Genomic DNA, 72,089 nt, shown 5'->3' with positions numbered 1-72,089 from the left:
TTTTTCCTTCCTTCCAGGCTAACCGGACCTGTCCTATCTGTCGAGCCGATGCTTCTGAGGTCCAGCGTGATTCTGAGTGACCTCATATCAACACCCAACAACTGCAATCCCTGACTCCCTTTTGGATGCATCAATCAATCAGTGAACTTCAGTGAACCTTCTTCAATTATACACCTCTGCTCAGACATTCTGCCACAGAACTGGGTGCAGTGCCCCTTCTTTCTTCACTCTTTATACCCCAGGACACCGAACAGTAATTCTCACCCGGGATCAGCAACTTTCTACTGAGTCATGCTCACTTTATTGCTGGACTTCCTCGGCCTTCTGTTTTGGACTATTGCGCCCCTACTACTCTGCCTTCTGCTCATGCTTCACTATGAATGGCCTTTGAAACACATACACACAGGGTCATGTGCAGGTGGACATATATGTGTATTTTTTTTTTTTTTAAACTCATTATGAGCCCTGGACAGAATGAAAGACTTAGACGAGTTTGAAAAGACGCCTGTATAGTGGTACCAACAAACATTTAGGAAAATTGGCTGTCCAAAGATTTTGACTATTTCATTGTTTATTATTTGGGTTATAATTAAGCGTTGACATCTTGGCTAGCAGAAGTTGTTGTTTGTACTAGAGTCATAATTGCAGTTGAACAGTATCAGTCAATTTTTAATTTCTGTGTGTGTATTCTTGCATTCCTCTGCATGAGAGCAGTCTGTAACGGGTGAAACAAAGTTACTGTACACTGTGTCAAAGAGTGAGCTACGTTGGAACAGGGAAAAATTAACATGTGCGTGCGCGCTCTGGTATGTCTACAGTTCATGTAGTACAGTGCGTTGACTTCCTTAATCTGATTTCTTTTCACTCCACTTCAGATAGATTTACTCACTGGAAGCTGAGGGTAACTTCAGACCTTTTTATAGCCAAGATTTGTTCAAAATTACAAATTGAAGCGTAGGTCCAAGAACATCCTTCAAATGCATCTTAAAAATGGTTTTGTGTCATGTTCCTTTCTTTTCTAAGCCACACATCATTAAGGGGCTCTACAACTTTATCTCCATCTCTCCATGTCTGGCCATCCGCATTAGTTCATAATAAGTAAAGGCTGAACACTTTTTATATCTCACCTAAAGGAAACCGATCAGGACTATTTATCCCATTCCACTAAGCTCTCCCCTTAAGGCACATCATGTGAATACATTGGATCCCACAGAGCTGGCAAGATGGATGAAAACATTCATTTAAAAATGTCACCAAAACATTCATACATACATGCTCAATGTACTAGCTTTCTTAGAGGAATGAGGCCTTTGAAAACATGCATCTATATTTGTTTCGGTTCCCAAGCTGCTTTCTGTCAGTGTTGCTAGATATAGATGCAATGATTTCTCCGCCGTTAACAGGGAAAACGTTTGAAGAGACTTCTAAGGTCACAGCTAGATCTATTGTTGATGTGACACTTCAGCACTTTAAGACGTAGATTTAAGACCTACACACATTTCATTCTGAACAATCCACTGATCAGTTTTCCCGGAGTCCATGTGTGTACTGGAATATTGAAATGCATTAAAAACATGTATGTTCTCCACATCAACTTCCAGCACCTACAGTATCCCAATATGTCGATTCCTTTTATATTCTTCTTACATCACATCTGTTTCTTTCCAGAGGTTTCAGGGCTCAGTCTTTTAAAAGATATGTTCAGTAAGGCCTATGTCAGCATGTGATAATGTTACTCAGAGATGTTCACCTCATGCACAGAGCAGGCTTTCTAATGTCATCATAGCTATTTCGGCAAAAGTCTTACATCTGAGATGCCTTTTTCTAAAAATTCATTTTCTGCAGGTATAACTTGTCCCCACATCCAGTCGCCACATCAGACAACTACATTTGTTCAAACCTGAGTTTTGTTTTCCAGAAAATGCAAAGCGACCAGCAGTGTATCAGCGGAGATCCAGGAAGAACCCAGTTTTAGAAACCTCTCCTTTAGTGTGTTAGATTATGTTGGAGGGTCATCTTTTTTTTCTTTGGGGTCAAAGGTCACATTTGTGACAGTATGCATCCATGTTGTGTCTTGGGATTGTTTTATGTTGGACACTTTTTGTTGTTGGTACAATAGCAATTACCTCAGTCCCACTATTTATGTCTTTTCAGAAAATGGCGCAACCAGTATGAGTGCTTATGAATTCATTTTGCTAATCTTTTCCATGCCAGCTGTTGGGTTGTTTGAATAGTTTTCCTTTAAACTTTATGAAACTATCATTAAAATGGCATCATAGTAGTTTCATTATGTATTATATCTGTAACCAAAATCGTTTGAAGGCCTGTTATGATGATAATGACATTTTTAACAAACATTTGTACATTTTGTATGAGAGTTATTACTAGTAATACTTTATTAAGTAGTGCAATGATTTTTTTTAATCCCTTACCCTGTCTTTTGGATTTCAAAAGCTGGTTCAATAATAAATGTATAACATCCTCTTCTAAAACATTGTGATTACCAGTTATTCTTTTCTCAACCCCTCCTTTCCTGTCTTTCAGCTTTTGAACATTACATTATTTCCCCACTGAGGCGCACAACAGATAAGTGATGTGTTTTTGGGACAGTCCACTTGGTGGCAGTGTAGTTCTGTTGTTACCATGATGCAAATGGAGCGGCACCAGCTCACATGACTTCTGACCCCAGCGACATTTATATTTACCATCATTTGTTAATTTTCTTCTTGATCTGTTAAATAAGTGCTAACACTTGTTTATTATAATTGCATAGTTGAAATGTATTTGTGTTAGATTTTAATCCAACACAAGTGATTAAAGTGCTCAGAGGAAGGCCGAGGGCCCTAATGCTAGATCCAGAGACGTGCAGTCAAAATCCAAACATAAAAAAATGTTTATTGAATCATTTTATTTAATAAACTTGTATTTTTAATGTTTATTCTTGTTATTTATATATGAAATATGTGTGTTATTCCAATTGTTTAGACGTTACGATGACAAATGTAGCAGTTACGCATAATCAAATACAAAAGAAAGGGCGAAATAGTAGAATAAGCAGTGCTACTGTCCATTCATTGCGGACAAGCGAAAAACCGATGTTGCGCATGCGCACTTCGATCCTGTATTCTTCAACACGTACGGCAAAAAGCACAACTCCGCTGTGCCTTTGCACGTAAATGTATTATGCCAGTAATCATCTCCGTAACATATCAAACATGGACCAATTAAAATCGAGATATTACTGGACATTTGCGCAGCTAACGTCATTACACCAGCTACATTTTAAACGTAATCCCGCGAAATTCAAAGTCAAAATGACAGCAGCGGTGTCCGCCGATATCAGAGTTGAGGAATTTCTCCAAGCTCAATTTTAATAATAAAAAAAAGGAGTTAATAGCAAGAAGGAGGTCTATGCCAGCCTTCGATGGACTACTGCAGCAATCGTTTCAAACAGACTGGTATGGAAGTTCAGCATTGGCTATGTGGCTGTGCTAACAGTCAGCGGCTGTACTGCTATCCCTTGCGTTGCTGGATGTGCTAGCTAGCTGAGAAAGACGAGAGGTTGACTACTAACGGTTTCCCCACAAAATGTTAAAGCAGTGCGCACTCTGCGCAGCGCCCATCTGGAAAGCTCCGCCCCCATCACCGAGCAAAAGAAAGAAGTCTGCCCAGCAACAACTTTGCCGCCTTTGAGTAATACTGTTGTCCTCTGTCCTCGGTCCTCGCAAGTTCAAAACGGTGTGGTGTGGACAAAAGGCAGGTAAGAATCTGCCTCTAAAGTCTAAACGGGATGATTTTATTTATTTTTTACTGCATGATGTTAACCAAAAGCTTTTTTTGAGAGTATTCCTTACAAGGACAGGAACTAGCTAGCTTTTAGTGAATGTAAACCATGGATGTATTAAGAGGATGTAAACCAGTGAGGTAGCTAGCTGTGTAGCTTTGTTAATCAAATCTGGTTAAAGCATGGCGTTGAACAGAGGAGTTTAATTTATTAAGTCAATATCAAGCATATTTTGAGCTTATTTTGAGTGGTTGACTTAAAGATATTTTTTAGAAGGATTTGGTTGTGAACTTGTTGTCGAACAGGCATAGTTAGCAAGCTGTTAAAAAAAAAAAAAAAGCTGTAAAATGCCCATTTCTCTGCTTTTACCAGCTGGTGGCATTTTAATGTTTGCACTTGTTGCATTTAGCTACAGTTACAGCAAAAACACTGATGAAAGTCCATGTGAATGTCTGCAAAGTTAAGTTGTATCGGCTAGGCTTTCTATCGGGACATTCTAAAACGCTTAACGTGAAAAAGCACGTGGCTTAATGTACCTAAACAACATCAATCATCACCACATTTCTCATGGCCATATCTTGTCAAGAACACTTAAGCTTGTCAAAAAAACTAAACCGAAATCCAAGGATTATAGAAGTTATCTCACATTAACGTTTTCTGCTTCATTAGAGCCTATTGTAAGGAAAAACGTGGTTTAATGTACCTAAACAACGATCAATTATCACCAAAATTCTCTCTCATATTGCTCTTCACAACCACTGAAAACTATCAAAAAAATCTAACCCAAAGTCCTATTATTATGGACGTTAGCTGACATTCAGCGTTTCTGCTCCATTAAGGGGAAAAGCTTAACGTGGTTTAATGTACCTAAACAACGATCAATAAAAACAAAAACTTGTTTGAAAATTTGACAATGGCTTCAATGCTTTTATTCTATGCAGCTACACCAAATGAATGACCTGTTATTACAGTGAGTTTGTGCTGTGGACATTCTGAATAAACGACAGACTGTTCCAAGACTTAGACCTATAGGCTTTCATTAGGGCCTGCTTGTAAGACTAAAACATGCTATCATTCATTATTACAGACGACATTAATAGCAGCTGTAACCGGTGTTGTGATCAGTTGGCTTTAATTGACTGCTGTTAGAAAGGGAGTTCAATCAGATGCTTCGCCATATTGAAGGATTTTTGTGATTGACAATTACCAACAATTTGATCGAAATTGTAGGCTATTGAAATTGTATGTCATTGTATGTTTGTATGTTATTTCTAAACTTAAAGATTTGTTTCTCTACTATTAAAGAAACATTTTAAGATGAGCGAAATAGAGACACACATGACACTGACACACATGAGATAAATGTGTGTTTCAGTGGTTATGATGAGCAATATGAGAGAGAAATTTGGTGATGATTGATCGTTGTTTAGGTACATTAAACCACGTTAAGCTTTTTCCTTACAATATCCCTTAATGAAGCAGAAACGCTGAATGTCAGCTAACGTCCATAATAATAGGACTTTGGGTTAGATTTTTTTGATAGTTTTCAGTGGTTATGAGGAGCAATATGAGAGAGAATTTTGGTGATAATTGATTGTTGTTTAGGTACATTAAACCACGTTAAGCTTTCTCACATTAGGACTTATAAAGCATATGAGAACCGTGGAGAGTCAACCCCCAGCCGCTCCGCTGCTCTGCAGCAGAAACGCTTAATGTCAGCTAACGTCCATAATAATTGGACTTTGGGTTAGATGTTTTGACAGTTTTCAGTGGTTATGAGGGGCAATATGAGAGAGAAATGTGGTGATGATTGATCGTTGTTTAGGTACATTAAACCACGTTAAGCTTTTTCCTTACAATAGGCTCTAATGGAGCAGAAAACGTTAATGTGAGATAACCAAAGTTTCGGTTTTTTTTGACAAGCTTAAGTGTTCATGACAAGATATGGCCATGAGAAATTTGGTGATGATTGATCGTTGTTCAGGTACATTAAACCACGTTAAGCTTTTTAACGTTAAGCGTTTTAGAATGTCCCTTTCTATCCATTAATGTTCTCACTGTCACGGGGCTGAAGTGCTGATGCTAGCGTTTTGTCTCCGCGTGCCGTTTTCCTATTGTGTGCTTGTTTCTTGTCTGTTGCCTTCCCTCCGGTTTTCTCCAACGTGCCAACTGCTGTATCATTGTTTGGGAGAGAATGGACTTCAGTGGTCGGTGAATTGGGTGATTTTCGTCTCAAGTCATTAGTTCTTTTGTAATGGGCTAGGTTACTTGCACGAGAGAAAATTAGACTAAGGAAGTGAGCACAGCGCGCACGTGACAGAAGGAGAGAGATGGTAGGCTAACGTTACATCTCAACATTCTAAAAAATGTGCCTTCCTTTACGTCTTTTCCAGAAACAAATGGGATTTTAGCTGTGGTGACATTACTAGTTCTTGTTGTAATAGCAGTTCTGTACACGTTAGGATTTCATTTAGGGTTTTTTTAAGCAACTTGTTTTGTCAGTCCTAATACATCTATACTATGAAATCCACTCGCTCCCTTTCAGTTTCCACATCATGTTAACAGTTCATTAATGAAGGCATTTTTTCCTCATACTCTTTAAAGACTTGACCTGAACTGGAGACAATCCTGTTTCAATTGTGAACATTGTCCTCTAAACTGTTCCTTTCTGTGTGAAACCTTCAGGCCCTGTTGAACCTTGCAGGGTTCAACTCCAACAACCATCAATCTGAGCAAACACTGGCCCTCATTTATCAACCTAACGTAGAAACCAGCGCAGATATGAGCGCAGAAATCCTCTTACGACAGGCGTGGAGCGTGATTCATGAAACGTCCGTATCACACCAATCAGAGCGTAAGAATGGTCGTACATTGATAAATCAGAATCAGCTTTATTTGCCAGGTATGAGGACACACGCGAGGAATTTTGCTTTGGATTACGCCCCAATATATTCTGGGTTTTGAGGCCTCGCCCCTACAATTTACGACATGGCGAGACGTAATCCGGCTAAGAACTTTTCAGAGGTGGAGATTGAAACCCTGATGTCTCAGGTTCATTTTCACTAACGTGTGTACTATTTGGCAGCCTGAAAACTGGTATTAAAGGCTGTAGAAAGAATGTGGAATGGAAAGAGATCACTGATGCAGTCAACAGTGTTGCCGTGGTAAATCGGACTCCAGCTGAAGTTTATTTAATGTATACATCCTTGACATACGTATGCTATAGTCCTAGTAATATACATGCTTATATTGCAATCTCTTAGGCCTACATGTAGGTGTACTTATATTTAAATAAACACACAGTAGCGGAGTTTATGCAGTGTCTTTTATTTTACTGAATGTTTCTTTTCATTGGTCTAATCGAGCCAGGCAACTGTGAGCTGTGAGTGAGAGCGTGTGTCCTCCGCCACCCCGACCCTGACAGCAGAGGGGCTGGAAAAACAAGCCGAAATATGTCGGTCAATGGCAGAAATAAATTGTTCACTTGCGGCGATTAAGAACACTTTAAAAGAGAACCGAAAACCTGAATAATAAATAAAAATGTTGTGCATCGTCATGTTTCCTGTATTGAATATCATTGCCAAACATAACAACTATACCTTTTAAAAGCGAGGAATACTAGCCTGTCTCCTTCGTATAGCCCCCAGTTAGGGCTGTGCTGGACACTGCTCTCTGGGCATCGGGTCATCTGGCTCCAGAACCCCACAGGCTAAAACAATGTTGCAGACTTTTTTCTGGCGTTTACAGGGTGTCCGCAAGGTTTTAAAAAGTATTGAAAGGTAGTAAATCAAATTAGTAAAAATTAAGGCCATTAAAAGGTATTAATCGCCATTTTACGAGGTATTCATTTTTTGAATAATGTTTTTGCAAACCAGTTGTCCATTTGTTTTATTATGTCTATTTAAGTTGATCTTGTAAAGTTTGTGTGGTATTATATCCTATCCCGCATCGGGTGATGGCCTATCTTAGCCTGACAAGCCAGACCCACATCCAGATGTTGGGTCTGGGAACTCACCATTGGCAGGGCTCAATCTGAGGGGCGGGATAAACGGTTGTCTTTCAAATTCCCTCTGCACGCTACAACCAGGCAGAGCAACGAAGAAGGTATTGGAGCTAGTTGATATATTAAACTTTTGCCGCATCCGGTCGGCAAAACTCCGAACACATCTTCCTTTTTTTAAAAACATCTTCCTTCAGTGCCGTTCTTTGTTCTTTTCTCAAAGAAAAGCTTAACTCCAAGTCTTCCAGAGTCGCGGCCAAAGCCGATTCCAAAGACCGCTGTTAGCCAGCAGCAGCTCTCCACCTTCCTCCAGGGCAAGCAGTTGGCAGGTGGCATCTCAGCTGGTAAGAAAATATTGTATAGGGACAGTAGAAGTGGATAGGTTATTCAGATTGATTAAGGACATGTGTTAGCGGTCTCGGTGTGCAAGGTGGTTTTGTGCGTTCTCTTAACAGTTTGGAAGTGTCATTGCTTTTACCTAAATTATTTATTTTAAAAAGTTCTGAAAAAATATACTATGTACTCCAAGCTCTCTATGTAGATGCTGTGATGGTTGATGTGTTTCCTCTAGAATGTTTCCAGCAGCGGGGGTGTTGAACGTCAAAAAGTAGCACCTGAAAACAGCGTGTCGATTCTTTTTAGCATCTCACATCACACTTTAAGTCACTGTGACCACTGCAATAACGTGGCTGTCAATGGGCTTATCTGCTAATGTTAGCTACCGACCGTTAACTTAAAACCATCCAGCAAATAGACGGTGCCGTTACTTGAAACCGGTGATTTAACGTCACCGCTCATTTTACACACAGTTTAACAACAAAACAAAACGCTGAGTGAACATTACTAGCTACGTTTTTCATGTTGGTTTTGAGCGGTATGGGTGGGGAAGAAAAAGCATTTCAACTGAAGCACTTCCCATGAGGTCACAGGTTCACTTAGTTTGAAATGGTTATAATGGCATCACAAGTTCAAACAGTGAATGTCTGTTTGCTTGTCTGTATGTATGTCTGTTTTCTTGTATTTCACTTGCCTCATGGAATATTTTCTGTGTGTACTCATTTGGGTGTCTGTACATACAGAAGAAGGTTCACTTAGTTTCAGGTGGTTATAATGGCGTCAGTGAATGCTTGTTTCTTTGAACTGCTTTATCATTTTATTTCATCTATTATTTTTATTCTAAAGGTGAAAAAAATTCAAGATGGGTTAGGGTTGCAAGATGTTTCCAAAGTCAGTGAGTCTCAATCTGTTCTGTTGACCTTTCCTATCTGCATTGTTCTATTGGCCTAGAGGGTGTAGTATTATGAATCTCAAACTCCGTTTAATGGTTAGAAAACGTGTTGCCGTATAAACCTGCAACTGAATGGCGTGTTGGTTTTAAAAAATATTGAGAAGGTATTAAAAATGGTATTAAAAGGTAATGAATTTACCTCTAGGATTTCTGTATATACCCTGGTGTATAGTAACGCTGTATTAACGTTTAAAACGCTTTCCAGGTTAGTGGGGATGCATACCTCTCAACATTAAAAATGTAGTAATCTTCCATAAGCGTTTAGTTTTGTTGTTAAACTGTGTGTAAAATGAGCGGTGACGTTAAATCATCTGTTTCAGGTAACGGCACCATAGGGTACCGTCTATTTGCTGGATTGTTCCGAGGTAACCGTCGGTAGCTAACGTTAGCAGATAAGCCCGTTGACAGCAACGGTAGTGTTCACATTTATGCACAATGACACATAATGCAAACTTGCTAAAAAAGGAAATACACGCTGTTTTCAGGTAACGTTACTGTTGACATTCAAACAGGCCTGTGTGTGTGTTTTGAGAAATATCTTTATACTGCAAGGCTATATTTATTTTATTTTTATTTGTTATTTATATATTATTTTATTGCCATTACCTGTTTTCCCTGTTTTCATACATACATAAGTTTAGTTTGCTAAATATATCAAATTTTTTTAGTTGGATATGGATGTGATAAGAAGGAAATGGTTCTTCCATAACATTGCACTTTAGATGTATTCCTGCACTTTGCGTAGGAGTCGGCGTACGCCTGTCCTACGCCTGTTTTAGGTCGTACGCACGTTTCATAAATGAAGGCCATTGTGAGTACGTTTCTGTCTTTTAAAAAATCTGTGTTGTGAGGAATGTTTTCTGTGGTTGTGGATAGGATGCAAAAAAAATAACCCGCCGTAATTTGAAGTACAGTGACCGTGCAGACCCACTTTATTCCTATGGGTGACGTCAAGCGACTTTAACGTGCCCGCAAAGCATCCAGGGAAGGCGTTTGAAAAAATGCTGCCCGTCAAAAAGCCGACCGATGCCCATCTTTATGCAAATGAAGCCGTTGAACGCGACACGACAATCCAATAGAAATAGAGCACAGGGGAGACCGGGTGAAGTCTCTCGCGGGTCCTTTTGTTCTAGACGTCCTACTACAAAAATACTCAGGAAACTTTAGTTCTGAGTAGCGGAAAATGGAGGAGAAATTAATTGTGGCGGTTGCAGCATTTCCAAATCTATACGACCCATCTTTGTTGTCCTATAGGGACAACGACCAACGTAATTCTGCCTGGAGGAGGGTGGCAGAGGTCGTTGGAGTCCCTGGTGAGTTTTATGAGTTTGTGTGTAAAATAAAATTTTAATTCACCAGATGAGTTGTAATGGTAGCAGACAGCACATGTGCATCTGCAGACACATGTTCTCATAGGCTAGTAGTACTTATGATAGCAGGTAGGTTGGTAGGTAGAGAGATTCTGGGGGACTTTTTAAAAAACAAACAAAAAACCCCATAAATAACTCATGACAGATCTGACCATTGAAATGTGCATATCAATATGCAACTTAAAGCAAGATGAAAATAATAGCTTAAAAACAATAATTAGCAGTAGTCTCTTTCTTAAACCCTTTTGCTCTTTGGGGAGCATAGGTCATTCATGAATTTCTTCCAACTGGTTTCGGTGTTGGGCGGTCTTCTCTGCTTCCTTCCACGATGTTGTTGCTTTCTTGAGTTCCAGGTTAAGGCCTGTCTGGTCGTGTTGGAGGGTGGTTTTCTTAAGGTGTGCCCGATCCAGCCCCATTTCCTGCGTTTGATTTGGGTTTCAATTTGTTCTTGTTGTGTGGTTTGCCAGAGCTCTTCATTTGTAATTGTGTTAGGCCAGTAAATTACCAGGATGTGTCGTAGGCATCTGTTAAGGAATGATTGGAGCTTATTTGATGCTGCTTTTGTAGTTCTCCAAGTTTCTGCCCCATATAATAAAGCTGATTTAACATTGGAGGTGAAGATGCGGAGTTTTGTATTTGTGGAGATGTATTTTGCGTTCCATATTGGCCTCAGTATTAGAAAGGCTGTCCTTGCCTTCCCTATTCTTGCTTGTATGTCTTTGTCGCTACCTCCATCTTTCCCGACAATACTTCCCAGGTATGTATATGTGTCCACCTCTTCTAGTGCCTCTCCCTCCAGTTTAATGGCATCTATTTTGTGGTTTATGGTCATCACCTTTGTTTTTGTTTTATTGATGTGAAGTCCTGTGGTAACTGCAGTTCTGACAAGTTTTGTTAGTTTGGTCTGCATTTGTGTTTCGGTGTGTGACATCCTGCTACCTAGAGCTTGGATCCTGCCTGTTGGGATAAAATTGATGAATACATGGGGGCATATTGGATTAAAATGGGATCTAAAAGTTGCCAGAACAAAGACGCAGATGTTGCTGCCTCAGAAAGACAACATAAACACCAAAAGAGGTAGGCTACTTCCAAAACCCTGTTTAAAAAGAAAATGGCAAATGGTGAAACGCAGCCAAGAGAATGGCTGTTGTATTCCCCCTCAAAGGGCATCGTGTTGTGTCTTAATTATTTGGGAACAGTGATATTCAAGTGACTGGAAAAATGCAGCTGTACTCTAGCTGAACGTGAGGGATCCGAGTGCCACAGATAGGTAGCCTAATGCTCGCGTGTGTTACGCGCTGTGCTGACGGTGGGCGGATAGATTTAGATCTAAATAAACGAGTTGACAATGAATGCGAATATTGGACCGAGGTTTTAAAGAGGGTGGTTGCCGTGGTGAAAATCAAGAAAGAAAAAATTCTAAAGGCGGGATGATTATGCAACAATATGTAGCCTACATGTCGTGCTGCTGTTTCATTATTGCTGTTAATAACAGTGTTATGTGCTGCTGCTTTATTTTTTTTTATTCACAGTTTAGTGTAGCCTATTGCACAGTGGTTTGTGTCTCAGTAATGATCAGTGGTGGACTGTAACTAAGAACTGTACTTGAGTCCAAATGTTGAGGTACTTTACTTGAGTCTTTTCTTTTCATGTCACTTTCTACTTCTACTCCGCTACATTTCAGAAAGAAATATTGTACTTTTTACTCCACTACATTCATCTGTTACAGCTTAGTTACTAGTTCCTTTACACATTAAGATTTCTGCACACAAAACACATGTAGTTTATAAAATCCAATGTTTTATTATAAATGAAACTAGCCAACAATATAACGCCCTGCAAGTCCACCTGAAATGTTTAGCCTATTAAACGCTTTTTTCGATATTCAGTACTTTCAAGTACATTTTCCTGATGATACTTACATACTTTTATTCAAGTAACATGTTCAATGCAGGACAGTATGGTATTAGTAGTAAGATCTGAATACTTCTTCCACCACTGGTAGTGATGTTGTGATTTTGCCTCAGTAAAACCGGGTGTTCTGCACTGATGCAGATGCTGTAGCCTACCTGTTGGTTATTAAGCTAAAAGTGATTACCAGCTTGCTGTTGAACTGTGAATCCAGGGAATTCTGCTGCTGTGCTGTTTATAGTTACATTTCCACGAATCTTCACTGATCTCCCGATTCGATTACGATTATCAGGTCAGCTATTCGATTCGATATCTCGATGCATCACGATGCGTCAAACAATAAAAATAGGATATTTGACTTGACAAACTTGCATTGTCAAGTGCAATGCCCAAGCTGCAATAAGTAACTTTAGACTGGAATGATGAGGTGTTTGGGTTCATTTCGTTAAGGTAGCTACCACGAAGGTTGACCTATTTTGGATTAGTCATATACCACCCTACTTTTAACCAGCAAATCTATTGTGCTGTATTGGAATAACTGACCCCAGACAACACTTTAACAAAAAAGGTATTGTTTACTGAACAATAACTTAAATGTACAAATAATATTTAGCCGTTAGATTGAATAACAAAAAAAAACATAACACAAATCACACCTTTCAAATATGCTAACTGCAATATTTCTTCAAATGATATTACACACAACTACCCCTTTATCAGTTTCTCTATCAGTTTCCACTTAAAACACTCTTAAATGTAAAACTTACTCAAACCCTATTAAACCACTGTGTTGACACACACACACACATACGCCAAGAGGAAGAAAAACAAAAGTTGCGGGCCTGATGGTAGCTCGTGTGGACGTGCAGGACGTTATCTTGAGTGAAGCAAACGCACAGAAAGTCCAAGAAACACAGCTCAAACACGAAAACGAAAGCTACGGCAAAGTCCTCTTCGGCAGGGAAACACGCTGTCGTCCTCTCCGGACCAAAATCAGCGTCCTCCGAATCAGCAACTCTCCACCATTAGCACCAACTTTAGCTAGTCCGTTAGCTCCAACTCTAGCTAGTCCGTTAGCTCCAACTTTAGCCAGGCACACTAGCACAACGTTTGTTCTAAACCACTGCTGTTAGACAGGACAAGTGCCGTAGTGTAGCTACACCTCTTCAGCTTTGTTATTCCACTTAGATCTTCTCCAAGCTAACTAGTGTCTCTCGATGTTTCTCAGTGTTTTCTTTCCTCTTCTCGATTTGTGATTCTCTCCACTCTCCCGGGTCTCCGCTCAGCCGTTTTGCGTGTGTGTCTGTGTTTGTTTGTTTGTGTGTCTCACTGTCTGTGTGTCTGTCTGTCTGTCTGTCTGTCTGTGTGTGTGTGTGTGTGTGTGTGTGTGTGAGAAACGGGTTAGGCTACTTAGAATGTTATTTTTCATTTGAATGTTTATGCTGCGGCCGGAAAATTCCAAGCGACGTCATTGCGTTATAATCGATTATGGTGGACCACTGCATCGTCCATGTCCGCATCCCGATGCATCGATTATCTGATTAATTTCAACACCTCTAATTTCCATTGGAATTGTTTCGGTGCTGTGGTGGCAGAGGATAATATGTGGTATTCTTTCCACTTACATCTCTGTTGATGTTAGTTTTATGATGTAGTTTTCTCATTTTACGTGTGTGTGTGTGTGTGTGTGTGTGTGTGTGTGTGTGTGTCAGTCAGTCAGTCAGTTCAACTTATTTGCGTGTGGACCATGTATGGCACTAAATACATTTTTTCCAGTAAAGCACAATGATTAAGGGGGGGCCTCACACAAAGAGCAGCCTAGGGGCCCCTGACCACCTTAATCCGCCCCTGGCTGTGAGGCCACGCCCTCAGTGGCAGCTCTTCCCTGCTCCACCTCCCACGTCAGCTCCACAGCTGATGATGCTGGCTCCAATGAGTACACAGCTGCCTGTCCTGATGGCTGCCCCACAGGCCCGGGGTTTCAGCCTAATATCAGCGCCTCCTGCTCCTGCGGCTCCTCCAGCTCCAGTCCGAAAACTGACCCGCAGAGTATTGCACAACATGTGCAAGAAATGCGGGCAGTTCAGGACAGCTGAGACAGGACACAGCCAGTACAAAGGGACTGTGTACTGCCAGTTGAGACTATCCCCAAAGAACAGTGGCTGGAGGACATAAAAAAAAAAACCCATTTATAATAATTTTATAATATCCCTGTTCATAATATCTTTATAATAATTCTAATATTGTTACCCCACAAAAAAAGTTTGGTTTAATAAAAAATATATGCTTCACTGTTTTTTGTGTGTTATGAATATAAGTTTCTGCTAATTACAGCACTGGGTATATATTGTAATTATTATATGTAAAACCAAATCAATATTTATTGTGACCTCTATTTGGATAAAAAAACAACTATTTGCTTTAAATAGCTGAATAGTTTATTTAAGGTAATTGACAGGTAGGCTTCTTCATTACATTGACAATGGAATTTGTCAATGTATTCTATATAAACATGTACTCAAATAATATCACTATATTATATCAGTAAATAATGGAAGGTTAATAATGTTCAAAATCATTCACAAATTACGTGATTACCAATACATTTATTTTTTTCAGTGGAAAGTGAACACCTGCAATTCTGGTGAAAAATATAATTTTATTATTTTTATTATATTACATAATTATAAAGTTTATGAAATCATTTATGTTAAAAATGTGGGGTTGCAAGACTAAAACTTCCCCTTTTCTCTCCTTTCCCCCTCTTTTTCTCTCTTTTTTTTCTTCTTTCCCCATCTTCCCCCTCCTCTTCCTTTCTCCTTTCTTTATGAAACTATCATTAAAATGGCATCATAGTAGTTTCATTATGTATTATATCTGTAACCAAAATCATTTGAAGGCCTGTTATGATGATCCTTTCCTGTCTTTCAGCTTTTGAACATTACATTATTTTCCACTGAGGCGCACAACAGATAAGTGATGTGTTTTTGGGACAGTCCACTTGGTGGCAGTGTAGTTCTGTTGTTACCATGATGCAAATGGAGCGGCACCAGCTCACATGACTTCTGACCGCACCCTGTAAACACGTCCAGTTGGGGCCCACATGGACCTCACTTGGGCTAGTTGGGCTTCGGCTGGGCATGGGTTCAGAGTGGGCTTTGTTGTTGAGCCCCACATGGGCAGTAGATGGGCTAAACTAAGTGGGCTCCAGTTGGGCTCCACTCCTAAGATATCATCCTGGCTCTGCTTCAGGAGAAGCTCTCCCAGCTAGGTGTGCCTGACTCCACCTGCAGGTGGATCACTGACTTCCTGTCTGACAGGAAGCAGCATGTGAAGCTGGGGAAACACGTCTCCAACTCATAGACCATCAGCACCAGATCCCCCCAGGGCTGTTCTTTCTCCTCTCTTCTCCCTGTACACCAACAGCTGCACCTCCAGTCACTAGTCTGTCAAGCTTCTGAAGTTCATGGACGAAACCTCCCTCATCGGACTCATCTCTGATGGAGACGAGTCCGCCTACAGGTCGGAGGCTGACCACCTGGTGAAGTGGTGCAAGCAAAACAACGTAGAGCTCAACGCTCTAAAGACAGTGGAGATGGTTGTGGACTTCAGGAGGAACTCAGCCCCACCTGCCCCCATCACCCTCTGTGACTCCACAATTAACATTGTGGAGTCTTTCCGCTTCCTGGGAATTATCATATCCCAGGACCTCAAGTGGGAGCTGAACATCAACTCCCTCGTCAAGAAAGCACAACAGAGGATGTACTTCCTGCTGCAGCAGAACAAATTCAACCTGCCAAAGACAATGATGGTGCACTTCTACACAGCCATCATTGAGTCCATCCTCACATCCTCCATCACCATCTGGTACGCTGCTATCATTGCCGAGGACAAGGGCAGACTGCAGCGTGTCATTCGGTCTGCAGAGAAGGTGATTGGCCGCTCCTGGACCTTTACGCCACCAGGACTCTGAAGCGTGCTGGAAAGATTGTGGCTAATACCTCCCACCCTGGGCACAAACTCTTTGAGTCACTCCTTATATTCTAATACTTGATCTTAACCTTCTTATATTTAGAGAATGTGTGACATGCACCTACAACACCAAAACAAATTCCTTGTATGTGTTAAAAACGTACTTGACAATAAAGCTTTTTCTGATTCTGATTCTGATATTCAAAATTGATTATGTCAGACATTGATGCTATTTTTAACAATAGCCACTGGGCTAGGTCCACTTTTTATACACATTTTATTAGGCTATTAAGCTATTTAGAAGGGTAGCCATAGCAATTTAATATTGGTCTTAAGCACTACACGACTTTCAACAGACAAGCTTGCTAACCGTTTCCTCACAAAATGTTCAAACCCGAAAGTAAGCAGTGCGCACACTCCACAATCTGGAAAGCTCCACCCCCATCAGAGCAAAAGAAAGAAGTCTGCCCAGCAACAACTTTCCCGCCTTTTTGTAGTACTGTCTGCTGTCTGTTAAGGATCCTGGCAAGTTGAAGACAGGCAGGTAAGAATCTGCCTCTGTGTATAATAAACGGGATGATTTTATTTATTTTTACTGCATGATGTTAACCAAAAGCTTTTTTTGGAGAGTATTAGTTTTTAATCATTTCAAGAGGTCCTGTGCTTTAATTTGAAGAGGTCTATCATGAGTTTTTGTCTGCCAATGCAGATAGAAAAGCTACAATTGTCGTTAAGAACGTTTGCATGACGTGCAACGTTTATCTAGGCTACTAATGCAATCATACAGTAAAGCATGCCTACGTCTTTTATTGTTGTAGTGTTATCAACAGTTTGTCCACCACTCAGTTTTTGGCTCAGTTTTATCAAGGGGCAAAGTGTTTTAAGGGGAGTTCTGCTTACCGCAGGTTCTACCCTCACTCCCTCATCTCTGTCCCTCTCATTGTGCATGCCACTACTGCCGCCGACACCACCACCATCATCAGCCACGGGAGCTGATGAAGGTCCTGCTACTGCCGAAAACATGTCTTTTCGTTTTTTTCTTTTATTTGAGCCGCTTGGGTAACTTTGTTTCATTTTCGCATTTAGACCATTGCCATAAAAGAAAGGTTTAGACTCGTCTTACTCCGTCTGTGTACTTCCCAGTTCTCCTGTTACCGTGTGTTTATCTTTCGCGCCCGCACCGCTACGCACTAGTCCATTTCATTGTCAAAGTAGGAAGTAGGGGGTGCCAGCAGGGCGTCAATTTGCCAAATTCCCCACACAGTGAAACAATCACTGACATATATATATATATATATATATATATATATATATATATATATATATATATATATATATATATATAATAGATGACAGAAAACCGCTTTGCGGCACAGAGGACTTTTTTTTATTTTTTATTTTTATTTTTTTTTATCTTCTCGTGCCTCCATGTGACATGAAAAAATGCTGTCCCGGGCGGCTGCCCGGTTCCCCCGTGCCAAAAACCGCCACTGCGTTGAACAGACGAGTTTAATTTATTATATATATATATCAAATATAATAATATATATATATCAAGCATATTTCGGATTGGATTTGGTTTTGAACTTGTTAGCAAGGAAGTCGAACAGGCATAGTTAGCAAGCTGTTTAAAAAAAAAAAAGCCGTAAAATGCCCATTTCTCCGCTTTTACCAGCTAGTGGCATTTAATGTTTGCACTTTACAGTTAAAGCAAAAACACTGATGAAAGTCCATGTGAATGTCAGCAAAGTTGTATCGGCTAAGGTTTCTATCCGTTAATGTTCTCACTTTCAGGGGCTGAAGTGCTGATGCTAGCGTTTTGTCTCCGCGTGCCGTTTTCCTATTGTGTGCTTGTTTCTTGTCTGTTGCCTTCCCTCCGGTTTTCTCCAACGTGCCAACCGCTGTATCATTGTTTGGGAGAGAATGGACTTCAGTGGTCGGTGAATTAGGTGATTTTCGTCTCAAGTCATTAGTTCTTTTGTAATGGGCTAGGTTACTTGCACGAGAGAAAATTAGACTAAGGAAGTGAGCACAGCGCGCACGCGACAGAAGGAGAGAGATGGTAGGCTAACGTTACATCTCAACATTCTAAAAAATGTGCCTTCCTTTACGTCTTTTCCAGAAACAAATGGGATTTTAGCTGTGGTGACATTAGTAGTTCTTGTTGTAATAGCAGTTCTGTTACATAGGACTGGGTGTTATTTTTTACTAATTGCATACTTGACACCTGCTGATGATTTGTTGGCACATGATTCTGAAAAGGAATACTCACTGGATGATTTGTTAGAACATACTGAAAGCGAAGATTCCACTGACACTTTTTTACGATGCTTGTGATCAGAACTGTTTTGAGAATTCATGAAATGATATACAAGATGAAAATCCCTCAGATTTTTATTCATGATTTTAACATTTCCTCATTTGATGATTTGGATTCTGAAAACTGGGTGCCAGGTGATATGCCTGGTTGTGATAGTGACTGTGACTTGCATGGAGATGAATGTTCTGACTTGACTATTATCTCAGTACTGGGCTGTTTCATTTCACTGTTTTAAATGCCTTCAATAAGTAGACAGTTTAAATAAGTTTTTTTAGCTGTGGTGTTTGTATCTATTATGTAGTGATCGTAGAAGGTATATTTTCTATCCGTTTAACCCTTATCTTCTTATTTTTTATTCCTTCCAGGACCTGTGCATTGTGTAGAGGCAATGCTTCTAACAACTACAATCCCTGACTTCCTTTTGGATGCATCAACCAATCGGTGAACTTCTCTCCTTCATTCATACACCTCTCAGTATGGATTGTATGCTAGAGGGACTGTTAAGCATGGTGAAATTGATTTGATACGAGTGATATGGGTCACTAACCACAACACTCATCCTCTCTCCCACTCTCTTTTCCCTCCATTTTCCACCCCTCCCTGAACAGCTAACCTCATCCGTACCCCCACCGTCCACCGCATCTCCCCCCATCCGCCCCTGGGAGTCAGGACCCCCAAGTCGGAGACAACCTCACCCCCACCCCCACTACCACCAGGAGAGATGCCTTACTGCTGCTCGTCACAGACACAGGTAAGTTGATTTCTTGATGTCTGCAACTTAGCCCCACCGTAAGTTAACTGAGCTTCCCAGATTTCAAACTGTCCCTCTCTTCCCACCTCTAGCCCGCCAGCAAGGCGTCAGCGCGGCCGTCTCTCCAGACCCACCCGTCACTTGCCTCCCCATCAACAGCCCTCCACCCAAGCCCCCGCACCTCGCCTGTCGCCATCAGAGCACCAGGATGAAAACTATCACCACAACACCCATCCAGCAACACACCAGACATACCCTCCCCCCCCCACACACACACACACACACACACACACACACACACACACGCACACACACACACCCAGCGCCTATGGTCAGCCTTCCACAGCCGGTGGAGCGGTGGCAGGTTTGGAGGAGCCCCGAGCTTTCCACCCGCCCACCTTGTCGCCACGACTACTGCACCCGGCTGCTCACCATCACCATCTTCACCATCATCATCAGCAACAGCATCATGCAACGCAACAGCAGCAAGGAGCCATGGTCCTGGACTTACATGAACAAGTTAGTCTGCAAGTACTTTGAATTTACGTGTGAGGTCAATAGAGAGAGTGTGTGTGTGTGTGTGTTAACTGTGGTGCGTTTTCTCCCCAGCTGCAGCAAGCCAGTGTACCAGTCTCCTACACAGTGACCCCAGTCCCTCCGCACAGTCTGGCAGCGCCTTTGTGTAGCGGCCAGCACCTTCCCCCTACCTGTTCCTCACAACAACAAGTCCCGGCCTGCAGTGTGGTCTTCAGCACTGGACAGCACTACCACCCGGTGAGAAGAACACAGCAGTGTGCTTGTTTTTGTGGGAGTGTGTGGGTTTGTTTGTTAATAACAAAGTACACGTTGTGCTGTGCAGTCTCTGTTACGGCTGAACCAATTACAAATCAAAGTGCTCTTGACTGATGCAGTTCAACTGCAATTATAATGAGGGCTCATAATGAGTTTTAAAAAATACACATATATGTCCACCTGCACATGACCCTGTGTGTATGCGTTTCAAAGGCCATTCATAGTAAAGCATGAGCAGAAGGCTGCCAGACTACATCAGACACTGTGACTCAATTACTGACTTTAAAAAGAAGACCTAAAAAAACATATATCTTCAAGATGGCTTATGGACTGACTGACTGACTTTTATTTTTATTTTATTATCAGAAGTGAAGCATGAGTCAGGTCATGTGAGAATTACTGTGGATGATATGGGTTAGTGATGATATGAGGTCAGAGAATTCACACTAGACCTCAGAAGCATCGGCTCTACACAACGGACAGGTCCGGTTAGTCTCCCAGGGGCGGATGGGGGGGAGATGGGGTGGACGGTGGGGGTACGGATGAGGTTAGCTGTTCCAAGACAGACTGACTGGACAGCCTCTGGCGCTTTGGACTGGGGCTTTCCTCACTCTGCAGAGGGAGGGGTGGAAAATGGAGGGAAAAAATGGAAGAAAAAGAGAGTGGGAGAGAGGATGAGTGTTCATCCAAAAGGGAGTCAGGGATTGTAGTTGTTGGGATGCTCAGAAGTATCTACACAATGGACAGGTCCGGTTAGCCTGGAAGGAAGGAAAAATAAGGAGATAAGGGTTAAACGGATAGAAAATATACCTTCTACGATCACTACATAATAGATACAAACACCACAGCTAAAAAAAAAAGTGTTTAAACGGTCTACTTATTGAAGGCATTTAAAACAGTGAAATGAAACAGCCCAGTACTGAGATAATAGAAACAATCTCAGGGAGCTATTGTGACAGACTAGCGGTAGCATGTTGCGGCTGGCTAGCGCGTTAGCCGTTTGCTCACTATCTACAGTAGTTCTGGTCTATTTGGCCAAGATGCATGGATGAATTTTGCTGTGCCACTTTCTAGTGTGACCAGGCTTTAAAGCTGTGGTTGCACTTTATTTTTGGCAAACGTATAATAATCTTTCAGCATATTGTCATTCAAATGCTCTGCACCTTCCCTTGGCTCTGTCTTCAGGCTTTAGATAATATGGCCGGGAGACTTTGGTCAATCACAGATCATTTCAGAGAGAGAGTGTTCCTATTGGCTGCTCTGTGCATGCATTGCCCGTGTGACAGAGATGGGGGAGGGAGAGCTGCAGGAAGAGGTCTCACTCTTCTTCAAATTATGGCGGGTTATTTTTTTGCATCCTATCCACCACTGCTGCTTTAAGGGCGCAATAGAAAAGAATTCATACATTTACGGTTATTTAAATAGCGGCCCGTCTTTACTCACCTTAAGCCACTTGTCTACACACTTGGCGTGGAACTCGTGATTACAGGGCAAGACCCTCAGGAGCTGGCGAGACTCAAAGTCACACATACATACCACACACCTGTAAGACAAAGCAAGGTTGGTACCATTTAAAACGGCACGTTGAAGAAAAATCATACCGCCTCAGACCTACAGCCAACCACAGAAAACATTCCTCACAACACAGATTTTTTAAAAAGGCAGAAAAGGTACTCACAGTGTTTGCTCAGATTGATGGTTGTTGGAGTTGAACCTGTATGATGGAAGCTGTTCTATATCTGCCTTAGTTAGACCGCGGGGCTTGGCCTCTCCTAGACGTTCTGCAAGGTTCAACAGGGCCTGAAGGTTTCACACAGAAAGGAACAGTTTAGAGGACAATGTTCACAATTGAAACAGGATTATCTCCAGTTCAGATCAAGTCTTTAAAGAGTATGAGGAAAAAATGCTTTCATTAATGAACTGTTAACATTATGTGGAAACTGAAAGGGAGCGAGTGGATTTCATAGTATAGATGTATTAGGACTGACAAAACAAGTTGCTTAAAAAAACGAGATGGGGGTACAGCCTGCGGAGAGCGGTAACGCCGGCTTGTGAATCGGCGAGGCATAAAGTGGGGATAGGGCTGTGAAAGATGGGACAAAGAAAGGAAAATCTATTTATTCCACCGAGCGTAAAGGCTCCCCCCTTGTTTTTTTGTTTTAACCATAATCGTATATTATAATCCAAACAAATGATGGCGATGTCACGGGTAATGAATGTACTGCTGCTCTCCCTCTAAATTAACGTAGGCCTTATAGAGACAAACGTTTGGTTTGGAAAGTTCAGCCAGGCATCAGCAAAAGTCTTACATCTGAGATGCCTTTTTCTAAAAATTCATTTTCTGCAGGTATAACTTGTCCCCATATCCAGTCGCTACATCAGACAACTACATTTGTTCAAACCTGAGTTTTGTTTTCCAGAAAATGCAAAGCGACCAGCAGTGTATCAGCGGAGATCCAGGAAGAACCCAGTTTTAGAAACCTCTCCTTTAGTGTGTTAGATTATGTTGGAGGGTCATCTTTTTTTTCTTTGGTGTCAAAGGTCACATTTGTGTCTTGGGATTGTTTTATGTTGGACACTTTTTGTTGTTGGTACAATAGCAATTACCTCAGTCCCACTATTTATGTCTTTTCAGAAAATGGCGCAACCAGTATGAGTGCTTATGAATTCATTTTGCTAATCTTTTCCATGCCAGCTGTTGGGTTGTTTGAATAGTTTTCCTTTAAACTTTATGAAACTATCATTAAAATGGCATCATAGTAGTTTCATTATGTATTATATCTGTAACCAAAATCATTTGAAGGCCTGTTATGATGATGACATTTCTAACAAACATTTGTACATTTGTATGAGCGTTATTACTAGTAATCATTTATTTATAAGTAGTGCAATGATTTTTTTAATCCCTTACCCTGTCTTTTGGATTTTAAAAGCTGGTTCAATAATAAATGTATAACATCCTCTTCTAAAACATTGTGATTACCAGTTATTCTTTTCTCAACCCCTCCTTTCCTGTCCTTCAGCTTTTGAACATTACATTATTTTCCACTGAGGCGCACAACAGATAAGTGATGTGTTTTTGGGACAGTCACTAATGCTAGATCGGTAATGCTAGATCGTGCTCATCGACTGATCATACTACACTACAAGTGTACAGACACTAGGGACGGATGTTCTCAAGCTATCAAACTGTGAAAATAGATTCTTTGTTATAGATACCGTCACTAGAAGGTTTTTATTCATTTTTGTATACTTTGTGGACATTTCTCACCAAACAATCCAACTGTCTGTTCAAGAGAAAAGCCAAATGATACATTAATATCATTGCCTGAGTGCCTGTGCTGTGACTTTACATCGAGAAAGTAGTGTAATGTTTATTGACTACATTGTCCAGTTTATAGACACATGCCACTATAGTCACTAGTCTGACAGCAGGACATGTCAAGGGAAAACAAGCTGGTGTACCAGTAGCAGGAGTAACAGTTTACATGATGACACTGACTCTCTGCCAGCATGGCTGCAGGATCTCATAATCAGAGGCTAGCGACTGGACAACCCCCGTCCCAACGAGCGCTGTCCCACCTGGATCACACCAATCGTCAAAAGTCGATCATTTTACACCTGTTTCTATGTGCCACATCCTGTTTGTTGAGTCATGTCTTTGATACTATTGACAGACTTTTATGTATTGCGTCTGATATTCTGTTGTGTTTTTTAATTACTTTTTATTTAGAATTCAATTTACACAAATATAACAACAACAACAACAACATAAAACTATACATAAATAAGTGCAAATAATATAACATGAAAGTAAGTATGAAAGTAATGATTTAAACAGAAACGAATAAAAAGATACATAAGTAAAGAAGTGACAGACTTGCAAACTTCATTAATGATGACAGCAGGAGTTCTTAATTAAATCATTTTGAGTAGATTATTATTATTATTAGACTATTATCTTATTTGTTACCAATTTAAGAGACTCAAAGTACATGTTGGTTTCAATTTGGAATAGTTTAAAACATGGTGTTGATTTGCAAAATGTTGCTTTGTGAATATGGAACTTACCTAATAAAATAAAGAGATTTACAATATTACATAAATTCCTATCTTTACATTCAAAATATGTAACAATATGTTTCCCTTCAAGTGTAATTGTATGTGTTGTTTTAGATACCATTAACCATTACATTACCATTACCGTTAACGATTCTTGTTCTGTCTTACAAAAACTACAATAATTATCAACAGGCATGGATTTTGAGATAAACAGGTTCGTAGGATACATATTATGCAATATTTTCAAATGTAATTCCCTAACTTTGTTCGTGATACAATATCTAAAAGGAACAAGCCACGCTCTATGCCAGTTAATATCAGTAAAATGAGAATTCCAGGAAAAATTATTATCATAGTTATTTTCTTTAAATTTAGAAAGCATTTTCTAATGTGCTTATTATTACATCTGCTGCTCATAATATCAATAACATTTATATAAAGAGTAAAATTAAAACCAGGAACTTCATTTTATTTTTTATTTTTATAACTTTTCATTAATTCTAATATGCCATTAGATATAGATTTGAAAACTGAGTTATATTCTTTGAACGTCTGTTGTCTTTTGTAACGTTAGCAACGAAACATATGTTCCAACACCTAGGATTGTGATTGACTTTGAACCAAAACAGGACAGCAGAGACCAGAGAGGCCGGAGCTCAGCGAGAGAGCTAGCGTTACATAGAAAAACGTGTTAACTAGCTAACGTTAGCCATTATACTTTTATCACCTGACGTTACGTTATATTTGTGAGTATTGCTTTAAATAACCGTTATAGTCTACTTATAAACGTCATCCTTGTTTAATAATTTAAATTAGCCAAGTAACGTTACTTGTTCAGGCCAGCTGTTAAAATAACCAACTGTACGTGTTTCTGTAGCTAGCATTAGCTAGCTAATGTGAGTTCGTTTTCTTTTAGACTGCGTAAAGATGATGGATCGCACCAGAGCCTGTTGCAGCTCTTTCCGGAAGAAGAATAAGTTACCCGCGTACAGCCTTTTCGCTATTATCATGGGTAAGTGCAGTCTTGTATAAAGTACTTGAAAGCAATACTTGAGTAAAAGTACAAGTATCTCATAAGAAAAAGACTTTGGTAGAAGATAAGTCTCTTTTTAGAATATTACTTGAGTCTTAAAGTATCTGATATTTACTGTACTTAAGTATCAAAAGTATTTTTTTTTCTGATATTGAATGTACGTAATTATTAGAAGTAAAAGTAAAAAAAAAAACTTTGATTATGAACTTTATGGCCAAAGGTGTGTAACGTTATCTTCATCACCACTGTCGTCGGAGTGGTCATCGGCTGTTACCATGGCGGCCGAGCCTGCAGCAGGTGCTCCCATGGCACTATCAGTTATTATGCTTCCTCCTCCTCTTCTTCTTTAGTTTTGGCCTATGTGGTTTTGTTTTGCCGCTTAGCAACAAACAGGCATTACGTCACCAACTGGAATGGAGCGCGCATTAACTTGCAATCTAAGAGCAATGACCAGTGTAACACATTTCTTCTGATTTTATTTTGTAGTAACAAAGATGCTTAGGGGAAATGTAGTGGAGTAAAAGTATACCGTTTATTTAGGAAATGTAGTGGAGTAAAAGTAAACTGTTTATTTAGGAAATGTAGTGGAGTAAAAGTATACCGTTTATTCAGGAAATAGGAAATGTAGTGGAGTAGAAGTATACCGTTTATTTAGGAAATGTAGTGGAGTAAAAGTATACCGTTTATTTAGGAAATGTAGTGGAGTAAAAGTATACTGTTTATTTAGGAAATGTAGTGGAGTAGAAGTATACCGTTTATTTAGGAAATAGGAAATGTAGTGGAGTAAAAGTATACCGTTTATTTAGGAAATAGGAAATGTAGTGGAGTAGAAGTATACCGTTTATTTAGGAAATGTAGTGGAGTAAAAGTATACCGTTTATTTAGGAAATGTAGTGGAGTAAAAGTATACCGTTTATTTAGGAAATAGGAAATGTAGTGGAGTAAAAGTATACCGTTTATTTAGGAAATAGGAAATGTAGTGGAGTAAAAGTATACCGTTTATTTAGGAAATGTAGTGGAGTAAAAGTATACCGTTTATTTACGAAATAGGAAATGTAGTGGACTAAAAGTAAAAGTTTCCGGAAATATAATTAACCAAGTAAAATACAGATACGTGAAAATTCTACTTAATTACAGTACCAAAGTATTTACATTACAACACTGGGTAAGTGATGTAAGCTACTGTAATGGTGGACAGCACTATGTTTGTGTTGTGTGCCGAGTTTTGCATCCCTGCAAAACAATTGCATTCACTCGGACAGCAACAATTATTTCTGCCAAATAAAATGCATGTCCCGAAAATTGCATCCATCTCACAGGCAGCAATGAAATGCTACTAGTGAGTCTAATGAAACACTGATGATTCTAAATGTTCTAAAATTATACACTTCAGATCATTTATCATTGTTGAAGAACATGACAAAGACGTTTACATAGTTTTTAAACAGTATTTTGCGGTATTTTGCCTTAAAATGATTTATTTTATCTTGTGGATGCAACTCTGGAACGCAGGAATGCAGAACTTGGCACAACAACGATACCTAACATTAAATACTGTATCTATCTAATGCATTTGCTCTAACAGAGACACCACAATATGACCCAACACGTAAATGGTTTAGATTTGGTTTTGAAGATCATGTGCATCCCATAATCAACCATTCTTACTACAGATACAAAACTTTGCACATATGATGCAAGCCTGTAAAATTACATCATGCAACAATTTAGTTCTAGCTTTTGAATTGTGAGGATATTATTGCGTGGGCTAAGGCTAGTGCTAGTGCTGCTCATATATATTGTTCATCCGGATAAATGTGCCCATGTCGGCATTGATTGGGAACCTTTATATAAATGTATGTTTGTGTATGTGCAGACTGGATATGGTTGAGAACAGCATTATACAGAACAAATGTATTTGTGCAATGTGAGGAAGTTATTCTTTGTGTGTTTGTTTTTTACTGTTCCATTGTGACATTGTGTATCTATCTTGTGGTCTGACATAAAGTGTTGTAATGTGAGCGTGTTCGGATACAGAGGACATCAATTCAATACAAAATAGGCCTATAAAACAGTTTCTGTGCCCATGACAACAAAAACAACCAAATATACATTATGATTTATTATTGTATTTTGTATTGGGTTGTATTTAGTTTGACATTTAGTTTAGTTTTGTCATAATGTTATTATTATATTATTGTTGTTGTGTTATTTGTGCAACTACAAGGGCACTAAACTATTAGCCTATGGAGTTATATTCCTATCTTTATTCAGGAGCGCATTCTTTCAATTTGAGAGCATTTCTCACTGATATTACTAGGGCTGTAATCTCCCAGCTAGTGTACCTAATCTACTAGTCGATTTATTGGTCAATACGTTCTGGCTCGACCCAAATTCTGATTGGTCGATTTTGTGCCGTGTTAATTTCTTTCTTTTTTTTTTCTTTTTTTTTTTTAAATTTCTTTTTCTTTTTTTCTTTTTTTTTTCCGTGTTAATTTCATCAGGTGGAAAGCACTAATTGCTAACGGGGGTGTTTTCAGAGCACCCCTGTTTCACAGGTAACAGTCTGTCTTCAGAACACCCCCTTGTTTTCACTTTTTGGATCAGCCCAACCCACTGGAGACAGAATGAAGAAAGTACTAGAAGGCCTTGGACTGGTGGTTTGCTGAATATTTATTTAATCGTGAGCGTTTAATTTATAGTCAGTCCTCCTCTACCATGTCAAAGACATCGGCAGTGTGGCAGCATTTTACAAAAATAGATAATGGAAAAAAAGTCGAATGCAAAGTTTGCAAGCAACAGTTTGCATATCACAGCTCAACTACAAACATGGCATATCACCTAAAAACGGTAAGCTAACTTGTCTGCGTTAGGTTGCCCCGTCTGTTTTGAGTAGGCTATATGAACATATCAGAATTGGCATATTCTAATGATTTAGTCTAATAATCGTTTTATAACAGCAGGCGCACCCGCCCGCAACTACGGTAGCATCCCCCAGGGTTAGCCGCGAAGCTGAGCTCCTATGTTCAGTTCTGTGCAAGGACATGCACAGAGCTGCTGAAATGATACTGTCTGTCAGTTATTATAACATATGACAAAAACAATTGTCTTATTGTATATTATTGTATAGTATTATGTTGCATATTCCTCAACAGTTCTTGTGCTGATATCACTAGTTGACATAGTACTATTTTCGGAAATCATAGGCTATGATATTGCGCAGGTGCACGTGATGCAACGCTGTTAGAGCTGACAGACTTGAGTGTGTCATTTTAGTGCAAAATAATTAGGTTAAAAAACGATTTAATATACTGCAAATAGCCTACTAGTTTTTTATGTTTATTTATAATTCATTTAGGCGGACAAGGCTACCAAGTACTGCACAGCTCATTAATCTAACGTTTTTTTTTTTTTTTCTCTCTCTCTCTGTGTTACAACACTATCAAAATTCCCCAACCAATAGAATGCCAGGTGTAGTGTTGACCAATGAAATGATCCCTGCCCCGTTGAGGTTGCGTTCATTTTATGTTAGAACATCCGTTGCGGACGGCTCCTCTGTAACCATGGGTCTGTAACCCAAGTTTATTTACCCCCGCCGTCCATCGCTTTATTATTAGTATATGTCAATAATGTGCACAGAATGGTCGACGCTCGTTCACCTGCACCCATCGGGAAACGGGAGAAAGCTTTGAAGTGGGACGTATCAAGTCACGTACACAACTATGAGGGTGAGTAACATAAATTAAGCACATAGCATATGGCGCTAGCCATAGCTAGCCTAGCTTGATGTCCGTAAACAAATAGCTTTTCTTTATACCGGTAGTTTAGCTAGCTAGATTGAACGACATATGACGCACAGTATGTGTGTATTTACAACTGGTATTTAATGACCCCACTTTGTATTTTTTCCTCGTTTGGTTAACCATGTTCCTGGGGATTTGACTAATTTCAGACATGCTAGCATATAGCCTAGCTTGATGTCCGTAAACAAATAGATTTTCTTTATAGTTTAGCTAGATTGAACAACATATGGTGGACAGTATGTGTGTATTTAATGACCCCACTTTGTTTTTTTCCTCGTTTGGTTAACCTTGTTCCTGGGGATTTGGCTAATTTTACGTTAGAGCCAATAGTAAAACCTAAACTGTAATATAACTGAAAGAACACCAGAAACTGGATTGTTTGTGTCCGTTTTTGAATCCGTGTTGTGTGTTCATCAGAATTTCGTCTTCATTCCTTCATATAACATTAGTTTGAAAATGATGGATTCATATCAGTCTGTATAAAACGTTGTAATGTTGAGTACAATTTTATCACTATAATAAAAACAGATCTAGAAATGTTTTTTTTGTTTTTTTTAATGAATACAAAGCAAACTGAACAGAAAAAAACAAGCATTTTGTTTTCTTCCAGTTGAGGCTGAAGGGCTCGACCAATGCTGCATCATAGCAGCACAGTGTCTTATCACCAACCCATGAAAACTAGAAGTCACCCTGCTGCTCCAGATCTACCTACTGTACGGCTGGCTACAGACTACAACCATCTGCTCCAGATCTACCTACTGTACGGCTGGCTACAGACTACAACCATCTGCTCCAGATCTATCTACTGTACGGCTGGCTACAGACTACAACCATCTGCTCCAGATCTACCTACTGTACGGCTGGCTACAGACTACAACCATCTGCTCCAGATCTATCTACTGTATGGCTGGCTACAGACTACAACCATCTGCAACATCATCAACAGCTGCACTTAAAGTCTCTTGGGGTCATATGGGACTCGGTTGATCTCCATACTGCATCATACACTATATTATTTTTCTGTTTTGTTATATTAGTAGGCTACAGACAACACTAAGAATCATTACTTAATCACAGTATATATTATTCTGGTGTACACTGTTGACTTGACTCACTGCTATTGATTATACATCACTTTAGCTTGCCACTACCTCATAACTTTACCTTAATTGCTCTTGTATAGTTAATTTATCTTCTACTAGTTGTATATACCTCATATTTAATTCAATTATTCTTAACTTGTGTTGCAATACCTGAATTATCCCTCTTGTGAGCATTAGGCTTATCTTATCTTTATTTTAGTTCATATCATATAACCCTGCTCACAAACTCACCTGTACCTGGGTCATGTGTTTGCCAATATCAATGTTCCTGCTACAGTAAATCCTACAGGCAAAGTGTACTGCTTCACAGGAGTATGAACCATACGCTTTTTAGGTTTTGTGTTAAATATTGTGCAGTTTGTTATGAATTACTCATTGTTTTGACAAGGTTAATTAAAGCCGTTTAACAACCTGCAAGTGTCCACTCTGGTAAATTTAATTGTACTGTTTTTTTTATTTTTTATAAAGATTACAGAACATGAAAAACCTATTTGCCTTGATAAGGATTTTAATTTGTCGCAAATATGAACATGGCTTTAATAATCTATCTTATTGCTCTGAAAAACTACAATGATTTAAGAAATATCAGTGATACTTATCAACATTTATTGAATTGATTGTATATGTGGGCAGACGTTACAGGCACCTATTCATGTAAGCAGAGAACACAATAGTTTGTTCTCTCTTTTATCACTTGGATTATGCCAGTGATGGTGCAGAAACAGGGGTGAAGTCCTTGTAGATCTCTGGCACTTTGAGGACAGACAGATCCAGCAACTCTCCACTGTTGTCTTTGTATAGTGTGCTCCTATTTAAGACAAATTCATAGACATCAACACATAAGATATTAGGTGTACATAGCTTTCTTTAACATCATTACTATCTTACCTTACCTTCTCTGCTTTGGATTTGTGGACATTACTGTCATTTTCTCTCCCGGGCCTTGTTGTGCACCTTGTGAATTTAAGCAAGATAAAGAAATGATAAGTGTATGTAACATGATTTTACAATTGAATTATTATCAGACTTGATAAATGATAACCAACGTCCTTGGTTTGTGCCACTACTGCCTGCCCTCTGCACACAGGTGAGTACAGGGGGAACCAATGGGATTTTGCGTTTGGAGTAATGCACTGACTGGAACAACACAGTAGTGTCCACACTGGTCCATGCACACGGCTCAACAGGGGTACTTCAGCCCCACCTGGAAGAAGGGAAACTGAAACAAAATACTTGTTTTTTCTGTTCAGTTTGCTTTGTATTGATTTCATTAGGGCAAAAATAAATAACTGCTATTTTAAATAGTGTTTTATTATAGGAGTGAAATTGTACTTACAACTTCACAGTCGTCGGACTCTAACATCTGTTGATCCGTGCAGGACTCCACTGTGAGGGGACTGTTTAGAGACGAAGTGACCGGTAATGTTAAAGGTTATCTGCTACTGTAGCAGAGCTGCAAGTTAACACTGAACTGTGTGTTTTCGTGTTAAACACTGCTGCAGGTATTCATGCACGGTATTCATGCACGACTGTTGTTGGTGATTTCCAGAGGTGGAAGACTTACTCAGATCATGTATTGCAGTAAAAGTAGAAAAGTACCAAAAGTAAAAGTGCTCATTATGCAGTGTAATATATTTTATTGGATTATATTATAATCCAATACATTTGATTAAATATGACTGATAATTTAAATACAATGTTTTATTTAATTCAAGTAGCCACTTATTACACGTGTTACACTTACACATAATTATTTTCTAGGATTTAAAATGTATACAGATTTGACATTTTCCCCTCATACTTCTGTCGGAATGGGCACGAAGTTGGCATTGAATTTCATTTGAAATGGCATTAAAAAGGTCTTAAAAAGCCTGGGGGGTACCCTGTGAGGGAAATTATTACAAAATCTGAATGTAATACCAGTGAGAAATGCTCTCAAATTGAAAGAATGCGCTCTTGAATAAAGATAGGAATATAACTCCATATTAGCCTACATTTCTATTCTCAGCGATTTGAAATCCTTTTTCTGTGTTGAAGTTCTAATTGTTACTGTCTCACAGGCATTGTTGTGGGCGTGATTATGAAGATCTACGTCTCTTTATCACATTTGGACATGGAGTACATCAGTTTCCCAGGAGAAATACTCGTGCGGATGTTTCATTTGGTTACCATTCCTCTGATTGTGTCAAATGTGATACAAGGTAAGCCGAAGGTGTATTTCTCACGCTGTCAGCAGTTCAAAAGTCATAATACTAATAATTTACATGGCTGACATCGATTTCTTACAATTTAGACAGTTTTATGTTTTAAGAAATGACCCTCACAGAGATATACGATAACCCACCGAAGCTGACTGTGTTGTCCTAACTTTCCCTGACATTACAATGATGTAACGCTCATAAATTATTTTATTGATGCTCTAATCCTCAGCTCATGTTTTTACTTTTTAAATAGGAGTTTGTAGTCGGGGTGTTGGCATCTCCAGAAAAATCACCATACGTACAGCAGTATACTTCATCTCAACCACTCTTCTGTCTGTTACCATAGGTAAGAGAAATCCAATACATAGAATATACACTCAGTTGCTAGTTTATTAGGTACACTAGCTGGGAGGAGGCCTCGGGGAAGACCCAGGACTAGGTGGAGGGATTATATCTCCAACCTGGCCTGGGAACGCCTCGGGATCCCCCAGTCGGAGCTGATTAATGTGGCTCGGGAAAGGGAAGTTTGGGGTCCCCTGCTGGAGCTGCTCCCCCCGCGCCCTGACACCGGATAAGCGGACGAAGATGGATGGATGGACTGAGCTAAAACTAATGCAGTAAATCCTACCTTCATGAAGGTTATGAGGTTCAGTTTTTGTTGAAACTATTTTTAAGAGGCGTTGCTTTAACTGTATGATCATTTTAAATGATGTAGTTTGTGTCAATGGTAAAATAATAGAAATGCCTCTCAGCATATAATTCAAGAGGTCCACCTTACAAAACTGAACATTATAAACTTAATGAATGTAGGGTTTGTTGTAGGACTGTTGTATTAGACTGCAATTAGTTAACAGGTATGATCAGAAGAATCTTTTTATACTCTAAGTATCAATCATATCATTTACATTTTCTATATTAAAGCAGCAGTACACTAGCCTGACAAGCCAGACCCACATCCAGATGTTGGGTCTGGGAACTCACCATTGGCAGGGCTCAATCCGAGGGGCGGGATAAACGGTTGCCTTTCAAATTCCCTCTGCACGCAATAGGATAGCGCTACAACCAGGCAGAGCAACGCTAGTTGATAGATTAAACTTTTGCCGTATCCGGTCGTCAAAAATCTTCCTTTTTTAAGAATGACTTCAGTGCCGTTCTTTGTTCTTTTCTCAAAGAAAAGTCTTCCAGAGTGGTGGCCGTCATTATGTTAACCGGAGAGTTGCTAGACTGACCCTGGCTGCAAATTACATTTGCTGCCGCTAGGATGCGTCTAGATTTCTGGCTAGCAGGACACCCAAATTACAAAAAAGTATTTTCCCCCTTACCCCTGGTGTAATCTCGCATTGTGAGACCTATCTCCACAGCACTGGGAAGGAAAGGTCGGGCTCCTCCACACATACATTCTAGGATAGGAGAAAAAAACACTCTGGGTTGTTTGCATTTCTTTAAACCAATCACAATCGTCTTGGCCGGCGCTAAGCTCTGACGCGGCTTAGAAGGAACTTGTTTTGGTAGGACATTTGCAGCCAATTCACACAATACAGTAACGTGAGCTATCAGTGTATGGCCCCGTGGAACAGTACTTCGTTCACAGCAATCCTGCCACAACCTGTCCCAAAATGTCCCATTTAGATAGTAAATGCTGTAAACATTCTTTGTAGGGCTGGGCGATATGGAGAAAATCACGATATTTTTGACCAAATACCTCGATACCGATACCGCAACGATATTGTAGTGTTGACTATTGGTGCTTTCACAAAATATTTACACAATGAGATTTTTGATAAATAATCATCAGTAATGTGGATATAATGACTAAGTGGGTAAAGGCAAATAATAAAACAGTTACAACAGTCTGGTAAGTTCAGAAAAGTACATCACTTTACTGTAATGCAGCCTTTAAAACTAGGAAAAGACAACACTTATACCATATTACGATATCCAAAACAACACTTATGCCATATTACGATAGCCAAAAACTAAGACAATATCTAGTCTCATATCACGATATCGATATAATATCGATATATTGCCCAGCTCACTATTATTCCCTGAAAAGAACCAAGCAAGCCTGCCTGGTTGCACGATCAAAATTTTCTTCAAAACTTGACATTTTCAGTGTGTAGCTCAAAGTTGTGTGCAAAGTTGTTGTTTTCCCGAAACAAATGGAGTTTTCCGAGGCGAGGGACTTCCGGCGGAACATCCGGCGGTTGCTGTTGTGTTTTTGCTTCCTGTGTTCACCCCTGGATTATGTGCTGTAGGATTAACACTGATACTGTTGGTCAAGCCTGGGGTCCCTCGCAGTGGTCGTGTGACAGATGATGATGACGATGAACATGCCTTCTCCGAAGTCGATGCCTTGTTGGATCTAATAAGGTGAGAAGAAACTTTTGTTTCTTTGCATTTCTTTCAGAATTGTCAGCCTTTACAAGCTGACTGAATAGTTTTATTCATCCGTTTTATGACGGTAGATGTGTGTGTGTTTTTTCTTTACTCTTTATAGAAACATGGTGCCAAAAAATCTGGTTCAGGCTAGTTTTCAACAGGTATGTTTTATCACTCGGGTATGGGATATACGGCCCATGAAGGAGACCATGAAGTGTAATTTATGATGTGATGTTTTTCTAATCTTTAGTACAAGACTCAGAAGGTGGTGCTTGCAATTGATGAATTTGATGAAACTTCTGGCCAGGAAGTGGTAAACACCTTTCCCAATCGTGTCACTATAAAAATGTCTTTTTTGAAGTTTACATTGATAATTGTCGATAGCTGAAGTTACCATCAGACCATTCTCACTCCAGTTTCACACAACCAGTTTCTCATCTTGTTTCAGACAAGGGAAGCAGTGCGTTTGGTGGGTAAACATGTTGAGGGACTCAACGCTCTGGGCCTTATTGTCTGCTCTGTTATTTTTGGAGTGGCCCTCAGGTCATTGGGAGAACAAGGGCAACTCTTTGTGGACGTCAATACCGCAGTTCACGATGCCGTTAAACATGTGGTTCACATTATAATTGGGTAAGGTGAAACAGCATGCATGTTCTAGAAGAAAATCTCTGCAAATTCAATACATTATTCAAATGTGAAATATAGTATGCAATGTATAGTACCGTATTGGTCCGAATATAAGACGTTTTAATACACCCACAACAACAGATGTCACCAACAGCACGAAACGAGTAAAACGCGTGTTGCCCTCCTAATTGAAGCGAGTCACCGTCCCTCACAGCTAGCTAGTGCCAGGGCCGGAAACATGGAGAGACACAGCGATTGTCTCGAACAAAGTCTCAGCTGGACATAAACCAGCTGATGGTCGCGCCGCGACTCAGCTGTTCAAATCGCAGAGGCTGGTAAAGTCCGTAAAGGTCGACTCGACGGCGTACCCCCAAAGACCCCTCTGCATCTACACCGGACCCTACGCCATAGCCTGACATGCACCTCTCGAAAAATGTAACTACACGTCGCAGCGAGGCACGTCGGTAGCGTTAGATTTCCCCCGACTCATTTCCTGGTTCTCTTTCTCCATAATCAACATGAAATCAAGGAGAGGGTTAACTTCTCCTGCTAAAGATTTCCCACCGTGGTCAGAAAACACAGGGGAGACACTTTGTTTCTCTCACTATGACTCTAGAGTCGGTACTCGCTCCGAAGCTAATCGCTGTCACTCTCTCACTTCTTCGCTCTATCGCCTACTCCTCCTACTCCTAAGCTTAAAAGTCGGAAGTTAGAACGGAAGTACAACGAGGCGTTGTCATGGAGGTGATACACCGTCTAAAAATGCAAACAGCCAGAGAAAATCTTACCGTGGTCCTCAAAGTGGCCGCTTCCAAGAGATTGACATTTCTGTTTAATGTTAGGCTGCTTTAAAGTGCTCATATTATGCTTTTTGGCTTTTCCCCTTTCCTTTATTATGTCATATATCTTTTTTGTGCATGTTATAGGTTTACAAAGTGATAAAGCCCAAAGTCCACCCCAAAGGGACTTACCATCTCCAACAGAAAACACTGTTCACTAACTGCTCCAAACAGCTCTATTGTAGTCCAGCCTTTACTTCAGAGACAAACGTGGTCACTTTGTAACACGCGTTATAATGCTCGCCTAGCAGCAAGCATGGCACGCCCTCATACTCTGCTTCTGACTGGCTAGTAGTCCTTACCTAGGTACTGCACATGTGCAACTCTCAACAAAGATGGAACAGAAGTGCGATGCCTCACTCTGTAGTTAAAACAGAGAGCTCAACACACAGGGTGAAAAGAGGATCAGCAATGTGCAGTACAACAAAAATATGGTGTTTTTTGAAAACAAAACCATGTAAACCTATTTTGGTATAACCTCTAAATACAATTATGAACCTGAAAATGAGCACTTTAAAAATTAAATTTCCCCATGAGGGATTAAAAAAAGTTATTCTTCTTTCCATTAACAAGTCTCTGACGTATTCCCGTAATTTAGTTTTTTTCTCCAGCTTCTTGCCAATAGGATTGTTCTTCATGACTGCAAGCTATGTTATTGAGGTTTGGGACAAATACGAGATTGTCTTCGGCCTTTTAATGTTCATAGCATCGGTTGCTGGCGGGTATGTTCTCTTTCACACTTTTAGCACTTTTACATTATAAATAAACGGTATTTGCTGTTGTCAGTCATTTTATTTGTTATGCTCAGTATATACTAAGTATTTTTTGCTCTTTCTAAGGCTCATCATCCACGCAGTAGTAATCCTACCGCTGATCTATCTCGTGATTGTGAGACGGAACCCCTTTACTATCATCAAGGGCGTTTATCCTGCTTTAAAGGAGTCATTCCTTGTCTCGCGCAGGTAAGAGAAGTAACATTTTTGTATGAGCCTTCAACAATATGGTATCACATTCACAAGAGGATTTAGATTTAGAATGTATTTATAGATATTTAGGAACTAACAACAGGGTGCACTTTGTCTCCAAGCTATTCCTACGCGCAGACTTTCCGATGTTGTGAGGACGTAATCATGATTGACAAAAGAATCACTCGCTTCATGCTGCCGATTGGGCATAATATCAACATGGACGGAACAGCCCTTTATGAAGTGGCGACAGCAGTTTTCATCGCCCAACTCAACAACATGCAACTGAGCTGGAGCCAGATAATTACCCTTGCGTAAGTCTCAAATATTTATGATCTGTTTGTTGTTATTAAGAGCTGGGGATAAATAATATGCTATAAGTAACACACTAAATATATTAAAATGATGCATGGCACAATCATTCTAGTATGTTGTTCTTCCCATATTGTAAAATAATGGTTTCAGTGGATCAGCCAGTTGATTGCTGGCATACAGTAATGAGTCGTCAGCGTAGAGGAAGTAGCTGATCCAACATCTCCAACTGATCGGTAGCTGGATAGTGCTGGTCTTGAGCTGCCATGACATGTTATTATTTATTATTACACTTTATTATTTTGCCTTAATTGGTTGTGCAGCAAAACATTTACAGAAGTGCATAGCTGCGTAGTATTAGCTGTGGCTGTGAGTGGTACTGCATTGGTGTCTGATGGCTGCTTTTTCACTCCGCTCAGCTGACAGTAGCTTGTTTATGATTATCTCTCGCATTTGCTCTTCTGCACTGCTTTTTTGAAATGTTTGTTACCTTTGTAGATAAGTCCGTAGATCCCTCACTGCACTCACAACACAGACTTGTTGCTCTGTTGGTGTTGTGGACTGTGGTTCCTTTGTAGGAACACAAAAGTATTGTTTTTAACACAAAGTCTTTGGGCATTTTCACACCTGCCTTGTTTAGTTCGGTTGAACTGAACCCTGGAGCATTTACCCCCTTGGTTTAGTTCGTTTGGGCAGGTGTGGACACAGCAATTGCACTCAGGTGCGGACCAAAACAACCGGACCGAGACCTGTGTGGCTACACACGAACTCTGATACACTTTGGTATGGTTTGTTTGTGGTGAGAACGCGATCAGACCCAACTAACAGGTGTACTCTGCAAGTTTGAGATAAGCGGCTCCTGTAGTCAGGTCCGCTTTGCAATCTGCGATGCTGCAGAGCATGCAAACTGCAGCAGCTTGCTGTCACTGGTCTTTTGTGGTCAAACCAGCCGCCGCTAAAGTTGGAGACAGTCACACAGGCAGTGCAGAGCGGAGTCTCGGCGAGCAGAGCAGACGTAGTAATGCTGCTCGTGAAGCCATGTCTGGAAAATGATTTCAATGAAATGAGCTGGTTTAACCATTGAGATGTGAGAGAGAAATATGCACCAGGACCTTCTTCCTGTATTTAATTTCTTGCTCCCGCCCCAGACACATCTGACCAATAAGCAGAGTAAAAAGTGCCCTCATAGTTTGTAGTTATGCATTTTGGTTCACTTGGATTTTTCGGTTGGAAAAGAAACCGAACCAAGTGGAAAACGCTCCAAGTTTACAAACTCATCTACTAATTCGGACCAAAGCAAACAAACTATAGGTGTGAAAACACCCTTGGAAACTCTGGCTCAATATAGAACGATAATGTGGGACTGTTTGAAAAATAAATCTGGGGAAGAAGGTTATAAATAAACACACAAACATTGAGGAAGATGACACAGGACAATCTGTACAAGTATGTGATAGACAGCATGAAAAAGTATACAGTATGGGTTCTTTAAGAGCTGGTGAATTACTTCATTAACAGTCCACTCTGGTGATCACTGACTGTGTTTTCTCTCCAGTGCGACAGTATCCGTGTCCAGTGTTGGAGAAGCAGGGATCCCAGCCACAGGAACAGCCACCACCCTCTTCATTTTGACAGTCATTGGGATTCCTGTGAGGGACGTGTCTCTTTTGATGGTTTTAGAATGGCTGCTGTAAGTTTAACCTGTGCTTTAACAGGGATTACTACACTTGATCGAAAAGCACAGTGTAAAGATGCACATATCCCCTACTCTGTGGTCTGTCTTTCAGAGATCGCGGCAACACTGCTGTCAACGTCCTGGGAGACTGCATTGGCGTGGGGATTGTTGAACATTTGTCAAGAAAGGAACTGGAAGAAATGGGCCCATGGGAGGACACCGGAAGGTGAAACAGACACATGAACAAGGCACATTGTTTGTTTATAGTAGCGGATTGTCAGAGTATGTGAGTGGAATGAAGCAGCAGACGTTTCTGCTCCTTGCTTACAGCTACCTTCAATCATTTACGTAATACTTTGATTTACATCCATATCTCATTCAGGGATGGAAGACACTAATAGTGCAGAGCCCCCAGGTCCCTGGACACCAGGAAGTTGACAGAAAGTCAACTGCTCTTGTTCCTAAAAGGCATCACCTGGAACAACAAGGAATTTAAGTCAAGACATGTCTAATAACCTTATTGGATCACGTCAATGCAGTCAATAAAGACATGAATATTCATCAAAGAGATCCTCAACAATATTGCATTAATGCCATCAATTGTAATAGTTACATCAAAGAGGCCAACTCCCTCCTCCAAGGCAAAATGTCTGGTGTCTCTCAAATGATGGCCAGTTTGTCTGTCAAACTCCTAAGACTACAAAGAGACAGTGTTTAAGTTACATAATTTATCCTGTTAAAAACATTGTTTTATACTGAGCAGCACAACACTTGAGAAAGTCACTCTCTCAAACGTAAATAAGTTCATCAACAAATGTCCCAATACAACAAATTCATGTCAATAAGGAACTATTTAGAAATGAAAAACATGAAAATGTAAATCCCTTCCAGCATCTAATTGACCACCCAAACACTCTGGTCACAGTGTTCTCTTGTCGTATGTCATCTAGTATTTGCACAACACACAATACACAAAAACGTTTTGGCATGGTGCAGCGCTGCCCTACATGTCTCTGCTGAATATATATATATATATATATATATATATATATATATATATATATATATATATATATATATATATATATATATATATATATATATATAATAATAATAATCTTCAGGTAAACATTGAAAGTATTCTTCCATTGAGATCACAGACTGCAGGCCGCCCTAAACATTCATGCACTTTTAAACAACGTACCACTGTGACTGTTTAAGGACATGACCGGCTCCGGCACATGGGGTGGGTTACTGTCCTCTGCAGTCCCACTGTCATCTCATTTATGTTCCATTATGTCCCCATTCCCGAGGCTCAGGTGAAGGAAAAGGACAGCCGATGATTTGAGAATAGGCCTTCATCTCTTGGTCATTGAAGAAGATGGAGTGTTATTTAGATCTTAAGTAGCACACTGCTTCACATCACACAGCCCTCTGATGCAATGTAGACAGACTTGAGGACGTGTTTGTGCATCAATGGGTTGGTGATTTTGGTCACAGTTGCAGTAAAAGGAATATTTTTTGGACTTCCAGTCTTTGCTCAACGTTCACTTAACTAGATTACCTACCGGTCAAAGTGGGCCGGTCCGGGGCCCCAGGAACCGGTTCCTCCAGCTCTTACATGTATAGTTCTAACAAGTGGAGACTTAACACATCACTGAATTAAACCACACAAACTAGTTCATATTACACCATTTACACCCAGTAACTGCCAGGTGTAACTGAACCAAGTGACAAAGCTAACGTTAGCGTGCTAATATATGACCCTCTTATCTGACCTGACACTTGATAAAATGCTTGTTCATAATGATGCAAATTGTGACCATTTTAAATTAAATTTTACAAAATTACACAACACATAATTTATATAAATAATTATTCATATTACAAAATATGCCAATAAGGTTCTACTAAATAACCAAATGACATTAGATTGATGCTAGCAAAATGGGACATTTCCCAATAGCATGAATTCTCCTAACTTTGAAACGCACTAATTCTACATGTATGCATAATTCTACCGTGACTTCCTGTTTACATCGTCGTTGCTTTTGATTGGACAGGGCTGCAAGTGTTTCCTGGCAACTGTTTTACTCTACTGAGTTTTAGCAAGTGTTTACTAGCTAATACATTGCTCAAGATTTAAAAGTGACCTATTACATGCTGTTTTCATATTCACACTTGTATTTTGTGATTCTACTAGAAAATGTTTACATGCTTTAATGTTAAAAAACACTTTGTTTTTCTCATACTGCCCATGGCTGCTGCACCTGTATTAACCCACAGTATGAGACGCTCTGTTGGAGTGACTGTCTCTTTAAGACCCCCCTCTTGCAAAAGCCCAGTCTGCTCTGATTGGTCAGCACGTTTCTGCATCACCGATTATGCATAGCTCAGTCCATAGGGAGTTGGGTTACTGGTTCAAGTCCCCGTAAGGACCAAAGTATGGAGTGTGGACTGGTAGCTGGAGAGATGCCAGTTTACCTCCTGGGCACTGCCAAGGTGCTCTTGAGCAAGGCTCCCCACCATACCCCACTCAGGGTGTCTGTGCAGCTCACTCTGACATCTCTGCATGTGCATGTATAGAACCTGGGCATGTGTGTGTGTGTATTTCAGGCCTGTGTAGTGTGTTGTGAAAAAAGTTGTAATTTCCCCACTGGGGATCTATAAAAAGTATGAGCTTTTTATCAATTAAATTAAATTATAGATATGAAAGAAAATACGAAAAAGCATAATACCTTGATACAACCTGATTTCATAAATCAACAGTTTGATTTACTAAATCAGATTACACTAAGAATTTAGGAGGGACTTTACACACACACTTAGTAATGGACTTATTAATACCAAGCACTCAAAGCCCAAGGTACATTGTGTGGCAATAAAAAAAAGAAGATATTTACATTACATTATAAGGGACTTAAAATGGGTCTTGCATTATGACATCTAGTTAATACTGTGCTTACATAGGGCAATTTTTTTATTTGTGTTAATCTCCTAACCACACAGAGTGAGAGGAATGGTGGGTTAATAGGGCACCCCCAGCAGTTGTCCAGGTCATTAACTTCCACATATGTCACTAGAGGTGTTACAGAAGAAATGAGATGCTGATGCACAAACACATGCATACAAAGTGACATTTTTCCTTTCTTACTTCAAAAGCATGATCCTGGCTTCAGACTGGAGAGCTATAACATGTATCGGTTTCAGTCATTAGGTTACTATTGCCATCTAGTGGCGATACAGTATATGCATAGCCACATAATATCCATCCATTTCTATACATATCTCAGGATTGAGTTGGCTTTAATTTAAAACATATGTCAAGCATACAACCGATAATATACTGTTATTTGTACCTGCATCTATGGGGAAATGGGTAAACCCCCACCTTTATTGTGCCATAGAAGCAAAAAGCTCATGCTCCTGGACACATTCCCAAGTGTATGTGTTACTTCCTTTACACTAGCCATCACACACAGAGCTGTTGTGACAGGTTAAACTGAGTCATTAGCTGATGTATGGCTGAAATTATTTTGAAAGAAATGTTTGAATGATTGTTTGAATCAGATCCAGGCTGCTGTCACGATGTACCAGTAAAGTGGTAGGTGTTGTTTGCATCAAGAGTCAGCTAATCCGCCTAATCTGAGTGAAACACTTCCAAAACATCAGGGAATGTAATCACCTACACTGAAATATCGTGCCAATAACGAACATAAATTCATTTTAAGGTTTGTCTTCAAGAGACTCCCCCTCCATTGCTACAAATGCACATATTCAGGTGCAACCTCCCACTTTACAAGTTTGATAATCCAATCATGCTCAATGGTCACTGAGACAAGATCCAACTTGATATCTGGAATATTTCCATGTAATGGCCATGAACATCACTTGTAAAGGCCTAATCAGTTACATGAGAATATGCTACAGATTGTAGTATTTGGCTTGGAAGGTCTTCTGGTTATTTTGTCCAACAACATTACAGCACATTCATACTCATGTTACTGTACTGTTTAGAGCACAGAAGCATTTTATCCATGAAAAACTAGTGAACTAGAAACCAAAGATTCTATGTATACATAATGTGTACTGTAAATAAAATAAAGGTAGGTTGACCTTGCTTGTGTGAAATATGTGTACTTGTATATGTGCAAGTGCTAAGATATTTTAAAGCAAGCAATCAAATTCATTTTATACCCATGAAACTGTGATAAGGACTTTTGAAAAAAAATGATTGCACTTCCATAAAAGGTCACAAAATGTTACACATGTAACATGCACATGCACTCACAAGAAAAACAATAAATGAATGTGATGATGAAGGGTAAAAGCTCTGGGTGCTTTGGTGACTGAAACATACAGCTGTTACACTTCTGTGTGTATACAGTATGTGTGCCTTTGCCTGCTTGTCTACGTCAGTGCTTTTTCCCTGGACTTATTACAATATAGAGCTCAACAGCGTGGTTCCAGAAGTAAAATCCCATTAATTTTCTCCATAAGGATTTTGATTATCAGCCATAATTTAAACCATCCGAAAGTTTCTGCTTCTGTAGAAGCTAGAAGTCCGTATGAAATCAACCTCGTTTTAAGAAAAACGTTTTATTTGCGATCCTATGGAGAAATACTACACTACCCACAATCCTATGTGTAACAGTGATGTCTCTGATCGGTGGACCTCGCTGTTACCATGGAATTGTTTACCGCACCGCAAAACGGCTAGAGCGAGCTTCTACCACTGAAGCCTATAATAGTTCCGTACACAGTCTTGTCCCTTTGGCTTTTTTGCCATTTTCAAAATGTTATTTTGCGCCTAATCAAATGTTTTATGGCCACAATTCATCTCGGAGCTGGTTGGCTTGGTTCCAGGCTTAAAACTCTTAAACATTTAATGAAATGTCAATAGAGATATTGAACGGTGAAAAACTTCCGGAACCAGAGCCGTTAAAAAAAGTGTGCGGCCAATGTTGAGCTATTGATAGTGTCCTGCAATACCTTTAGCTACAAGCTATATTTATATCATATTTGCATGTAGGTCCAAGTATTTGTCCAATTTTATGACCCTTTGTTTAAGGTCCCATGTTGGAAAAAGTGAGATTTTCAAGTTTTTTTTATACCAGTGATGTTTTTCTCTCACATTCAACACTTGCAACTGAACATTTCAACTATGCCATACAAATAATACCCAGATTATCAGGTTTTGTCAGAAGATGCAGGGTCTAGTGAGCTGGTGCCCTTGGGTCTGATGTTTTGTGTTCGTGATCTGTACGACTACACTTATCAGGTATGTGAAGGGGAGCAGCAAATTTCCGCAGGCTTCTTTCCTAGACTCTATCTCCTTCTCACTTGATTGTACCCTATCACATCCCACACCTGAGCCAATGACAATCAAATCTCAGACCCTCAGGCTGAGTTGTACATATCAAGAAGATGGAGTGACTTGTTTCCGGGGAACAGCCTGCCCTGCACACAACCTTTACATTTTGAACTCATAGTGACTTCTTTTCAGGATCTTGGTGTGATTTTTGAAAACCATCATCCAGTGCCTATGTTTTGCTTCTGGTCTGCACTCAAAACCCTTTTCCCTTAATATAATTATGACTCTACAGGATTGTTTCATGCTTTGATGCACACCTTGATTGTTCCCTGCCTTCTTGCTGTCCGCTCTATTTCTATCTCCATGATCCTATTATTGTTCCACATATGTATCTGCTGCTCTGCTGCCCACCCCCTGCCTGCCACATCTTATTTGAAGCTCATTCTTTCTGCAAGACGACTTAAAGGAGAATTCCGGCCAATTTTTACATTAATCTTGATCGCTATAAATATGCGTGTACGTTCGATTGAAAAAAACCCCCGACCCGAATCGGTGCAGGCAACACGGAGTAGCTGCAGCTACGTGTACGAGCTTCCACTGAGCTAAAACGGCAGTTGTCGGGGCAAGTTTTAGAGTGAATTTCTGCCTCTTAACAGACATAAAATGCAATTAAAATGTCTGTGCAACATGAACAGGGTGCTTACGTGACAACAAGATGCGTTTTCAACTCAGACATTGTTTAAATTCACCTACCCTGGTCCCTGTCTCGATCCTGCCGTCCGGTGAGTGTGTTCAGCCAGGCTCCTGTGATAATCATTGGCCCGTTTCCATGTAGTTACATAGTCACTGATATGGACATAACCACTACAGTGCTCAATTACCTATTTTTGAGGGGGGATAAACTTAAAGTTTTCATCGCGAAGGCAGGCAGACCACCACTGCGCCATGGATTGTTGTCGGGATGATTATCACAGAAGCCTGGCTGAACACACTCACTGGACGGCAGCTAGTACCACACTACTGTTTTTTTTTGGGGGGGAATAAACTTCAAGACGTGACATGACCTGTCCTCTGGAGGACATAGCCAGACCACCGCAGCTCCGTTGATTGTTGTTAGGATGATTATCACAGAAGCCTGGCTGAACACACTCACCAGACGGCAGCTAGCAGCTAACGGCTAGCAGCTAGCAACTACCAGCTACCGGCAAGATCGAGACAGGGACCAGGGTAGGTGAATTTAAACAATGTCTGAGTTGAAAATGCATCTTGTTGTCACATAACGGCCCTGTTCATGTTGCACAGACATTTTAATTGCATTTTGTGTCTGTTAAGAGGTACAAAGGCACTCTAAAACTTGCCCCGACAACTGGCGTTGTTAGCTCAGTGGAAGCTTATACACATAGCTGCAGCTACTCCATGTTGCCTGCACCGATTCGGGTTGTTTTTTTTTCAAACGAAAGTACACGCATATTTATAGCGATCAAGATTAACGTAAAATTGTAATGAACTATGCTATTGAGTTGCATTATGGGAAATATAGGATGAATGTTTTTGGCCTCAAAGTCAGGATATCTTGGCCTATGGGGCTTTCATTTTGACCATTAAAAAAAAAAAAGTGTTTAATGTACTACTGTAGGTTAGAGTTGTGTATAACTCCCTGCGTTTAGTCAGAGTAGCTAGGTTTTCTTTTTTTTTTTTTTACTCTGGATCTCTGAATTAGAAGGAATTTTAGGATGTTTTTTTGAGAGTTGACTTTTACTATTTTCTGACAGAATAACCATCCTCCACTGGAGCTGTTCATTGGCTAACATTAGCTAACTCATTTATAAATGGGAAGGGACTGGAGGTTGTTTGCTGCAAGCACAGCAATCTTTCCAACATGCACACTCAGCAGACCTTATCGGGATAAATAAAGATTAAAAACCAACAAGAGTAGAGCTCTAACAGAGTAACTCCTCCACTGTGTGTTACGTTGATATATTGGCCCTACCAAACACAGTGTGTCCAGACTATATATATATATATATATGTCAGGTATCATCTTGGCGCTGTTGTTTAGCAACCTGAAGCCGCCTGTGTGAGAGAGAAAAAGTAGTGATGGAGCAGGAGAGTTAAAGCGGGAGAGGGTGTTGTCAATTGCCGTAAGCTGTGGCGCACTTGTGCCAGTTAACTTGACTGAAGCAGACACACACTTCCATTATGGCGGATTGAAATGTCCACTGGGCCGTGTAAAGGAGTAATGTGTTAGTTATATGGCTTGGACTATGAGGGATTTATGCACATGCTAAACCCATCAATAATGGAACACGAGTAAATCTCTCGCCAGTCTTTGTTTGAGTTCATTAGTTCTGTTTTAGGAGATTCTGTGAGTGGAGAGGCATTAGGAGATTGTGTTTGTGTGTGTGTGTGTGTGTGTGTGTGTGTGATTTAGATTCAATCATGAAAATGTGTTTTAATCTTTCTTATTTGTTTTGTTTTTCATATCCTGCTTGCGCAGGTGTCTCAAAAAATCCAGGTTTTCAACCAATCCCTCTGGCCAATTCTTGCAACTGTCAGCTTCTGAATATGCAATGGGTTATTCATAAGCGACACGCAGAAATATCTAAAAATAAAAAAAAAGTGCGGCCTGTTCATGTCCTCCTCTCTTTATTGCTTTCACACCCAAGCCTTTCTCTCTCTTCACTGTGACTTCAGAAGCAGAGTGGCCTGCGACATGACTCTCCTCTTAGTGTGATGGGAAATCATAGCACTCAGTCCAGCTGTTAAAAAACACTCTTGGAATGAGTATAAAGGCAAGCCCACACACACACACACACACACACACACACACACACTATATGCAATATAACTAAGTACTCTGTATAGCGGCTCTAAGGTAGATGATGTAGGATAGTAAGATGAGCAGGAGACATTATAGCTCCACTATAGAGATGTCTTTTAACAGAGCCCAGATACACTACGTTTCAAAATAAATCATCTTTCAATTAAAGAAGTTAACATAAATTGTTGTTCTTCAGACATTAGAGATACAGAAAGCCTGCTGATGGTGAATGAATTAAGAAATCTGTGGTAATTGCAATTCCCACTTCTCACATTCTTTTGTGATTTTAAAGCTTTTATTCCATTGTAAGTGTGTTATTTCACTGAACAACAGAAAGAAATCCTCTTCCCACCTATCCTCCACTCCCTCCCCTCTCTCATCATGACAACATCTGCTCACAGCTGGGGCTCTATCAGCGTCTGCTTATTATTATTTCAAAGCATATTCCACTGACCAAACTGCTAATATTTGCATTAAGGTCCAAGTAAGCTACAATTCAAACGTAGCTCACTTGCCTGTACAGGCATCTTTAAAGAATATGCTACAAACACATTCTATATCAGATGGGTGTACTGTACACATTTCCGGTTACACTCGTGTGCTGTGGTGTGGTGTGGATTTTCCTCGCTCTCTGCAGTTTTGTTCAAGTTTGGGTTCACTTAGTGCCATGTAGCCTAAAGTGGGCTATCCCTAGCACTAGCAGAACAGAGGCCATCCAGACGGACTGGCAGCTCAACAGCAGTTCAGAGCGTGACGTGAGTCTTTTTCCACTCCGGTCCGAAGCCCAAGGAGCACTCGCTTTATACACCTCCACCTCCCTTCTTCCGCTTCTCCTCCTAAAGGAAAAAAACGGACGTTCATGGAAAATCCTCCCTGTCGGACTCCAACCGAAGTTACCCTGAGGTAACACATGTAGCCGAAAACAAGCGTCTTGTCTGCCCTAGTGCACTTCCTGCGCCGATTTCTTAACGCGCTAGAACTTGCCTGCGCTCCATCAGAGGAGAGCGACGCGGGTGGGCGCTGCTGGTGGTTCTATCCACAGAAAAAGAAGAAGTTAAATGAAGATTTTCTTTTGGACCACAACAACAACAACAACAACAACAACAACACTCATTTGGACTGTATGATTCGGATCGCGAGTGGTCTAAATGTCCCCGTGGCCGGTTTGTGCTGAGGCAGCGACGCGCAATGGGCAGCCCAGCTCATCTAATAGTAGTCGGCTATAAAATAAAAGACCAACGATGTTGTCTGTGGCAAATAAACATGTTCTACAAATGACCTGTTTATTATATTAGAGAAGTTTCTTCTTTAATATATATATTTTTTGCCCTGCTGAAAATTCCGGAAAAGACGACCAACCGGAGCAGGTGCGTGTGTGTGTGTGTGTGTGTGTGTGTGTGTGTGTGTGTGTGTGTGTGTGTCAACCAGCGCAGAGAAGAGAAGAAGGGAGTTGTAAAGAAAGAAGACTTGCTGCATCACGGCGGAATATTTAAACACTGTGTATTTCCGCTGTTCACATTCAGGGGACTTCTTTTTTTGGAGGACAAGAAAGACAAGAAAGTAGCAAGTGTGTCCAGGGAAGCAGAAAGGAGATATGACTATCAACACTGTTCTCCTGTTCTTCATTCTCTCTCTCACAAGTGAGTTCTTTCATATTCTTTAAATAGACCCAGGTATGGATGTGTATTTCAGTGAGATGACGCAGTTCAACTATTGTTGACAATAATCATAAGTGAAGACGCTGTCCATGGTGCTGAAGCACGCATCACTTCTTTGCCGTCCTGCAAAAAAAACCATGAAGACAAAAACTAATAGTCACTCTCTCTCTCTCTCTCTCTCTCTCTCTCTCACACACACACACACACACACACACACACACACACACACACACACACACACACACACACACACACACACACACACACAGGGGAGAGATCACGTTAATTAGGTCTGAGTGAACTGCAGAAGAGAGATAACTTACCACAAAAATGAATGGATGCACAGGTCACATTAAGGGTGGCACTAATTTGATATTGACCTTTTTAAATCAAAATGCTGAGCTAAATCCCAAATATTTCTTTGCTGTCAGTGTTCAGTAAATCTTATTGTGAGAAATCTTCCAAGAAGACAGACTGAACGAACTGCTGCTTTTTTTTTTTTTGCCATGCTACATCCCTGTACATCAGCCATTGGATTTGTATGTACTTAAATTACCCAAAGTAAACAGGCAACGGTTCAAAGTAGCCTACTGCATGTTTCAAAATGTTGTAGTAGCCTACTTGTAGTATTCATTTATATTCTCTAACAAGCAGAAAGATAATCTGAAGATATAACAGAATCGGGTCATTTGATTCTATCAGTGTGGCTTGGGGCCACTCTTAGAATTCTTTGACTATAGTTTGTAAAAAACAAAAAAAAAAAAAAAGGCAGTAAAATTCTCTTCTTTTTTTACATTTTAATTATTTATGTTACCATTTCTATCTCCCTATAGTTAAATGCTATTCAAACCCTTCTTTACATGACAGGAATGTCAATGTGGTGGTAAACCACCAAATCACTTTCGTTTATAGAAATTACATTTCCTTTACATGATTTCTTAACAGTAACCCACTTCCCACTTCTGTTACTTACTCTGCTGTACTGCTCTTTCTAGTCTTATTTTTAATACATACTGTGTATATATATTTATACTTATATTGTTTATATTCTAATATTTGATTTTCTTAACCTTCTTATATTTAGAGAATGTGTGACATGCACCTACAACACCAAAACATATTTCTTGTTTGTGTAAAGAACGTACTTGGCAGTAAAGCTTTTTCTGATTCTGATTCTAACTGCCCAATTTGAAAAACATTAATTGCAAAAGGTAGTTTGGGTGTATTTGTAGAGTGTAAACAAGTCCGCAGGCTAGAATATGAAGGACATGACCTCACTGTTCTTAATAATAGCTACGGCCCTGAGTGTAGCTTATATAGCTATTCTCTGTGCGTTCTGTTTTGTCATCGTATTGTTTCTGTAAATAGCAAAACAACATTGGCAGGTTCCAATGTGTGCATGTTGTTTAGTTCATGTTGCCTTAAAAAAAGACATTGTGGAAAGGATCTTACACAACCTGTCTTACCTAATTGTGTTCTGTAACATTTGATTTACATTGTTAGTGTAGAGCTGGATGATCAGTCTGAGCCCATTATGACTTTATTTAGAAAGAGACACAAACTCAGAAGACCCCTGTGTGTCCCAAAAGGGAAGGATGTGGTATGTCTTTGAATAACACTCAACCTTTGCCTCAGAGACAAGGTTTAAAAAATTATGTGTAGTGGTCATACTTTTAAAATAGTTGTAAGTAAGAGCAGATGGGCACTTTGAATAATTTACAGAAGGCTATTTTATACCTACCACCGGAGAGCTCTGTCTCCTGTCTTTTAGGAAGAACACTTCAATGTCTCCACCACTGACCTGAAAGCAAAGCTTCCTTTTATTAACCTGACCTTCACAACGTCATCATAAGTCCGTGTTTGCCATCCATTGTTTTGATTGAGAGACCCCTAGCTGCAGAAAATTACATATTGTATGTTTAATAGAGTGTTGACTTGTGTCTTTTCCCCAAAACTGTATTATGTCTTAGGCTGGACTTATCTTTTAGTAGGGCTTTACTAAAGAAAAATGAACAAGACCGAAAACGAAAAAATCCGAGCCATCAACAACTGGACTCAGACAAAGATCTGGTATGACAGGAAACATAGTCAAGCATTAATCTGTAACATCCATCAAGGGAAAGATACCCTGAAATTGAGGTTTGAATTATTTAAATGATGTAATACACCGAGAAGGCACATAGCACTCTGCGGTGTCTTCCACCATGTTGTTGTGAGTGTTTGTATTTCCATGAAGGTCTGAAGACTTGACCTGAGTGATGTACCACCAAGCGAGATCGACGGAGCCAGGGCTTTCTTTGCCTTAGCTGGCTCGACAAGACTGTCTCATCAGACATAACGGGTACCACGAGAAGTGGTTATCAACTTGCTCTGTTAACCCAGGATTTCTTCTTCAGGCTTTGTACACATTCCCATAAAAGCATCATTTGACTCTTCTACTGCACAAAATGGACGGATCCCATGCCACCTACTTCCGCCTATGTAACCTAAAGCGTTACAGCACCTTAAAGGTCCAGTGTGTAACGTTTTTAGTTGTTCATTATCAAAATCAACGTTCACAAACTTGTCCTTTTTCATGAATATTTACCACCACCATCAATTCCAAGTATTCCTTTTGGCTTGAAATGTTACATTTGCATTCGCATGAACTGAGGTAGACGCTCCATATTCATGCTCCATCTTGAAATATGTTAGCCGGCAAGGGACATACAGGACAAACTGCTCCGTCTTTCGGGTTTTCGCTGTCACATGATAAACTCACAGGTGCTGCTAATGCTGCTAATGGGTATCGTAGCTTCCCGGCCCCGGCAAGTTTGAAAAAGGAAACATGGAGACGTATTCAAGATCCAAATTTCAGGAACAGGAGTGTAGAGACCGGCTTTTTGAAGCGTGAAGGCTACCGTAGAAAGTAATACGTACTTTAAACTGCATGGCATGAGAGAGTTGATTGCGATGTATGATCTCAACACTAGATGGGAGAAATTCCTACACATTGGACCTTTAATACGGGAAATACAGGCCTTTCTGTTGCATTGAGACCACTCCAGATACAATCTGAATTTGATTAAGGGCTCTAACTATTAGCTTAACCTTTAGTTTAACTTTAACATCTCTACTGCACACATAGACTACTCAGGTTCTTACTTTATGGCAAGTCATTTATCTTATGAAGTTACAATAAACTGTAGGCTGAAGTTCTTTTCTTAACTTCGTATAGATTCCCCAGCCTCTCTTGCTTCCAAAAAGCTAAACACATTAGCGTTCACAGTGACATGAAAACTTGAAACAGCAGGTTGCTGTTGTGAGAAAAAAAAAAAGAAAAAAGAAGAACATTCATGCTCACTCAGCCTTCCCTGCGTGTAGTCTTACAAAAACAGACAATTCATGGGGCACAGAGGGGGTGAAGCATTCCACATATTAAATGTTCTCTGTGCTGTTGTCAGTTTGTTTGACAATGTAGACATAATGGCTGTGGAAGTCAGGAGAGTGGGTCAAAAGCATTCCGCTTTTGACTTATTTATACGATCACTTTTACGTAACCAATAATTTAGGGCTGAGGAAACATAAAGCTTCAGGGATCCTCTCAAAGGGAAGGATGCATGACTGGATTTTTGTTTGTTCTTTTTGCTCCAAAACCCTGCAGTAAAGCGCAAGACTGCAAGACGCACACCCATACACACACTCACATCGCCTTAGTGCCCTTTAGTAAATTTACTTCATTTACAGCCAACTTGTTTATTGTTCATCATTCGTGGTTGACACTGGCTTGAAAACATACTGTGATAGAGAGGGTGTCACGCATGGAACTGCAACACACACGCACACATAATGTGGTGACATTTTTGTATTCAGTGTTACACTACCCATAGACAAATGCTTTGTTCATTTCAAGCAGAGCATGTAAAGGTATGTGCAAGTGTACCTGTCTGATTTTAAAGGTATAGCACTTTCAAAATAAAATGTTTTCCCACTCTCTGTGTTCTGAATGGTCTGTAGGCAGCAGGGCAGAGAATGCAGAGGAGCGGCTGGTGAACTACCTGTTGGGTCCAGAGCGCTACAACAAACTGATCAGACCAGCTGTCAATAAGAGCCAACAGGTCACCATCTCCATACAGGTGTCTCTGTCGCAGCTCATCAGTGTAGTAAGTATGCTTGTATAGAAAAACACACGTTTGTACACATGCGCAAATACAGATTATCAGAAAAGCTTTGGGGCTCAAATGCTCGTTATTCCTACTTTACCTATTTCATAACGGTGACATCCTGATTGTGACAAAATGTGTTTAAGCATATAAACAAAACCCCTTTTCATATCGTCGCTGTCGGGGGAAAACCTTGTATGTCCTTGCATTTCAGGAAATGAAAATATTACATTGAGCTATTTACCTTCGCTAAAGTCAGATGTTATCACCTCATCGGTGTTTAAATATTTGTAAAACCAACAGACTCAAGGGCTCATATTATGCTTTTTGGCTTTTCCCCTTTCCTTTATTGTGTTATATATCTTTTTTGTGCACGTTATAGGTTTACAAAGTGAAAAAGCCCAAAGTCTACCCCAAAGGGACTTACCATCTTCAACAGAAAAAACAGCTCTATCGTAGTCCAGCCTTTACTTCTGTGACAAACGTGTGTAATTTTGTAACACATGTTATAATGCTCGCCTAGCTGCTAGCATGGCACTCCCTCATACTCTGCTTCTGAATGGCTAACAGTGCTTACTGAGCATGTGCGACTCCCAACAAAGATGGTACAGAAGTGTGATGCCTCACTCTGTAGCTAAAACAGAGCGCTCAACACACAGGGTGAAAAGAGGAGCTGCAGCAATGTGCAGTACAACACAAATATGGTGTTTTCTGAAAATTAAACCACATAAACCTATTCCGATATAACCTCTAAATACAATTTTGAACCTGAAAATTAGCATAATATGAGCACTTTAAAGCAACACTAAGTAACGTTTCCCGATTCGGTCCCCCTACAGGTTGGAAGCACAATTGTCCATTACATTATATTATGCAAGTTTGCCAGATCGGGTAGCAGATCTGTAGTTCGAATGAACTGGACAATGTAATGTAATGGACAATTACGCTTCCAACCTGTAGGGGGACCGAAGCAGGAAAAGCTACTTATGGCGTTTTTCCATTACATGGTACCTGCTTGACTTGCCTCGACTCTACTCGCCTTTTTTGGTTTTCCATTACGAAAAAAAGTCCCTAGTACTAGCTAACGGGTACTTTTTTTAGTACCACCTCCGTCCAGGTTCCAAGCGAGCTGAGGCGATACCAAAAGGTGACGTGAAAACCTGCAGACTACTGATTGGTCGGAGAGAATCGTCACTAATCACTGCGTCATCATTGCTAGCGACAGACAGGGGGTGTCCTGAAAAAAACCGCCAATTTTAAATAGTTTAGCCAGCGGTGTTTCATGAGGCAGTACTAAATCTGCGATGGAAAATGGAGGACGGGGCACCGCGGCCGAGTCGAGCCGAGTAGAGTAGAGTAGAGCTGGTACTAGCAGTGGGTATGCGCCATATGTGTTGCTTTAAAGGTTGACCAATAGCATTGATTTATGACTTTTTTTTTTTAAAATGATACAGTTTGGAGATACAACGCTTCTGCCCGACAGCGACGATATATTATCATGAATCTGACCTGGCAACTTGGAATCATTTCTTTTAAAGCTTCTAGCAATTCTTGCACATCACGGCTCATAACAAACTTGCAACATGTAGTAACATTTCATACTTTGTGTTTTAAATGTGGTGTCATGACCTACAGACACATCACTGGTATGCTTGTCTTTAAAAAGTCATGATGGGCAGGCTGCATTGTAAAGCCCCTGCAGGCCCACAGCCCCCCCCCCACACACACACACACACACACACACACACATAGGAGTTTTTCACTTATGTAGCCTGATTAGTGCTCTTCTCACGTCATTGTGGATGTGTACCAACTGTGTTTGATTGACATCTCCATCAGGGCGGGACAGTTCAAAGAGTCACGCCACATCACGTGAATCCAACCATTGCTCCACCCGATAGGCCTTTTTCATATAGGACAGGGTTACTAATAACATTATATAATAAAAAACATTAACAATGCCTCATACACATACATCATACATTATTACTGCTTCAGTACAGTCTCCCTTAAATGAAACTCAAACAATATCGCTACATAAGTATAACAACAGCATTGAATACATATTACATTATTATATGTGTTATAACAAAAAGGTTATGGTAATGCAGGTTAGGTGAACTGGCAACTTCAAATTGCCTGTAGGTGTGAATGAGTCTGCCTCTGTTTGTCTGTCTCTTTGAGTTAGCCCTCTGACTGATATACGTCGCCTCACACCCAATGCATTCTGGGATAGGCTGCAGCCCTCCTGCAACCCTGAATAGGATAAGCAACTTAGAAAATGGACCGATGGATCATTTTGGACATTTTTTGTTTAAAGGAAGTATATCTTATAGTGCAGTCACGTCAGCATTGGCCCCACATTGATTTCAATGATGCAATGCTTTAGTTTCCTGTCATAGCCATATCCCGCTCAGATGCCTTGTGTGACATTTAATCATACATATTTGCCATCTCAAATTATTCTAAATATTACAATTTATAATGTGTTGTATTCTCTAACTTATGACCACACATATATACTCTGGGTGGATGCTCTGCACTCTAAAACTCCTGCACAATAAAAAACAACTCAGCTCTGTATTAAGTCTAACTTTGTGACATTTGTGAAGGTGTTGGAAGGGATGCTATTTTGCCTCAAAATGGTTATGTTATTGCGTCCACTCCCTGAAGGTGTGCTTTCACATTTTGGCTTTGACTTTTAGTGTGTTTATAAAAGCCCTGCCAGTGGACAGCATTGTAATAATTCAACCATTTATATTTTAAAGTAAAATCTTATGGACATGATGCTCATTGTTTCACAAGCTGATTGTTGTTTTCTTACAGAATGAGAGAGAACAGATAATGACGACCAACGTGTGGCTGTTTCAGGTACAATACAATCTTTCTTACTGCCTAGTGCACATACAGTGTTCAATACACGGCATGTACATTAGGCCTATGTGTGTTTGTCTTTGTCAGTTTATAAACGCTCTCTCTGCAGGAGTGGAATGACTACAGACTGAGATGGGACCCAGAGAAGTATGAAGGCATCAAGAAGCTACGAATACCATCCAAACACATCTGGCTTCCTGATATAGTGCTCTACAACAAGTAAGTATGTGCATGTCATTCTACCAAAAAGAAGACCAGTTTGTCTGTATTTGAGTTAGAGGATCTGGTTCTATTATACTGTTTTTAAGTCAGTATAATGAAAAGAAAACAGCATTAACATTAATGGATTACAGTATGGTATTAATAGAGGTACAGTATATTTTTCTACAGTATTAAGATATTTTCCACCATTATTTTCATTTGAAGCAGAAAATCTGCTGCTAAAATAAGCCTGTTTTTTTTCTATGGGGATTTTGTAATTATCATTTTCTGCATTCTCTCTTCCGGTTAGTAAGTGCTTTACAGTGTGCGAAATACCCGTCAATATTCCGGGGGGTCCCCATCTCCGGATTGTTGGGATGCACAACAATCAAGGAGAGGCAAAGTTGTGCATTACAATGCAGACATGACAATAATTGGCACCAATCTGGCGCACTTACAAGAGCAATCATCTGAATAAATGCCAGGTGTAGCCTATCGGAGACTGGCACGCAATCAGTGCACTTGCAAATGAGAGCCTGCAGTATGACCGATCGTGTGACATTATTTAACCATCCATCTACAGCAAATACAATCAGACAGATACATCACTGAACACATACACAAAGCACATTCGCCTAACCGTGCAAACAGGCCATCTCTGAAATTGAAAAAAGCACCACAATGTCTGCTTTTATTATCACTTCAGACAATCATCACGGAGAGTTTGGGTTCGTCTGATTATTATCATTGCAATGAAGGGAAAAAAAGGCCTACAGTGCTGCCTCAAACGTTAGCCGACTTCAAATATGTCTTATTCAAGTGCTAAATGTAATTATACTCTGTGAATCCGTACTCTCTTTAATCTTACATGTCACCCACAACCTTTTACAGTGCTGATGGCGTGTACGAGGTTTCCTTCTACTGCAACGCTGTGGTCTCCAACACAGGAGACATCTTCTGGCTTCCACCGGCCATCTACAAGTCGGCCTGCGCCATCGAGGTGCAGAACTTCCCCTTCGACCAGCAGAACTGCACTCTCAAGTTCCGCTCCTGGACCTACGACCACACAGAAGTGGATCTGATCCTCACCAGCGACTTTGCCAGTCGCGACGACTTCACGCCAAGCGGAGAGTGGGACATCGTCTCGCTCCCGGCGCGCAAAAACGAGGACCCCAACGACATCACCTACCTGGATATCACCTATGATTTCGTGATCAAGAGGAAACCCCTGTTTTACACCATCAATCTGATCATCCCGTGTGTGCTGATCACGTCGCTGGCTATCCTGGTGTTCTACCTGCCGTCAGATTGCAGGGAGAAGATGACACTGTGCATCTCAGTGCTGCTGGCGCTCACTGTGTTCCTGCTGCTGATATCAAAGATAGTGCCACCCACCTCTCTCGCAGTGCCTCTCATAGGTCAGTCATATTGATGTGTTATAAACCATGATACCTCAAGTTTTCAAATAGCGTCCAGGGTCATTCACAGTACCCAATTTTCCCATTGGGTCCCATTTTTTTTATTTCTATGCTATTTTGTGCAAACTCACATTAAAGGTCCTATGACATTCTGTATTTTGGATGCTTTTACATAGGCCTTAGTGGTCCCCTAATACTGTATCTGAAGTATCTTTTACATAGGCCTTAGTGGTCCCCTAATACTGTATCTGAAGTCTCTTTTATATAGGCCTTAGTGGTCCCCTAACACTGTATCTGAAGTCTCTTTTATATAGGCCTTAGTGGTCCCCTAACACTGTATCTGAAGTCTCTTTTATATAGGCCTTAGTGGTCCCCTAATACTGTATCTGAAGTCTCTTTTATATAGACCTTAGTGGTCCCCCTAATACTGTATCTGAAGTCTCTTTTATATAGGCCTTAGTGGTCCCCTAATACTGTATCTGAAGTCTCTTTTATATAGACCTTAGTGGTCCCCTAATACTGTATCTGAAGTCTCTTTTATATAGGCCTTAGTGGTCCCCTAATACTGTATCTGAAGTCTCTTTTATATAGACCTTAGTGGTTCCCTAATACTGTATCTGAAGTCTCTTTTATATAGACCTTAGTGGTCCCTTAATACTGTATCTGAAGTCTCTTTTATATAGACCTTAGTGGTCCCCTAATACTGTATCTGAAGTCTCTTTTATATAGACTTAGTGGTCCCCTAATACTGTATCTGAAGTCTCTTTTATATAGACTTAGTAGTCCCCTAATACTGTATCTGAAGTCTCTTTTATATAGACCTTAGTGGTCCCCTAATACTGTATCTGAAGTCTCTTTTATATAGACCTTAGTGGTCCCCTAATACTGTATCTGAAGTCTCTTTTATATAGACCTTAGTGGTCCCCTAATACTGTATCTGAAGTCTCTTTTATATAGACTTAGTGGTCCCCTAATACTGTATCTGAAGTCTCTTTTATATAGACTTAGTGGTCCCCTAATACTGTATCTGAAGTCTCTTTTATATAGACTTAGTGGTCCCCTAATACTGTATCTGAAGTCTCTTTTATATAGACTTAGTGGTCCCCTAATACTGTATCTGAAGTCTCTTTTATATAGGCCTTAGTGGTCCCCTAATACTGTATCTGAAGTCTCTTTCCTGAAATTCAGCCTTGGTGCAGAATTACAGCCACTAGAGCCAGTCCTACAATGAGCTTTACTTAGGACGTGCCATTTCTGTGTCTGTAGCTTTAAATAATATTGAGGAGGAGAGAGGGGGGGCAAGGTGGAGGGTGGGGGTGTGGCATTGACCAACTGCCACTTCGCTTGTTTTCAAGCCATGATGTCTCTCTCTTTCTCATGGGTGGGCCAAATTCTCTGGGCGGGGAAAGCAGAGAAAGGGGCGGTAACCTTTCCCCTTATGACATCATAAGGAGGAGATTCCAGATCGGCCATCAGAGCAGGATGCCCAGGGCTCGGTTTACACCTATTGCCATTTCTAGCCACTGGGGGACCATAGGCAGGCTGGGGGAACTCATATTAATGTTAAAAAACCTCATAAAGTGAAATGTTCATGCCATGGGACCTTTAATAATCTCAAGGGGCATAATCCCTTGCTTTCCTGGTAGGCTTTCAATATGAAAAATGTGCAGGAATTGCTGACTATTAACTTAATAGCAACTTAATAGCAAACAAAAGAACAGCAAAGTAAGTCAAGTTTATTTATTTATTTTGAAGCACATTTAAACACAGCTTATGCCAACCAAAGTTCTGTACAACATATATAATAGTATAAAAGAACATTCAAATGTAAAAATAAAAAAAGCAGAAAGAAAACATAACATACCAACGGCAACAACAAGCAGCACTTCACAAATACAGAATTATAGACATGATAGCACATTGAGGGATTAGTGGGCTAAAGGGCCAATTAATAAAATGGTGTCTTTGTGATTTAAAAACAGAAACTGAGGGAGCACATCTGATATCTAGCTGGTTTAAGAGTTGTGGAGCAGCAACTGCTAAGGCTCTGTCACCTTTTGGTTTTGGTTGTGATCGTGGGACATACAGGAGAGATTTGTCGTCAGATCTAAGAGACCTTGGGGCTGGGTGCCGGTAAATAAGATCTGTGATATAAGACGGGGCCTGACCATTTAAAGCCTCGAAGGCGATCAGCAGGGTCTTAAATTGGATTCTAAAGTGAACAGGGAGCCAATGAAGAGAGACTAGCGCTGGGGTGATGTGCTCACACTTTTTAGTGCCAGTCAACATCCTTGCAGCTGCATTTTGTACCATCTGTAGTTGAGTTAATAAAGACTGGGGAAGGCCTGCATATGGGGAGTTGCAATAGTCCCGTCTGGATGTAATGAAGGCGTGAATTACTTTTGTCCATATCATGGAAGGACCAAATTGTGCTTGAGTTTGGAAATGGTTTTTAACTGATAGGAACTATTTTAACAACAGCACTGAATTGTTTTTCAAATATGACGCCAAGATCTTTTGCATGTGACTTCACATGTGTGGAATTGCTCAGTACATGAAGATAGTATTATAGTAATAGTATTTTTGTTAAAATTTGAAATGCAGAGCAGCAAATAGGTATGATTCTGTTCAGGGGCGCAACTACCCAGTGTCAGAGGGGTATGCAGCAACAATTTTGCCCCCCCCAAAGAAAAGAAAAAAAAAGAAAAGAAAAGAAAAAGTGTTTTCGGACATCATCATGTATGGGCTTTAAATAATAAAGGTATTTTAAAGTATATCAGTGACATTAACGGTTGCCCAGTTGCCCTTGGCAACCAAATTGTGACAATTGGCAACCTAATCATCACCTCTTGTTGATGTGATTTGAGTGGTGAGTGGCTTTCCATCTCTGTCTGCACTATTCTTCCCCCAAAAAGGACACAGTGAATAGGTTGGTCAACAGATCTTCAAACCATACTGGACATTTAGTTTTGTGTGGTCTAACTAATAGAACTCCTACCTGATGTCATCACTGGTTTCATCTCTACCTGATGTCATCACTGGTCTCATCTCTACGTGATGTCATCACTGGTTTCATCTCTACGTGATGTCATCACTGGTCTCATCTCTACGTGATGTCATCACTGGTTTCATCTCTACGTGATGTCATCACTGGTCTCATCTCTACGTGATGCCATCGCCGACCTCATGTCTGTCTCATTCACTCCTTGCCTGTGTTCTTCTCCACTAAGACATAATGTCAAACAAACATTATGTAATTTACATTTTTCATTAGTTTTTCCATATTAATAATATTAAGAAATTAATCTGTTGGTATCAAGTGGCTCCCTCTACACTTCCACCTAATGTTAGACCTACCTGTTGCCTTCCCCTGTGTTTCCTGATCCACCATCCTCACACCTGAATGAACTCACTGTTAAATATAGCAGCCTGAATTCAGTTCTTATCAGCCTAGTGATGGCATCAGATAAAACAACTAGTATGCAGTAAGGTTGTGCTGCTGTTGAAATTACATTCACATTTTGTATTTTAAATATATATATTTTTTTAATATTTATTTGTTTTCCTTCTTGTCATGTATTGTGCATGCTACCTTATGTTATTTTACCTTAATAAAATTGAGATATGTCATGCATGGGATTGGTAACTTAGGGTTTAACCAAAATCTAAATGTAGCTATCAGCAACATTGGTTTGCATCAAGTTAGCAAACACGAGCCAGTCTGTTAACATGAATATTTGCAAGCCTCCAAGTTTGGTAACAAATATATGCATGATTTCATGGTAAACCAGAGTTACAGCATTAGTTATGTTTTCTGGATTCTTGTCATTTATTGTACATGGTACCTTATATTTACCAGTTTTCAGCTCAGCAACCTCAGTTTTGCATATTCTAAGCTAGCCGTAAACCCCCATTTGGCTGCTACATTCCCAGTGTTAGCAAACGCTAGCTAATCTGTTAACATGAATATTTGCAAGCCTCCAAGCTCAGACGTCACACTTTAAATCCTACCTGTTGCCTTTCACCATCCACTTATTTAACTGCTTGACTTTTGACTTGACTTATTTTATTTTTTTTATTATTTTTTACCATCGCTTTGGCGCCCCCCCATGCGCCGCATATATTGCATACTCACTTTTTGCGCCGCTGATTCTGTTGTACTGATGGACTTAGTGATGTGGAAATGTACGTCCTAAAAAATGTCAGCCATGCGCTGCCTTTATTAGAGACTTATTTGTCCATGTTGGACATGCAGTCAGCAATTACTGTATTTGAGACTCATTATTGATTACCTAGAAACAAATGACAGCAGCAATATGTATTTGTTCTTGATGGCATCTTGTCTTTTCTTTCTCTAAGGTAAATACTTGATGTTCACCATGGTGCTGGTCACTTTCTCCATTGTGACCTCCGTCTGTAACCTCAATGTGCACCACCGCTCCCCATCCACCCACCACATGCCTGACTGGGTCAAACACTTCTTCTTAGTCCGCCTCCCCACCTTCCTCTTCATGAGGCGTCCAGGCTCTTTCAACGTTCGTGATAAACTCCGCAGGAAGTATGCCAACCAGAGTAGCGTTGGGAAAAACAATTTCCAGAGCGGCACAGAAAAGAAGCAGTACTCCAACATCAGACTCGGTGGGATCCGAACAGATGCCGACTCTATCTATGTGAATGAGGACTTGGCGCACAAGTTCTGCTGGAAGGATGACGACATCCCGGATGGGGGTGGTGGGTTTTCAGACCTCCGGAGGACTTTGCCTGTTCAGTGGGATGCGGATGTGGAGGAGGCAGTGGATGGAGTGAGATACATCGCAGAACACATGAAGACAGAAGATCACGATGATAGGGTGAGGACATAAAGCCATGGTTAAAAGAATAAATAGTGATGAAAAGCAGGAAGAGATAGGATCAAAGGATGAAAGAAAGGGAAGACAGAATATATTATTGGAATGAATGGGGGAAGGAAAGACCTACAAAAGCACATTATGGAGAGGTTATCAGGACTAGATAAGACACGGAACATGTCTTAAATCTTTTAGTATTTGCTTTTGTCCTTCTGTGGCATTATTACAACCTGCCAATCATCTATATTCTTTTCTGAAAACCTCAGAAAACCATGCAGCTGTAATTGCTCATGGCAAATTCTTCATCAAGCTGCCTCTCTTCCTTTCGGCTGCAGTGCTTTTAAAAATGATGACCTGATATGCATTTGGTGTCCTAAAAGCTTCATAGACACAGCAGCAGGTAATACAATACTGCTTCTTAATAAGCAGTATGCTCATTTAGTTGGTTAAAAACATTGTCTCCGGTTGACTTTATTGTCTACAGCCGTCTTGTATTTAAACAAGAACCCAATGGTCTTAAAGGCATAGTCCGGATTCTTTGAAATGGCGTTGTATGAGGTACTTATCCAAAGTCAGTGTAATCGCTACAGTAGATGGCGGTCGGCACACTGGGGAACCAGACAGGAGTATCGACACGGATGCTAAGCAATGTACAGCTGTTGACGGGGGCAGCAGCAAAACATATTTAAGCCACCTAAAAAAGGCCCACCTAAGTGTACACCATTTAGAATATTTTCATCAGTTTACCTTGCCGTGAGACAGCTCTTTCTGGCCGGAATTATTTTATCTCACAGAACATAGGAGTTGCTGTTCTACCGCTGCCTTGTTCGCTTAGTTAGTTTGTAGTCTCGCTTTGCCAGACCGTCCTCCAAAACGCGCTGAAGGAGGGTCTGGCTACTCCACATAGCATTCGGGGGATGGGAGGAAAACATGCTCTGTTGCTGGCATTTCTTTAAACCAATCAGAATCATCATGGGCGGCGCTATACTCCGCACAGAGCCGCGGCAAAATAGTTGTGCAAGAGAAAACTCAGATTGGACAGATAGTCTAGCTAGCTGTCTGGATTTACCCTGCAGAGATCTGAGGAGCAGTTAACCATAGTCCTCACAAATCCACCGAATTTAAAATTATGGAGGAAGGAAACTGCACGGGAGCAATCCCGGAAGTTGAACGTCAAGGATATAGACTAGTTAGATTGTGTTATTGTGTGACTTTGGGATTTTAAAAGGGTTATTTTGGATTAATTTTTAACCTGCTTTCAAACAGTGTGGAAATGCTACACAGTGGATGTACTCATCTTAAATGGGTCTTTTTATTTTACGTAACTTATAACCCCACAAACTAATGTAGTTAGTTATTGATGTGCTCTGTGGCCTTGGAAGTAATACTAGGTTACTGCTGTTGGTGGTATGCTGTTTACTTATTTCCAGTTGCTAAGCTACCATTGCACAGTCACTGTTAGGGGGAGGGGTCTAGCAAATGATCAGTTGTAAAATAAGTGGATTATGAGTACACAGACCTTTAGAGCTCATGTTCTTCTGACCCATAAGTTAAAACTTTGCGTTTCCCTGAAGGTCTGTTCCTTTATAGTGATGCTTTGATCTGTCTTAACAACCTGTAATAATCTAAAGTTGTTGGTTTTGTTCCAGATCATAGAAGACTGGAAGTACGTAGCCATGGTGATAGACCGTCTGTTCCTGTGGATCTTTATCTTGGTGTGTGTGGTGGGAACTCTGGGGCTCTTCATGCAGCCGCTGTTCCAAAGCTATAACACACCCACTGCTGATGACACAGAGTGAGTCACATACACATTAAAATTCATCACAACACATCTCTTAACTTGGCAAAGACTGTCATTTAAATGTCCAAAATATAAGTGAAACATACTGTTTTCTGTATACCCGTTAAAAGACTTGACCCCATGCTTCTACACAAAGAGGCTCAACATTTGTATTGCATTTGACGTGTCAAGTCACTTTGTATTTAAGCAGTTTTACTAGTAGTAGGCCTTGTTTGTTTGTGACATGAAGCTGCAGCTGCTTCACAATAAAAGCCATACTGGTAAGTGGAAAGCTTTGAATCTAAACTGGATCTGCACTGCATCTTAAAGCTTCAGAGTGGATGAGATAATGGTTATCAACCTGTATAATTGCAACCGTCTTTTGTTGATGCAGATTAATGGCCACTTGGTTGGGATACAGTATGGTAGAATCATAAAATATCTTGTCATTTATGATAAATGGCAGACTTTATGGCAGCCTAAATCAGATAAAAAACAAATTAATTATTGCTTTGACATTTTTCAGTTTGTTTTCTCGCTCTTTCAATTTGCTATTGATTGATTAACAATTGCAAGAAGTGATGAGAACCAGAATCAATATGCAAATCGGAAGTGATAATGTCTAAACTATCGCCATTCCTTTAGTAGTCTTTTGTGTTCATGCTAACTACTTAAATATTTCTCTTCACTTCAAACAAACTGGCTGCTGCCAGAAACATAAAACATAGCATTCATGCACCAGGTGATTTTTGTAGAATAGAATTGTCTTTGTTTCTATTCACTATTTTGTGTTTTTCTTTTGCTAGGTATAGAGATTTCTAGGATGTGTGGACATGAACTTTAACTGTAACAGCTATAACTGAAAGGCTGCACCAGGTGTGGTTCTGGTCTGTCTTTGCTCGTTGGATCTGATACATATCCAGCATAACCAATGCAGCCAGCTACATTGGTTGTGTTTGCAGCAGTGGAGCTCAAACAAACACAATCATACTGGGACACTTTTCTTTTTGAACTGCATGGCTTCTATTTCTGATGGACTATGCCTCCATCCAAGCTCCGCCTTTATCACAGGCATGGCAATCTTGATATACTTTTTATAACTCAAAAAGTGTGCAACAAGAATGACGTTGTCATGGAGCCAAGGTAGTGTCCGTGCAGTTTCTGACACAACATACAAGACAGTTTCAGGCTATTTTACCCAGCTTTTGTTTTCCAAATGTAAAGAACAACCACAAATGACAAAGCTGGTAAAAAAATACTGGTCATCTGTTGTCTTTGTTTTATTTTGGACTGTCTGTGCTGCTGATGGAGCTCTTTACAGACTCAATGTGAAATGGAGGTGCAAAGGTTCATTACACATAGCAACTCCTATAAGACCATGAGGTCTTTCTTTTCTCCTCTGCAAATAAGACAATTTTCCAAATGGACCATCATTTCTCCTTTCACAATACAAGCTTTATTGTAACATCGTGCGGACAATTTGTCCTATCCACCTTTTCTCTTCATAAACATCTGAATGCATCATCTCTCTCTTGCTCCGTCCTTTTCGTGTTCTGCTTCAGAGCTTTGTGCCTCATCTCCAGCCTCCATCTCCCAAGCGGTGTTGTAATTGTTAACGCATTGTCTTATTTTGAAGAATGTATGTTCTCCTCTTGCTTTCTCTTCCTGTCTTTCTCTCACTTGCTTGGTTATTCTCCTATTTTCTCCCTTTGTGTGCTATATCACATCACACTTATAGCAGCACCAGGTTACATACAGTACTAAGCATAAATATGACACTGACTGTATTCTATTACATGTTAAATAAAAAGCTCTGTATTTTATATGTTTGTTCCCCAGTTTATTTCTTACATCTTGTTTCTTTACTTAAAGGACCATACCAGTCAGGGGAAATATAGTTGAACCACTCTCTCAGAAAGTGAGAGGAGAGGAGAAACTATTAGTGGAAGAGAAATCATTTTATTGCTTTTGTGGATGGGGATAACTGACATTGTTGAAAGACCCGGCTGAGTCCTGACAGTGCAGGATGAAAGGAGGTGTTCAGTATTCAGAAGGGGGCAGGCAGGATTGGCAGAAGGTGGTATAAGTATTTTTATACTTTTCAAAAGTTGGTATAACGACACTAATGATCCATTAATTTTATCCCACACTTCATCAAACAGCAACGGAAGACAAGCAGTTGTGTGTTTTGCGTGTGTGTGTGTGTGTGTGTGTGTGTGTGTGTGTGTGTGTGTGTGTGTGTGTGTGAGGTCTTGTGTTTAAGTGTTGCTCTGAAATAATTCAGTGTCCTGAGATAATTCCTGTTATGATTTGACACTATAAATAAAATGAATTGAAATTGAAATACATAATCAGAAAATATGCATTTGTCCTGTTTAAAATCAAAAATAATGTTCGTCTTCGTTATTAGTGAGAAAAATGACAATTTGGCAATTTGTCATTATTTTTTTTTCATTTTCATGGAGACATTTTGTTTTGCGAGTACACACACACACACACACACACACACACACACACACACACACACACACTTGAAATAAAACCCCTTTAAGAGCCTTCGCTCTGGTCAGTGGATCTATCAAAAGAAAGTTGAAAAAGGCCGAATCCACATGCAGTTTGCAGGCACATTCTGTTAATGGACATATTGTGTTTATATGTGTGTACGAGAAAGCCTCCTTCCTCAGTCAGACAGAAGAGGAAATGTGCTTGACAGCACTAATGCGCCTGTGTCCCATTGGAGGCATGTGTGTGTCTGTGTGTTTTAGAGTGTATGTGCCCAAAATGCGAACTCCATCTGCCAACGAAAAGGTAATATCAGGTGAAAATAACACCACCTTTCAACTGTCAGCATCCTCTGAAGACAGAGCACACTGTTACTTTTGATGTACTACTACTAAATGAACACGCACACACATAATAGACTATGATAAGATTTAACTGGCCCAAATCCTTTATCTCAGCAAAAGTGAAGCACTGATTCCTGAAGTCAGCACGTCAGCAGAAATACTACACTCTGCTGTGGGGACAGCTATCGACAAAACGCCTATTTACTGTGCTCCCTCTGGTGTGTGTGTGTGTGTGTGTATGTGTGTGTGTGTGTGATATTTATCAGGTGCCCCACCCTATCAATATAAGGTTGACTGAAGCATTAAGGTGACAGATGTGACATTGCTGTGTCTGGGGGAAAGGCAGAAGAGGACAGAGCAGGCCAGCTGTCAAACTGTAGGATTAGATCATGAAATGTTATGTTGTTGTGGGCTGCATCAGAGACACATCACCAAGGGGCTGTAAATGGGGGGCCCTTGAATTTGCATATGTTATTTTTATCCATGAATATGACAATTTATGAATGCTTTAAAACTCACTCATAATGAAAAAAGGCTTGCAAAGCATCCCTTATACAATGCAAAAAAAATATTTATTATATGATTAAAAGGTGTCACATTGCAATAGTATGCAACAGGGGTATGTGAAAAGAGTGTGGAATAGCTCAACTAAAGAACAGTATAGATACATTATGATTTGAATAAAAAAAAATATTGAGAATTGAACATGCACACACGTAATAGACTATGCAATTGAGAGTACATAAAAAACTAAACAAGCAGAAGTCTTAGAACAGAACAGAAAGCTAAGAGTAATTAATAGAGTTTGAATAGTAAGTTAAATTTAGAAGTAATCAAATGGGTATAAGTCAACCATTTATCCATAAATAGTTGAAATACAGTAGTTTGCTAAAAAATAAAATGGATAGCTAAAAGTAGCCTAATGGATACACAGTTGAAATAGTTAGCCAAAAGTAATTGATAAATGGTTAAAATAATAAGCTAAAAGTGATAGATACATGTTTAAAATAATAAGCTAAAACTAATGGATAAACAGTTGAGATAGTTAGCTAAAGGTAATCGATGAATGATTGCGATAATTAGCTAACAGTAACAGATAAACAGTTGAGATGGTTAGCTAAAGGTAAGCTAACAGTAACGGATAAACAGTTGAGATGGTTAGCTAAAGGTAAGCTAACAGTAACGGATAAACAGTTGAGATAGTTAGCTAAAGGTAAGCTAACAGTAACGGATAAACAGTTGAGATGGTTAGCTAAAGGTAAGCTAACAGTAACGGATAAACAGTTGAGATAGTTAGCTAAAGGTAAGCTAACAGTAACGGATAAACAGTTGAGATGGTTAGCTAAAGGTAATCGATGAATGGTTGCAATAACAGTAATGGATAAACGGTTGAAACGGTTAGCTAAATGTAAATAGTTGAAATTGTTATTTAAACGTAATAAATGGATAAAACATAGCTAAATTAAATAGTTCAAATTAAAATAATGGATAAATGGTTGAAACATGCTTCTACTTCTACTACTAACTTCTGCTAGGTAGTAGGCTTCAAATGCAAAGTTGACCAAAGCAACCTAAGCATGTCATGCATTTTAACTTGTGTTGTGCTTAAGCCAAACTAACTACACCAATGAGCTAACTTGAGCCACTGCTTTCATTTACACTCACCTAAAGGATTATTAGGAACACCCTACTAATACCATGTTTGACCCCCTTTCGCCTTCAGAACTGCCTTAATTCTTCGTGGCATTGATTCAACAAGGTGCTGGAATCATTCTTTAGAAATGTTGGCCCATATTGACAGGATAGCATCTTGCAGTTGATGGAGATTTGTGGGATGCACATCCAGGGCACAAAGCTCCCATTCCACCACATCCCAAAGATGTTCTATTGGGTTGAGATCTGATGACTGTGGAGGCCATTTTAGTACAGTGAACTCATTGTCATGTTCAAGAAACCAATTTGAAATGATTCGAGCTTTGTGACATGGTGCATTATCCTGCTGGAAGTAGCCATCAGAGGATGGATACATGGTGGTCATAAAAGGATGGACATGGTCAGAAACAATGCTCAGGTAGGCTGTGGCATTTAAATGATGCCCAGTTGGTACTAAGGGGACTAAAGTGTGCCAAGAAAACATTCCCCACACCAGTACACCACCAAACAACAGCCTGATCAGTGGTAACAAGGCATGACAGATCGATGTTCTCATTCTGTTTACGCCAAATACTGACTCTACCATCTGAATGTCTTAACAGAAATCGAGACTCATCAGACCAGGCAACATTTTTACAGTCTTCAACTGTCCAATTTTGGTGAGCTTGTGCAAATTGTAGCCTCATTTTCCTATTTTTAGTGGAGATGAGTGGTGTAGCCCATCCGCCTCAAGGTTGTTCGTGTTGTGGCTTCACAAATGCTTTGCTGCATACCTCGGTTGTAACGAGTGGTTATTTGAGTCAAAGTTGATCTTCTATCAGCTTGAATCACTCGGCCCATTCTCCTCTGACCTCTAGCATCAACAAGGCATTTTCCCTCAGAGGACTACTGCATACTGGATGTTTTTCCTTTTTCAGACCATTCTTTGTAAACCGTAGAAATGGTTGTGCATGAAAATCCCAGTAACTGAGCAGATTGGGAAATACTCAAACCAGCCTGTCTGGCACCAACAACCATGCCACGCTCAAAGTTGCTTAGATCACCTTTCTTTCCCATTCTGACAATAAGTTTGGAGTTCAGGAGATTGTATAGACCTGGATGACACCCAGCATTGAAGCAGCTGCCATGTGATTGGTTGATTAGATAATTGCATTAATGATAAATCTTACAGGTGTTCCTAATAATCCTTTAGGTGAGTGTATCTTCCTACTGTGACTCTGATCTCTGAATGGTGCCACCGTTTTTCACAGAGCAGCACTTTTCCAGTACACTGCTTTTTAACTGATTTCTTTCCATCAAGCCTTTTGGTGCTACCCTCCACAGCCACTCTTCACCCTCACCCATCTGATCTCTGCTACAGTGTTAATTAAGCTGAACCCAGCTTTGTAAGATCAGCACTTTTTGTCCAGCACACACATGTACACACTGAGCCTTTTTGTCTATTTGTTAAGGTACAGGTGCTGTGGTGACTGGCGTGCTGATTTGCCACATTTGCAATGGCTATAGCTCCCAGTGAAAATCCAGCAGGCTGTCATGCAATAACTCAAAGTCAATAGATTAGCTCTGTGGAATATAAAGCCAAATATATATATATATATATATAGTTCAGGAGATTGTATAGATTATTAGATTATAATAATTAGATTATTAATAGACATAAGCAGTTTAGTGATAAATTGTGGCTGGTGGACTGATGTAGACTCAAACTCTGGTCATTTAGCTGTCAAAAATATTTAGATTAGTTTAAATTTGTAAGAAGACCTTATACATTGTGTCAGTTGCCTTGGAGGAATATGCTTTTCATGTTTGCAAGTGTTAACAGAGGTCTGCACCATGGTGGATAATCCGGCTCCCTGCGTTGCTAAAGTTTCCTAAGGTTGCTCTCCTAAATAAGCAGGGTTTGTCAGGGCGCCCCTGCAGTCATGCAGAGGGCTCGTTCTGCTCCGTCTACCCGCACTGGTGCCTGAGGGCAGAAACACTACTGCTCCTTCACACACACTCCACCAAACCTGGACACGTGCCAGGCTCCATATCCGTGGGCCATTCCTTCTTTTTCTTCCCTCTTTCTTACCACACTTACTCCCCTCGCCCCTTTTCAGTCTGTTGTAAATTGCGTGTGGAGAAATGAGAACTAAAAATATGCCAGTGATAAACCCAATTATCTGTCCCTTTTCACGCTACACGCCAAAAAAGCTTAGAATATGGGACAGGCTGTACGCCAGATACCAGCCTTCAGTGTGGATTGTTTGCAGTGGTGTAGTCTACGTGATACGCAGGTATACACAGTATACCCACTAAGAAAGCTCCAGGATTTCAATATACCCACTTAAAAATGCCCAATAACATGCAACAACATACTTTCCATTATATTTTTATAATATAGTTTTTCTTCTTCGCATTGGTTAAATAAAGGTATTTCCACTGTTAACTGGTGGATAAAAGTGTATCAGAATGCAGGAAATGAAGTCTTTGACGCTCAAAATAACTCTGGGGGAGGATTTCGGAATAGAAAAGTATTGTATATACTTCAGTGAAAGCTAGTAGAGAGAGCCACTATACAGCCTAAACAGCCACTATAAAGTTGTGGCAGTGTAGCTGTAGACCCCCTGAAGACCGTGCAGTATTATACTTTCTGAGTTTTCACTGTGTCTTTGTGGCTCCTCTAGATATTGCCTGCTAAGCATGATGCCTTAAGTCAGCTTGTCCCACAGGATAACTCACTTTCAGTAGCACACAATATTTGATCAGCTTGCATGTGTGTTTATGTGTGTGTGTATGTGTGTGTGTGTGTGTGTGTGTGTGTGTGTGTGTGTGTGTGTGTGTGTGTGTTCGGCCTGCTGTCTGAAGATGACCAGAAAGGACATCAGCACAGAAACACTGCACTGAGAAATACATTCAAGACGACAAACGAATGCCCGACTTTGCTCTCCTGTGAACAACTTTGATTATTTTAAAGACTACAGATATTTCACAGTCTGCACAGCACTGATGCACTGTACTTGGCAGATGAGTTTTAAGTTTGGCTTTTCACTTCATTTCGGATATCCAAACCATGTAAAAACAACCCCAGTGTTGACAGTACATTTGGTCCCTGATTAAACTCTCCTTCCCCTTTCTGCCGCCACAGCGATGAATTAAAGATATCCAGCTCTGCAGACAGTAATCAGTGTGATGCTCTTCGACAGCACTTATGATGTACTAACAGAGGTTTGAGCTTGTTTAAGTATTCCTCTTGCCTGTGGCTTGAGTACGTATGAGTGTCAGATACTCCTTCTCTCGCAATCATGAGCTGCAATAGTCAAAGTACAGCCAAACTGGTGAGCTGCTGCATTTATTTTCGATTTA

The 72,089-nt window shown here is 40.2% G+C and overlaps 3 protein-coding genes and 3 long non-coding RNA genes across 8 annotated transcripts in view; 5 read left to right on the top strand and 1 right to left on the bottom strand.

The window, feature by feature from the left end:
• rnf38 (ring finger protein 38) overlaps window positions 1-2,876 on the top strand; it is a 28,671-nt gene extending 25,795 nt beyond the window's left edge. For both annotated transcript variants that reach the window (XM_078266702.1, XM_078266695.1), the window contains exon 13: window positions 18-2,876. In XM_078266702.1, the coding sequence (XP_078122828.1) occupies window positions 18-80 (63 nt within the window). In that variant the 3' untranslated portion in view covers window positions 81-2,876. The remainder of the gene's footprint in view (window positions 1-17) is intronic.
• Window positions 2,877-16,820: 13,944 nt separating this feature from the next.
• Window positions 16,821-19,390, top strand: LOC144530569 (uncharacterized). The gene is made up of 3 exons (XR_013503122.1): window positions 16,821-16,869; window positions 19,011-19,086; window positions 19,254-19,390. It is a non-coding gene; the product is annotated as an uncharacterized LOC144530569 (long non-coding RNA).
• Window positions 19,391-19,492: 102 nt separating this feature from the next.
• On the top strand, window positions 19,493-23,278 carry LOC144528193 (uncharacterized). Of its 2 annotated transcripts, none has more exons than XR_013502876.1 (3): window positions 19,493-19,915; window positions 20,006-20,170; window positions 23,212-23,278. It is a non-coding gene; the product is annotated as an uncharacterized LOC144528193 (long non-coding RNA). The 2 variants fall into 2 exon arrangements; XR_013502875.1 differs by lacking the exon at window positions 23,212-23,278 and adding an exon at window positions 22,609-22,735.
• Window positions 20,930-22,033, bottom strand: LOC144528204 (uncharacterized). Its single transcript, XR_013502878.1, has 3 exons — window positions 21,867-22,033; window positions 21,632-21,731; window positions 20,930-20,946 (listed from the first exon to the last, which is right to left on the bottom strand). It is a non-coding gene; the product is annotated as an uncharacterized LOC144528204 (long non-coding RNA).
• Window positions 23,279-25,171: 1,893 nt separating the features above from the next.
• On the top strand, window positions 25,172-39,813 carry LOC144530561 (excitatory amino acid transporter 3-like). The gene is made up of 12 exons (XM_078270179.1): window positions 25,172-25,262; window positions 32,250-32,390; window positions 32,644-32,736; window positions 34,649-34,763; window positions 34,891-34,933; window positions 35,023-35,085; window positions 35,221-35,402; window positions 36,850-36,960; window positions 37,078-37,200; window positions 37,326-37,517; window positions 39,071-39,205; window positions 39,303-39,813. Exons 1-12 carry the CDS (start codon window positions 25,178-25,180, stop codon window positions 39,418-39,420), a joined length of 1,401 nt encoding a protein of 466 aa, XP_078126305.1. The 5' UTR covers window positions 25,172-25,177; the 3' UTR covers window positions 39,421-39,813.
• A 9,106-nt stretch (window positions 39,814-48,919) lies between these two features.
• Window positions 48,920-65,067, top strand: LOC144528976 (neuronal acetylcholine receptor subunit beta-2-like). The gene is made up of 8 exons (XM_078267886.1): window positions 48,920-48,965; window positions 52,980-53,125; window positions 55,952-55,996; window positions 56,109-56,218; window positions 57,092-57,618; window positions 61,978-62,468; window positions 64,115-64,260; window positions 65,052-65,067. The coding sequence occupies exons 1-8, from the start codon at window positions 48,920-48,922 to the stop codon at window positions 65,065-65,067; spliced, it is 1,527 nt and encodes a 508-aa protein (XP_078124012.1).
• The last annotated feature ends 7,022 nt before the right edge of the window (window positions 65,068-72,089 follow it).

The sequence above is a fragment of the Sander vitreus genome, chromosome 2 (assembly GCF_031162955.1).
Source record: "Sander vitreus isolate 19-12246 chromosome 2, sanVit1, whole genome shotgun sequence".
NCBI lineage: Eukaryota > Metazoa > Chordata > Actinopteri > Perciformes > Percidae > Sander > Sander vitreus.
This window is presented reverse-complemented; position numbering and strand designations above follow the sequence as displayed.

Excerpts from the sequence above, each read along its gene's own strand:
- LOC144530561 (XM_078270179.1), top strand. The coding sequence starts at position 25,178 with ATGATGGATCGCACCAGAGCCTGTTGCAGCTCTTTCCGGAAGAAGAAT. Across the intron at positions 25,263-32,249 it reads CCTTTTCGCTATTATCATGG|GCATTGTTGTGGGCGTGATT; the intron begins GTAAGTGCAGTC and ends ACTGTCTCACAG. Across the intron at positions 34,764-34,890 it reads GCCTTGTTGGATCTAATAAG|AAACATGGTGCCAAAAAATC; the intron begins GTGAGAAGAAAC and ends TACTCTTTATAG.
- LOC144528976 (XM_078267886.1), top strand. The coding sequence starts at position 48,920 with ATGACTATCAACACTGTTCTCCTGTTCTTCATTCTCTCTCTCACAA. Across the intron at positions 48,966-52,979 it reads CTTCATTCTCTCTCTCACAA|GCAGCAGGGCAGAGAATGCA; the intron begins GTGAGTTCTTTC and ends AATGGTCTGTAG. Across the intron at positions 55,997-56,108 it reads CCAACGTGTGGCTGTTTCAG|GAGTGGAATGACTACAGACT; the intron begins GTACAATACAAT and ends CTCTCTCTGCAG.